Raw genomic sequence first — 51,742 nt, forward strand, 5'->3', positions numbered from 1 at the left:
GACATTGGTTTGCCCTTGAACAAGAGAACTGGCAGTTTGGGTGCACAGCGCCTCACCGAGAAACAGAAGAAACAGCTGTAACTTGATGTAGCATGATCCCACTAACCCTGCCTCCCATGAAAGGAGTACACAGACCCCAGTATCAAACTCCTCCCAAGGCCACCCAACCTATCAAGTGTATTATAAGTCAGCAGTTAAAAGATGGGACTGTTATCCGAACCCACTCCCCGTATAACAATCCAGTGTGGCCAGTGTGCAAGGCAAATGGAGCGTGGCACTTGACTTTTGACTTTCAAGCTTTGAATGCTAATACTGACCCCTTAACAGCTGCTGTCCCATCACTACCAGCCTTGACAGAAAGCATCCGAGGTTATGGACCTGTGTGGATGGGATCCGTTGATATCAAAGACATGTTTGTTGCTATTCCCATCCACAAGAGCCACTGGCCAGTATTTGCTTTTACGTGAATAGGGCAGCAGTATACCTACACCGTGTTGCCCCAGGGATGGATACAGAGCCCCACCCTGGCTCATGGAGTTTTAGCTACAATAGTTCATAAAGTTCAAGAAAAGTACCCTGACATATGCATGTGGCAGTACATAGATGACGTCATGGTAGACAGTCAAGACAAAAAGGCTGCCACCAAGGGCTTTGAATCATTAAAAGAGAAAGTGCTTACCTTTGGATTCATGCTGTCTGAACAGAAAGTCCAAAAGGTAGGGCCCCAGTGTGAATTTCTAGAAATAGAATGGCAAATGGGGGGCCCACGATACCAACCGAGGCGCTGCAAAATATAGTGGAGACCCAGACTCCCTCTAATGTGAAAAAACTGCAAGCCTGATTGGGAGCACTACATTTTTGGCATATGCATGTTCCTGAGTTTAGTGTATTAGCTCACCCCTTGTATAACCTATATAAGAAGAGAACTAAATGGGAATGGGGTCCTGAGCATAAATATGCCTTACAAGCCATTAAGGAAGCAGTAACTGTCCATGCGTCCCTAGCAGCACAATGTCTAGAAGGAGAGCTTTGGCTCCAGGTAGGTGTCTCAGAAGGAGGACCACACTAGAGCCTGTGGCAGAAGGAGCCCTCGGAAGCAGAAGGAAAACCCCTTTCATTCTGGAGCCGAGGCTGGAGAGGGGCAGAAGCAAGGTATACTCTCTTAGAACAGATGTTGTGTGCAGCAACAGCAGCCCTGGAAGCCACAGAAGCACTGGGAGGAGAATTACCCACAGTTATCACTACTCCGATACCTATCCTTGGCATGGCTCTGTCAGATTGCCAGCTACCACCTGGGGGGAGAGCCCAAGACATCATGGTCCAAAAGTGCATTGATTACATTTTAAGCCAAGTGCAATGAGTAACCCCACACGGACGTCCTGCATTAGTTGAAAGAGTCATTGAAAGTACAATTAATGTTTATCCTGATCAAACAAGCTACAGTGAACCTTCACCCATCACAGAAGCACCTCCTTTCTCACCTGAAGCGGAGACCTCAGCTGATGTTGAAGTCTGGTTTACAGATGAGTCTGCTCGAGGTCATGCCTGGAGAGCAGCCATCTTGAGAATTCAAGATGGCAAGCAAGTAGTATCACAAGGCCTCGGAAAAAGCATGCAGTATGCTGAGCTCCAAGCAGTGCTGGGTGTGGCTGTGTGGGAATTAGCACAAGGTCCACGTCCTTGAAGGCCCATCTATATTTATAGCAACTCCTGGATGGTAGTAGAAGCATGTACTAAATGACTACCCCTATGAAATAAAAAAAAAACTTTAAAAGACGAGGACAAAACATTTGAAACCATGAAGAGTAGAAAGCCTTATGGGAGTTATCCCAAAATAAGCTTCCTCTACACATCTGACATGTGAGTACAGCACATGGAAATAAGGCAGGAGAAAGCCTGGAGACAAAGTGGCATAGGCGAGTTCATCAGTTAACAAGAGAAGAGAGTGCTGAAACCTTGTATGTTGAAGAAAGAAATAAAGCAGCTAGTCCATCATTGCCCAATTCCTCCTCCCACTCTACACCTGGGGAATGAGCCGCAGAATGGCTACATCGAAAACATGCAGATGCATGATGAACAGAGCCAAGGAGGTGATACTTCCCCTCTATCGGGCGCTGGTCAGACTGCAGTTGGAGTACTGTGTGCAATTTTGGGCGCCGCACTTCAAGAGGGATGCGGAGAACCTGGAGAGGGTCCAGAGAAGGGCCACTCGTATGGTTAAGGGCTTGCAGGCAAAGCCCTATGAGGAGAGACTGGGGCACCTGGACCTCTTCAGCCTCGGCAAGAGAAGGTTGAGAGGTGATCTTGTGGCTGCCTATAAGTTCATCATGGGGGCACAGAAGGGAATTGGTGAGGCTTTACTCACCAAGGCACCCCCGGGGGTTACAAGAAATAATGGCCACAAGCTAGCAGAGAGCAGATTTAGATTGGACATTAGGAAGAACTTCTTCACAGTTAGAGTAGCCAAGGTCTGGAATGGGCTCCCAAGGGAGGTGGTGCTCTCCCCTACCCTGGGGGTCTTCAAGAGGAGGTTGGATAGGCATCTAGCTGGGGTCATCTAAACCCAGCACTGTTTCCTGCCTATGTAGGAAACATAGGACTCGATGATCTATTGAGGTCCCTTCTGACCCTAACATCTATGAATCTATGAATCTATGGACACCCCGGGTGTGATGGAACTGCCTGCCAGGCCACATCTTGGGGCACTGATGTAACTAAGAGAGAAGGACAAGAAATAGTCAACGCGTGCATCACTTGCCATGAGGTAAAAATGCAACTAAAACCCTGCCAGACTGTCCCATTGTCACTATGCGAAGGAAAAGAAGTGTGGCAAGTATGGCAATGTCATTTCATAGGCCCTGCATTGAGCCTCCCACCTCACCACTCCCATCCACCGTCCAGACTCCACGTGTCTCTCCAGGGGCGCCTAAGCCCTGGCAGACCCCCTTTCAAACCCCACCACAGAGTCCAGGGGTAACGTGCTACCACCACCCTGAGAGGGGACCTTCTAGGTTCTGTGTCCTCGGGGAAACACAGGCCTAATAGTTCTATGGGTACTCGACACAATACAAGCACTTGGCGCTCCTCCCCAAGTCGCGGGCCAAAAAGGATCATCTCCCTTAGTCCGCTGACCTAAGGGGCCTCCTAGTCATAATTAAACCCACCCCTCAATAAGTCTCCTACACCAGTCACAAAAGAGAACTTTATTGGTTACAAAGGGTAGGGCCAATATAGAGCACCACTTTCTCTCCTTTTGCATTTTTCAATGTATCCCTCATGTATTCTGTTTAACATGTCTTTCTTTAGCACTGCTGGAACAACAAGTCGTGAGCCTTTGAACAAATGCCATCGAGTACTGACAGCTCTTCCTGGAACTGAGAGTAGGGGCTCGGTCTATGTTTTCTAAGCTGACCAGCATCAATAGCTGTTATCAGTTTTTGCAACACGGTGTCCTAAGCCGTTGCTTCTACAATTAGTGCCCACATCTTATCTGTAACAGAAATCACTCTTTTACTTAGATTAACAGGCACTATGTCTGATAACCCTTTTTATGCAACCCTTGCCCAAGGTTTTGTGATCTGTTTCAGCTATGGCAGGCTTCCCATAGCTCAATGCAGGGCCTATGAAATATGCTATTTCTTACAGTCATATACAAGAGCCAAACTTTCTTTCTCAATTTGTGCATATAGATGCTCTGACTTAGAGAGTGCCCTAGATGCATATGCTACTGGTCTCTGGCAATCCCCATGTTTTTGAAAGGGACTTAATAGTGGAGGTCTACTACAGACCACCCAATGAGGGGGAAGAGGTGGACTGGGAATTCTCAGGTTAGCTTGAGGAGGCAGTTAAGTCAAGGTATGTGGTTATGATGGGGGACCTAAACTTTCTGGACATCTGCTGGGAGGAGCAGTCAGCTAGGTCTGACCGGTCAAGTAGGTTCCTAGCAAAGTTACAGGACCTCCACCTAACCCAGGAGGTGCACAGTCCCACCAGGCAAAATGCCTTGTTGGACCTGGTCCTGGCCATGGGTGATGTCCTGGTGAGTGGACTGTGGGTTCTCAGCCACCTGGATGATAGCGATCATTGCCTACTGGAATTTACCTTCCAGCGCTGTGTGTCAAAGGCCTGCAGCAATTCCTGACTTGGAATTCAGGAGGGTGGATTTCAATGAGTTGAGGAGACTATCTGGGGAGGCTCTGAGGTCCTGGAGGGCAAGGAACTTGGGAGTCCAAGTTGAGTGGTTGTTCCTTAAGTAGATGATCCTCCAAGCCCAAAGGATGACAGTCCCAACACAGATCAAAGCAAGTAAGAGTGCTCAAAAGCCCCCATGGCTCACCAAAAGCATCTAGGAACATCTCAAAGCTGAAAAGGAGGCATACACCCAATGGTAGGGAGGAGCCATCACCAAGGAGGACTATACCTCCATTGCTTGAGATTGTAGTGGGGCTGTCAGGAAGGTTTAGACAGAGATGGAACTGGGACTAGTGACCCGGATCAAAGATAACAAGAAGTCCTTTTTTAAATACATGAGGAGTAAAAAGTAGGTACCAGGTAAAGTAGGGTCTCTGCAGGACATGTTTGGAAGTCTGGTGGTTGCACCAGATGACAAATATAATCTCTTTAACAAATTATTTGCCTCCATTTTTCTGAACAGGGAGCAGGACATCCCCCGCACTGGGATCCCGGATGGACCTGGAAGAGGCTCAGCCAGGCCCAGGGTCAGCAAGGACCTAGTCAGGGAACTTCTGGTGGGGCTGGACGTGTTCAAATTAGCAGGTCTGGATGATCTCCATCCCAGAGTGCTGAGGGAATTGGCAGAGGTCATTGCAGGACCCCTGGCACAGCTTTATGAGTACTCATGGTGCTCTGGTGAGGTGCCAGAGGACTGGAAAAGGGCCAATGTGGTCCCCATTTTCAAAAAATGGAGGAAGAAGGACCCAGGTAACAACAGGCCCGTTAGTCTTACCTTGGTCCTGGGAAAGCTCTTTGATTCATAGATTCAGAGTTTCATAGATTCATAGATGTAGAGTTGGAAAGGACTTAGTAGATCTTCAAGTCCGACCCCCTGCCCTGGGCAGGAGAGAAAACTGGGCTCAAATGACCCCAGCCAGGTAATCATCAAGTCTCCTCTTAAAGACCCCCAGGGTAGAAGCCAGCACCACTTCCCTTGGAAGTTGGTTCCAGATCCTAGCCAACCTGACTGTGAAGCAGTGCCTCCAGGTATCTAGCCTGAATCTACTCCCTGTCAACTTATGGCCATTGATTCTTGTTACCTCTGGTAGTACTCAGGGCAACAGGGACTCTTCCATTGCCTGCTGGTCTCCCTTGGCCAGTTTATACATGGCCACCAGGTCCCCTCTCAGCCTTCTCTTGTGTTGACTGAACAGGTTCAGGTCCCATAGCCTCTCGTCTTAGGGCCTGCCCTGCTGTCCCCTGACCATGCAAGTGGCCTCCTCTGGACCCTCTCCATGCTGTCCACATCTCTCCTGAAGTGCGGTGCCTAGAACTGGATGCAGTACTCCAACTGCAGCCTGACCAGTGTCATATGGAGGGGAGGATCACCTCCTTAGACTTGCTCGTGATGCATCTGTGGATGCACGACAAGGTGCAGTTGGCCTTCCTGACTGCATCCCCACACTGGTGGCCCATGTTCATCTTGGAATCAATAATGACTCCAAGATCCTTTTCTCCCTCTGTGCTGATGAGAAGGGAGTTTCCCAGCCTGTAGGTCTGCTGCTGGTTCTTTCTCCCTGGATGCAGCACCCTCCACTTGTTAGTATTGAATGCCATCTTATTCTCATCCGCTCACCCCTGTAACTTCTCCAGATCCAAATGCAGCCTGTCCCTCCCTTCTACTATGCCCACTTCCCCCCACATCTTATTGTCATGTGCAAATTTGAACAGGGTGCTTTTCAACCCCTCATCCAAGTGGCCGATGAAAATATTGACCAATGCAGGCCCAAGGACCAAGCCCTGGGGGACCCCTCTGCCCGTGTCCCTCCAGTTCGAAAATGACCCGTCCACCACGACTCTCTGGGTGCAGCCCTCCAGCCAATTGGTGACCCATCTGACTTTGTAGGCATCGACACCACAGTCTCCTAATTTTTCTAATGAGAATGGGGTGAGAGACCGTGCCGAAGGCCTTCTTCAAGTCCAGAAAGACTATGTCCACCACAACATCTGCTTCCAAGGATTTTGTGACCTGGTCATAGAAGGCCACCAGGTTGGTCTGACAGGACCTGCCTCTAATGAACCCATGTTGATTGCCCCTAAGCATGATCCCCCCTGCTGGGCCCTCGCAGATGTGCACCTGGATAATTTTCTCAAAGAGTTTCCCCGGGACCAAGGTCAGACTAACAGGCCTATAATTTACTGGGTCCTCCTTCCTCCCTTTTTTGAAAATGGGGACCACATTGGCCCTTTTCCAGTCCTCTGGCACCACACCAGAGCACCATGATTGCTCGTAAAGCCATGCCAGGGGTCCCGCAATGACCTCTGCTAATTCCCTCAGCACTCTGGGGTGGAGTTCATCAGGACTTGTTGATTTAAACATGTACAGTCCCACCAGAAGTTCCCTGTCTAGGTCAACACTGACTCTAGGCATGGCTGCACCTCCACTGGGACCATGGGGGATCCTGGTGGGGGGGATGCCCTGGTCCCTGCTCAGAAAAATGATGGCAAAAAATAGTTGGTTAGCTTTGTCATCCGGTGAGACTACCAGATTTCCAAGCATGTCCTGAAGAGGTCCCACATTACCTGGAACCTTCTTTATACCCCCTATGTATTTAAAAAGGGGCTCCTTGTTATCCTTGATCCAGTTCCATCTCCACCTTAGTCGTCCTAACAGCCCCCTTACAATCCCGAGCAATGGAGGTATAGTCCTTCCTGCAGATGGCCCCTCCCTTCCATTGGCTGTACACCTCCTTCTTAGCTTTGAGATGTTCCTGGATGCTTCTGGTTAGCCATGGGCACTTTTCAGCACTCCTGCCCCCTTTCATCCATGTTGAGATTGCCTCCCTTAGGGCTTGGAGGTTCATCTACTTAAGGAATGACCACTCTTCTTGAACTCCCAACTTACCTCCCCTCAGGGACCTCAGTGCCTCCCAGACTAGTCTCCTTACCTCATTGAAATCCACCCTCCTAAAGTCCAGGGCTGCTGTTTTCCTGCAGGCCTTTGCCACCCTGCGCTGGATGGTGAATTCCAGCAGGCGATGATTGCTGTTGCCCAGGTGATCAAGCACCTGCATACCCCTCACCAGGTCATTGACTATGGCCAGAACCAGGTCTAACAAGGCATTTCTCCTGGTGGGACTGTGCACCTCCTGGGTTAGATGGAGGTCCTATAACAGGGCTAGGATCCTATGTGAGCAGTCAGACCTGGCTGACTCCTCTTCCCAGCAAATGTCTAGATAGTTTAGGTCACCCATGATGACCACGTCCTTTGACTTAACTGCCTCCGCGAGCTGACTTGAGAATTCCTGGTCTAGCTCTTCCCCCTGGTTGGGTGGTCTGTAGTAGACCCCACTTAAGTCCAACCCCCACTTAAGGCCCTTTCCCTCTGCCCCCCCCACCCCCATATTCTGACCCAGAGCACTTCAGTCTGCCCCTCCTCTGACCCAGTGCTGCTCGTTAAGGATGTGAATTGTTCTTTGATGTACAGCACCACGCCCCAAACTTTCCTACCTGTTCTATCCCTCCTGTGCAGCCTATAGTCCTTGATGTTCACTGCCAGGTCATGAGTTCGATCTCACCAAGTTGCAGTGAGCCCCACTATGTCTGGGTTTGTGTTAGCTAGAAGGAGGGCAAATTCCTCCTGCTTGTTCCCCATACTACGAGCATTAGTGTATATGCATTTAAGGCCTCCTGAAGGTGTATGAACCACACCCATAATCCCAGGACTATTTGGGTCTCTTACCTGGGTATTTCTTGGTCAGTCTTGGTGGGCTGTTTTTGTGGGTGACACTTGGTTTGGTGTCCTGAGGCTCCCTCCGACCTCAATCTCATTAAGTTTCTTGAAGGTGTCCAGAGTAGGTGCTTGCACCACCTCTGGGGAAGTCTGACCTAGGCCTTGGGGGCTTGGACAGTAAAGACATTTCTCCTTATGTCCAGCTTGAAATGGTCTTGCAGGATTTTGTGACTGTTGGGCCTTCTCATCCCTTGGGGTGCTGTGGTGAACAGGTGATCCCCCAGATCCTGATGCACACCCCTTATGTACTTATAGGCTGCCACCAAGTCACCCCTGAGCCTGCACTTCTGCAGGCTGAAGAGTCCCATGGGTCTCAGCCTTTTTTCATAAGTCGTGTTACCTTGCCCTCTGATCATGCATGTGGCTCTCCTCTGGACGCTTTCAAGCTTCTCCATGTTCTTCCTGAATTGTGGAGCCCAAAATTGGATTCAGTACTGCAGCTGCAGCCTCACCAAGGCTGAGTACAGTAGGAGGATGACATTTTCTCCCAGCTTCCCTTCAGTTCTTAGGCTGCTGATTCAATCACTCCCTTTGGCCAGTACCGGGTCCAGCAGTGCCTTACTTCTTGTCAGCCCATAAACTTTTTGAGACAGGTAGAGCTCATCCATGCATGTGATGAAGCTTTGTGCCAATCAGATTTGGCCAAGTGCTTTTCCCATGAGATGTCTGGGTAGTTGAAGTCTCCCATGGCAACCATGCACCAAAAGCATGCAGCCTCAGCCAGTTCCCTGAAGAATTCTTGGTCAAGCTCTTGTTCCTGATTTGGAGGTCTGTAGTAGACTCCTGCCATTTTATCCCCTTCACCATGTTCCCCTTGTAGCCTAAACCAAAGGGTCTCCAGTTGTCCTCTCTGGGTGCCAGTCTCGGCTTGTAGGGACATGTAGCTCTCCTTCACATAGAGACCCCTTTTTTCAGCATGATCTCTCTTGTACAGGGTATAGCCATTTATACCCATAGTCCAGTCAGAGGAGGAGTCCAACCAGGTCTCTGTTATCCCTATGAGATTGTAGATGTTTTTGCTTAGCAGAAAGTCCAATTCCTCCTCTTATTCCCCAAACTCTAACTGGCTCTCTCATGACTTTCTTGCAAGCAAAATATAGAAGTACAAGTTGAATGAATGGACTGTAAGATGCATAGAAAACTGCTGGATCATCTTGCTAAGAGGATAGTGATCAATGGCTCAGTATCTAGTTGGCAGCTGGTGTCAAGTGGAGAGCCCCAGCACTCAGTCTTGGGGCTGGTTTTGTTCAGTATCTTCAGCAGTGGCCTCCATCAGGGTTATAGACTGTGAACTAGGACAGAGGTTTGGGTACCAGCCATTTCTTGAGCATACAACTGCCTCTGACCTTGAAAACTATTTCTTACAGGAAGCTAACGAGCTGTGGAGTGGATGCCTACACAGTCAGGTGGGTGTCCAGCTGGGTCAGGGGCTGCACCAGAGAGTGGTGTGGACGGGTTGTTCTCGGGCTGGAGGGAGGTGGGCAGTGGTGTCCCGCAGGGTTCGGTCCCTGGGCCGGTGTTATTTAATATCTTCATCAGCGATTTGGATGAGGCTATGGAGAGCAACTTCTCCAAGTTCACACATGATACCAAGTTACGGGGCAAAGTTAACACACCGGGGAGCAGGGAGCAGGTACAGGCTGATCTTGACAGGTTGGACCAATGGGCGGAACAAAATAGGATGCAATTCAACAAAGACAAATGCAAGGCACTCCACCTGGGGGGGCGGGGGGAATCCCCAGCACACCTACAGGTTGGGGGATGACCTCCTCAGCAGCTCAGTGGCTGAGAGGGATCTTGGAGTCATAGCTGACTCCAAGATGAACCTGAGCCAGCAGTGTAATGAGGCCATCAACAAGCTAAGCACACCTTGCCATATATTAGCAGATGCATGACCAACAGATTGAGGGAGGTGATGCTCCCCCTCTATGCGGCATTGGTCAGGCTGCAGTTGGAGTACCGTGTCCAGTTCTAATAGCCGCACTTCAAGAGGGACACAGAGGATCTGAAGAGAGTTCAGAGGAGGGCCACTCACACAATTAGTGACCTTCATGATAGATCCTACAAGGGGAGGTTGAGGGATCTGGATATCTTCAACCTTCACAAGAGACATCCTATGAGAGACCTTGTAGCCACCTACAAGTTTATTGGGGGAAGACAGCAGAGCATTGGGGATGCGCTGTTTACCAGAGCAAGCCAGGGAGTAACTAGAAATAATGGGTGTAAACTAGTGAAGAGTAGATTTAGGTTAGACACTTGGAAGAAATTTTTTACAGTAAAGGTGGCCAGAATCTGGAATGGGCTGTCAGGAGAGGTGGTGCTGTAACCTACTTGGAGGTCTTCAAGAGGAGGCTTGACAGTCACCTCGCCAGGGTCATCTGACTTTGGTCCTTTTTCCTGCTGGGAGCAGAGGGTCGAACATGATGATCCTTTGTGGTCCCTTCTGACTCTACAATCTATGAATCTATGACTGAACAGATTTACCCTGCTGCTTATCACTAATGGTGAATGTTTAACACCTTTGAAAGCTGGCTCATTTTGGGGGCTTATCTACTGTACTCCATGTACAGCAGGGACCTGCAGGGAAACGCTGTTCTGGAAATTACCTTGTATCTCCAACAAATAGGGACTGGGATGCTAGATGCCAGTCACGCCAACTTTTACATCTCTTGTTATCTCCAGTATCACATTTCTAGAGAACCAGGAGCTTTCACAAGTGGTATTTGCAGCCAAGTTCCTGTTTCCAACTGAATTTTGGATCCCCTTTGCAACAATTTTAGAGGACCTCGCCAGAAGAGTAAAGCCACATAAACAACCGAGCAGTGGGGAGGTCAGGACAGCAATGGGGCTCGATGGTTTCTGGCTCCAGAGGGTCCTGAGACCGAACACTCAAACATTTACATGTTTCTTCCTACAAGGTTTTCCCCACTCCTTCTAGCTCCTTCAGAGAGGAGGGAGGAAGGGGCAGGAGGCTGGTGCAGCTCCGCTCTGGACTCGCCTGTGCAGTTCCTACTGCTGAACCCAAGGTCTAGCTGGGAAATATGAGAAACTGGGCACCACACAGTGACCGCCTGTGGCCCTGGGGATTGGTGAGGGGTGGCTTCTCCGGGGCACAGACACCCCAGCCAACCTCCCCCAAAAGCATCAATGGCACCCCTCCCTTCCTGCCCCCCCGTCCTCCAACACAAGCCCATGTGTGTAGTGGTGAGATCAGTCATGGGGTCGCTGCCTGGAGTCCAGCTTTACACACCTTTACACTGCGGGAACTACCCCAGGGCGCTTCCCCCATCCCCGAGGGAGAGCTGTGCTGGCCCCGGCATATCCCACAGGGCCCGGTGTGAGTAGAATTGCAGCCCCCAAGCAGCATCGCGCCCATGCACACCTCCTGCACCAGGGCTGGGCCAGCTGGACCGGGAGATCCTTGGGGCTGGGGCAGGGCTATACCCTGTTTGGGGACGTGACAGTGCCCCAGACCAAGGCCAACCAGGGAAGCGCTCCTTGGTGCGGGGAAGGGACCAAGCCCTGGGCCATGCGGAGGCTCCGCTGTGCGCTGCTGCATGCGGATTTGTGCCCTCACCGCAGCACCTGGCATTCTTCTGCACTGAACTGTGTCCTGCTGTCCTGTACCCCAGGAGACCTGGGAAATCTCGTGCACAGGCCCTGACACCTCCACTGTCTTGCTGCCCAAACCTGGGCTGGTCCCAGGACCAGCCCGGTGGAGGCCCAGGAGTTTTGCACAGGGGTAGATTCCTGAGCACAAGCAAATGTACGTGGCAGCCCGGGCCCGAGTGCCCGACTTCCTATTTCACCTCCGGGCCCACAGCCACAGGCTGGTGCCATGTCCCTGCAGGGGAGGAGGCCCCTGCCCTCGGACCCTCCCCCTCCCTGGGAGTGAGGAACGCAGTATCCCTTGGCCTCGCAGGGGCCTCCTGAGGGCTGGGGGAACTGCTGGCCATGGCCTCGGGCCCTGCTGCAACTTGCAGGTCTCTTTGAAGGACTTCTTTTTGCTGCAGCAGCCACACAGGCCCCAGGCCCGACTTGCAGGGGAATGAGCTCTGCCCAGTTGCACCTGGGAAGAGGCAGCCAGCACAGAGGGGCAGAGGGGTACAGGACCCTGGCTTCCTTCTGCTCATGGGGACCAAGAGCAGACACAGAGGTCATGGAGCCGCAGCCTCACATCGTGTCTTCTAGCAGCAGATGAGCCCTGAGCTGCACAGGGCGTCCCTACAGGGCCAAGCCCCCAACAGCCTCCCTTGGGAAAGTGCAGCCCCACGGCAGCTTCCCCATGACAGCAATGTCCACGGGCTGACACCCAAGGCAGGGGGACCACTTCAGAGACCAGGGCACTGCCCAGAGGACGAGGTGCTGGATCCTGCTGGGCTCTGCTGCCTGGCGAGGTCCAGACACAACTTCTCTGCCCTTTGCTCTTTCCTCCTCGGGGACATGTGTTGCCTCCACATACGGTCAGGGTGTGAAAGCAGCTCTGGCCAAGAGGCAGCTGCAGCTGTCCAGCTGGCTGGGGTCAAGGGGGAGGCCCAACACCCGGGGAACCACACATCCCAGCAGGTACCTGGTATAACCAAGCCCTTCCAGTCGGTCCCCATCATCTGCAGCCTTACACCGAAACAGTGCAGGGGCAGGATGCTCGCAGGCACCTGGTACAGGGGAAAGAAACCCGGTTCTTCCCCTTGGAGGACAAGCACCAGTTTGACAGCTGAGCATCTCACAAAGCCTCGGACTCATTCATGCTGTTTGCTGCCCTGGCCATGAGCTGCTCATGACAGCTACATCTGCACAGAGACTGTCCTGGCCCATCCCCATGCACTGCAACATCTCTACACTGTGGTCTCTGCACTGGTCCAGTGGGGTTGACAACACTTGTTCCTATGCTATCTGTTAAAGCCAATGCAATTCCCTGAGGCCCCATCTCAGGTGGGTCTGCAAAGAGCCCCAGGAAACGTCCAGGAAAGGGATGCATTGCACAAAGGAGGCAATGGATAAAATGCGGATTTCAGGAGCTGCCCGCAGATGCAGCCGGAGCTCATTTCCTTTCTGCTGTGCTTTTCTGTTGCAGAACGGTGCTGTTGGCTTGCTCCGAGCCACGTCCATCCTGGTCGTGATGCAGCCTGTCATGCATGGGCCTTGAGCAGGAAGGATTTCTCACCCCAGGGAGAGGAGATTTGTGATAGGCTGTTATTCCTCTGAAGTACAGTATTTGTTTTCCCTTGTACAGGTCCCAATAAACACTACATACAGTGCAGTCTCTGGGCCGTGCCCTTCTCCACCAGGACCATGACCAGGTGCTTGGGTTCGGCTTCCACACCAGGAAAGCCAGTGTCGGTCCCACATTCATAGTGTTTGTCCTGTTGACGATGGGGAACTAGCCAGAAACCAACAAGATGTGGTTTTCCCTGGAACAAGCTTCCCTGCTTGGGAACATCCCCTGCCCTTTCGCTGTGTGGCAGAGCACGGCCTGCCTGCTGCGCCCGCTGGCCCCCGGGTGGGTGGGAATAGCTGCAGGGGCTCCTAGTCCAGGCACTCAAACAGGGGTGGGTTATGCTTAGCTTCGCCTGTTTGTCTACTCTGTGAATGAAGGGGGACTTCACATGGGACGCTGGTGCATCGGCAGCACTTCTGGCTCCTGGAATGGACTAAAAGAAGGTGTTCGTGGAAGCTGGAGCTTATTTGTGCTACTTACAGGGACCTAGATAGGAGACAGGAGGAAGCTAAATAGCTCATTTTTAACAGTAAAATAGGGTTCCCCCTGCAAGGAGGTGGTGGACACTTGTGCAGTGTGTGCAAGCACACGGGCTGTCCCCAGGAGAGATGGTTCCCTCCCCTGGGTGCAAATGGGATCAGCAGTAGGTCCTGGCCAGCACCTGGAGCATTGGTGTGGAAGAGAGAGGAGGGGCAGAGAGTGGGGCAGGCAGGAGGCAGGGAGGGGCGGGGGGCAGGGGCAGATTAAGATCAGCTGAGGCGATGCGGAGCTGTGGGCTGGCCCTGCCTGCTTTGCATGTTCACACCTTTCTCTGATCCCCTCCCTCCTGCCAGCCTATAAACCCACTGGGCACCAACAGTGGGCACCGGCTGCACCAAACCCCCTGCTCCGGACCAGACCCCAGAGAGGTGCACAGGTGAGTCCTGAGCCCTGGTCCTGGCCCTTGTCCCCTCTGAGCTGGGGCCAGGACTTAGGAGCAGCCCTGGCTGGGGTTCGGGGGGCCAAAGATGCTGTGCGTGAGGCACCCTGGGGAGAAGTTGCTGTGTCCCCCTGCCCCACAGCACTGTCCTTGCACCCAGCCCTGTGGGTCAGTGCTGAGCACCCGCTCCCTGGAGACCTGCTCCCAGGGTCCCTGCCCTGTGTTGCCCTGCAGTGCTGGAGGCAAAAGAGAAGAGGAAAGTGGAAGGCAGGGTCAGTGGGTCTGCCGCTGAAAGGACCATGGCCCCAGACACAGGTCAGAGACCCCTGCCCTGTCAGGGATCTCACTGGGTCCTAGGTTTGGGGCCAGGCCAGAAACCCCACCTTGGGAGGCAGGGAGAGGTCAGTGTGGGGCACAATGTGGGATCCCAGGGTCCATCTCCCCTGTCTACCTCCAGGACAAGCGAGGAGATGAGGACCACTGCCCGTCTCATCCTGTGCCTCCTGGGCTGCCTGGTGCTGAGCCCTGGGCTGGAAGGTGAGTCCGCGCCACGCTGGAGCCCCCGGGCTCTGCTTCCCTTGGCAGGGAGCGCGTTGGTCCCACTCAGGCTCTCCCGACCCCTCGGCAAGAAGGGCCCTTACCCAAAGACCCCGGATCCGGGCTGCAGAAGGGGCCAGTGTGTTCCTCAGGAGACAGGGTCCCCTCCTCGGCACCAAGGAGAGATGCTGGAGCTGGGATACCGATCTTCCCCTGCCTCTGCATCCTCCTGCCCTGAGAAATGCGACGGTGGGCTCTGGGGTCCCACCGGGGTCCCCAAATCCCTGAACTTCCTCCCAGTCACCTCCCCCAGGCATCTCCTCATGTGCCCTGTGCCTAGGGGCTGCTTTCACCCCTTCCTCCCCAGGCCTGGCTCTGCTGCCCCCGCCCTCAGTAAAGCAACCGCTCTGGGGCTGGGGGAGCCTCCACCAGGGTCTCTTTTCCCCTCACTGCCTGCCCATCACTGTCTCTGTGCAGGGACTAAGACCCAGGTCTGTCCCAATGGCTGGCTACACTTTCGCCACAAATGCTATGGATACTTCAAGGAGACGATGACCTGGGCGAATGCTGAGGTGAGCGCTGGGGGGTCTGGGTGCGGGGTGCCCGGTTGGGATAGGATGCTCTGTGGGATGGGAAGTTGGGGGCTCCCTGCATGGGCAGTCACCATGCTAGGTACAGCCAGGCTGCAGGTGGAAAGGAGCTGGCTGCCAAGGGCCCCAGCACAGCCAAGGGGCAGATGTAGGCTCCCCATGGGAACCGGCTTCTAAACTGGGCTGGACCGAGCGCAGTGCCTGCCAGCATGGAGCGCAGGGGTGTGCCTTCACCCACCTCTGCCAGGGTGAGCTGCCCTCTTCAGCACGGCCGGGAGGCACCTCCATCCCTTACGTTCAGCCTGGGGTCCCTTGCGGCACTTAACACCCGACTTTTGTTTGCAAAATGCACAACGAGCGGCATGTCCTTTTTCTCCCATAGCGTGGCCTTCCCCTGGGCACATGGCAGCGCTCTGGGCACAGCCCTCCCCAGTCTCATGGCAATCAGCCACTCACCCCCTAGGCACCCCCTGGAGAGAGCCCGGGGTACCGGGGGAGATGAATCTTGCCAGTTCTCTAGAGGGGTAGTCACTCTCCCTCTCTGTGCACATGTGGACAAGGAGCAGCCACAGGTGATGCCCGGGAGGTCTCACCAGGCAGTGACAATTGCACTAGGGGGAGGGGGTGGACATCCAAACAGAGGTACAGGTGCTGGCAGGTCTGGACCAGTGGTTCCCTACTGGAGCAGCTCCCGGGCTCCAAGGCCCTGGGGGCAGAAAGCTTTTTTAAAGACTGACTGGAGAGATTGCCAGCGACAGACAGATCAGACAGGGGATGGAAGGGGCATTTTGGCCCAGGGACTTAAATGTATAAAACAGGTAACCTGGCACCAATGGGTTGCTCACAGAGGGCAAGTCCAGAGCCGGCAGCAAGGGCAGGTCAGAGCGACAGTCACATTTTGCTCCGGGATGAAGTTTCAGTTCCTGGTCAGAGGCGAAGTGCAGCCAAGGGGCTGCACGCAGTGTGGGACAGGACAGGCTAGTGCAGGGAAGGGCCCAGGACTAGGAGGGGAGTGTCTGGGAGAGCTCATCTCTGGTGCAGGGGCAAGTGGGAAGAGGGGTCTGAAGTGGAGGGGAGGGAAGCAGCTCCTTCCTCCTTTCACCCTGGAGCCTGTGGCAGGCCAGTAGTGGGTGTTCCTGCACTGATCTACCCCTCTCACTGTGCCTAAGCAAACACCAGTGCTTCAGCTGCCTTCCCTGGGGTGCCTATGTCCGGCCAACCACCTTCCTGGAGGACACCCGCAAGGCCGGGGTAACCGCTGCCACCACCTAGGCCTGGGTCTTTGTTAGGGCTCTGTGCAGCCCATGGTACATAGACCCTGTGGACCTTGCAGGTACTTAACCCACCGTCGTACTTTGGGGTGCTTCTTTTAGCCTGAAACGTTCACAAGTAGCCTCATGTACAGGAGGAAGGTACAAAAAACATGGGCTCATCTTAGCACGCGGAGCAAAGAGGAGCTAAACAGGCTTGCCTCACCCCTCTCAAGCACCCACACAGCGAGGCATGCTATAACAGATACCTTTATTGATCAGAGAGGGGAAGAGTGAGGACAGAATACAGAACAATGGAAAATTAATAAAAACCCACTTGAACAAATCAGAATGGGCTTGTTGGCCCTTTCGATACAAGTCTCGTTCACTGAATCTTAAGATACCGGCTAATTTCAGGTAAGTCACTCACGTGTTCATCCAGAGACTGATAGAGCTCTGGAGGCTCATTTCTTGTTTCAGTGCCCCAAAATGCCTGACCCCTCCAACATGACCCCCTTGTAAAGTTTTCGGGACCTCATCACTAAGTTCCGGCCACAAATCAATATCCTCAGACCACGGCTGATGCAGGTTGGTCAGCTGGAAAAACATCGGCAACCTCAGGTAAAATGACCAGTGCCTCCCGGGTATTTGGGCGGGAAGTGGGAACAGACTCAGAGCAGGGAGGCAGACACGGAGGGTGATTTCTTCACAGCCAGGCTGGGGAGAGGCAGCAGCAGGCGCTCCCTCCCCTTCCCCTCCCGGTGCCCAGGCATTGAGGTGCTGCTCTCACTCCTCCCTGCCCTGGGAGCTGCAGACACAGCTGGTTTGCTCCTGCTGCAGGTGGAGTGTCAGAACTACCGCCCAGGGGCCCATCTCGTCTCCATTCTCAATGAGGCAGAAACAAATGTCCTCGCTAGATACATCTCAACAAACAGCCCTGCTGGGAACGTCTGGATCGGGCTTCATGATGCGTCTGGGGTGAGTGCCTGCTGCCCCTGTCCACCTGCCGTGGCCCTCCCCAGTTCTGGATGGCTCCTTTCAGTCCCCAGGGCCTCTGCAGAGGCTCCCTGTGCATGGGCTGCCCAACCTGGGGCTTTACTCCTCCCGCTGCTCACCCTTGGGCAGGCAAGACTGGGAGTCCTGGGGTCAGTGGGAGGGAGGGGGAGTCCTGTGGTGCTGCCCTGCACAGGACCGGGCTGAGGGTTTCTGCTGCGTCTGGTTTCTGACTAGTGACTGTGTCCTGCAAGTAGGGGCTGGACCCGGTTCCCTCCCTCCAGGATACAGCACCTCATTGCTGGGGCCAGAGTCGGGCTCCCTCTTGCTCTGTAGTTGTCTGACCCAAGCCACTGCCCTTCCCCTGCCCAGGGCAGTGCTTCACAAGGTGTGGCGCAGGGCAGGGCCACCCCAGTGTGGTGCCGGCTGGTGGCTAAGGGCTGTGCTGGGAGGGAGAGGGGTGGGCTTAGCTCCTTCAGGCTGCAGGGAACATCCCAGGTCTCCTCCTTGCTGGACAAGTGATCTAGCCCCACGGCTCTGGTGCCAGCAGTGGGCAGTCCCATTGCTACCCCGGGGTCAAGCGTGTCCGTGGGCACTGAGCGCAAGGTGAGCTATGGGAGTTAGGGACACCTGCTGGATCCTGCCCCCGGGACAGTGACTCCGAGGCTGTGCTTGAGCAAAGGGCTGAGGGGGCTGATGCACCGAAATGCCTGGCACAGTCTGTACAGGGCCGTTGTGAGTGTGGGAGCAGCTGAATTCAGAGGCGCAGGGATGCTTTTGCTACAAGTCAGAGCCATGTGCAGCCACTCAGGTGCCGAAGAGATGAGGCTGGTTCTGTGCATTGGCCGTGTGGGCCAAGGGGCTAAAATCCTGCTTCAAGGGCATGTGAGGTTGGACACTTCTTGGCTGGCTCCAGCCCTAAACAAGGTTTGTGTGTCAGCTCCATCAGTGTCCCTGGGCCTGTGCCCTGATGCTGCCTTTTGTCCATCCCCTCCTTACAGCCCTTTTCCATCTCTCCCCACACAGCTTGGGCTATTCTGGGTATAATGATTTTTGGGGGTACCCACAGCCCATATTTCCAAAGGATGTCCCCTCCCTAACATTTCCCTCCTCCTGCTTACAGAACAGAAAGTGGCAATGGACAGATAGCTCCATCTCCAACTATAAAGCTTGGGCACCATGGGAACCTAACAATTGGTTCTGGAGAGAGCGCTGCGCAGAGCTCTTAGCTTGGTCAGGTAAGCAGAGGCCCTGATTCACAAGGCTTGGCAGCCTAATGGACACCCCGGCTCCAATATGTTGTGGCCAGTGGCAGGAAAAGGGCCTGCTTTCTCACAGGATTTACCCCAGGCTGCAATAATTGACAGGATGTGCATGAATGCACATGCATGTTCACACGATATACACATGCATGTGGAGGCCATCCATCCTGGGGTAGGTGACTGGTGTCTATAAAAGGACAGTAACGGCCAGGAGCAGCTGTTGTGCCACTGTGCTACTATGTGGTGCTGGTGGCTACAGATGAGGATGCAGGCCTCTCTGACCGGCTCCTGCTCACCTGCTCTGGTCCTTGCGGGTGCAGAGCTGGAAAAGCCATGACAATATGGATTGGCATCAGGAGGGTCAGTCTGTGTGCAGGGGTCTTGGACTGTGCAGAAAGGGGCTTGCACATGGTGGCACCAGTGCAAACACCCTTGATTCTGGCTGTGTGGAAGAGACAAGGAAGCTCCTGTAGGGAGCAAGAGAGGGAGAAGGCACTGTCAGAGCCATGGCTGCAGGGAGGCCTGAAGAAGAGAGAAAAAGGAAACAAGGTGGTCCCTAGTACCTAATTGCAGAAGCCAGGGCTGGAGCAGTGGTTGGATGGTGTGTGTGCGTGTGTGTGCAGGGCCTGGGTCACTGACTGCACTGCACGTGTGTGTGCCAGTGTGAAGAAGCCAGGAGACAGTGCAAGACCCGGGTGTCTAGAGAGAGGGCTGGGGGTTGGCAGTGTCTGGCTGGAAAAGCAGAGCTGGGCACGGAGCGAGGGAGCTGTGCGCTGCTGTGGGACGTCGCCATGTCCAGGGAACAGGACTCAGTGCAGCCTCCTTGCAACAACACTGGACGGCACCAAAGGACCCAACTCCCGTCCTTGGTTCCTTTCTTTCTGGTAACAGGCTTGTGGGCACCATGTCCTCTCCCAGGGACCGGGCAAAGGGCAGCAGTTTGTCATAAGTGCACCCAGAGCCTGGTCTGCTGTTCCCGCCGCTCCTCTCATGGGTGTGGGGCCTGTCCCCTCCACCCCTGGGTGTTCAGGGCACTGTCTCCATTCTGCCTTGCCCCAGGGTCAAGGACAGGAGCTCAGATCATGTCCCAGAGCAGGGGTTGGAGTGGGGGGCCCAGCCTGTCCCCCTCCCCTTGGTAACTGCTGTGTTGCCTCCTAGGGTATAAGCTATGGAATGATGTTTCCTGCAAAGTAAGTAGAGGCTTTATCTGCAAGTACCAGCTCTAAGCAGGTGAGACATCTGTGCACTGTAGCAGTAACCCCTTCCTGAGGGTGGGTGCATCATGCCCCTTGCACATGCAGGATCGACTGCCTCAGGAGATGGTTTTGTGAGGCTGGATCCCATGAGCCTTGCTGTAGGTTGCAGTGATCCATGCTGTGGGTGTGAAACCCCCTTTCGAAGAGCTGAGACATTCGTGTCAGCTCTGCTCACCCCTCCCCTGCCCCGTGTCACCCAGGCTCACTCTCTCATCTCCCAGACATGGCAGTGTAATTGCAATGGCCATGAACACTCTCGCGTGCAGGCAGCTGCCCGTGCGTGAATGCGTCACCTTCCCCATTGCCCTCTCTGCATGGGCAAGCCCCCTTTCCTGCCCCATCCCCAGCTGGATGGGGCAGGAGGGTGCTGCCAGGGGCTCCTCAGGCTTGGAGCAGTCTTTAAGCAGCTGCGTTCACAGCTCCTCTGCCCTTGTCCTGAGAAAGCAGCCCTCCCTGCCCGCAGGGAGGAAGGACACAGGGGGAGGCACTGGAGTGGGAGCAGGAGCCTGGGTTGGACTTGGACCCAGGTTGCCCTGGGATGGGTGGTTTCAGGAGCCCACATGGAGGCCTTTGCAGAGGCCAGGGATTTCCAGACAGGAATTTCCAGACAGAGCTGCCCCTGCCCTGGGATCATCACGCCCATTCGAAGGGTCTCCCCAATGGCTCACAGTGACAATTGCTCTTGCAGGAGTACACCAGCTCCTGGGACGTGAGTGCATTGCATCCGGCAGCTCTTCCAGGGAGACCCGTCCTGCAAACCAGCCTGCTGTGCCCCCTCCCCACACTGCTGTGCCCATCCGTGCCAGTCCCGCTATCCTCTGCCTCCTCTCGCTCTGCTGGGCTCCCACATCTCTCCTCCCTTCCTCTGCATGGTCCCAGCACAAGGCAGTGATAATAAATCTCCCCTTAGCATTCAGTCCCGTGTGTGTCTCCTGTGGGCCCTGACTGCCTGCAAAGGGGAAGGGGCCACGTGTCTCCGATGACTGTGCCGGGAGCTCCCCTTACCCAGTGACTTGAGGGGAAGGGAGGCAATGGGGAGAGATAGGGAGGGCCGTGGCATAGTGGTTATCCTGCGCGGCATTGCCACCTGCCCTTGCACCTGGCTGCCGTCGGCACTTTTCTGCCTTTCCCCTGGTCAGACCACAGGTCTCCAGCCCGGGGTCTGTGCAAGGAGGCCCATGGGGAGGGACGGAAAGTGCAAGGGTCTTACCCAGCATCACAGAGGTGTGAGGAAGGGAGACAGGGCTGGGTGGAAACACGGACCATGGCAGGTGTGTGTCACGGGTGCAGTGGGAGCAGGGAGCTGCACACCTGCCATGGGGGAGCAACCATCAGTGCGTGTCCATGGTGCCGCGATGGGGTTGGGGTCGATGCAGGGGCTGTGCTCCCGGGGTCCATGGCCCTGCACTGGGCTCCTGTGCTCACGGGGCAGGTGCCTGTGCAGGGCAAAGGTGTGCGATGTTCTCCTGCTGCAAATAGGTGCCCAGAGCTCCCAGGGGTACTGAGAGCAGCAGGGCTTGGGTCCCAGGCAGGGTAGGACTCCTGGGCCCTTCCTGCTTTCTCCCCAGGTGTCCTGACGTGGGCCAGTGACTGCTGTGGTGACAGGAGCCCATTTGTCTGCCATGTGTAGCTCTGGGGAGTAGCTCTCCTGTGCTCGGAGGGCTCCTGGCTCCTGTGGGGACCTGGCCCCTGCTGCTTCTTCACAGCAAACATGCCCCTGATCCCAGCTGCAGTGATCCCTCTCCCACACATCCCTGTGTTAGTTCAGGCATCTGGCATGCTCTCCTCCGCTGCTCTTCTCTATGTCTCTCATCTTGACCCTGGTCTCAGCACAGCTGAGTCAGGAACACTTTCACATGAGAAACCAGCCCCAACTTCTTGCCACATTAGGATTTCTCTCCATGTTTGGTCTTTGGAGCCTCAACTGGGGGATCCTGGGGATTTCTATCATGGAGGTTGGGGGTGTGAGGGCCGAACAGGGCTGAGGAGGGCAACACTGTGGGGAGTCCCCGGCAAAGGGGCTGTGGTGTTAGGGGCACAGGCATGTGGTCCCTGGGGTAGGAGGAAGGATGCTCCGTTGTGCCCCGTCTGATCGGTGTCTGCGCCTGAGGGGCCAGTTGCTCTCACTTGTCGGTAGATGAACGCGGACATGTGACTTGTCCAGTCTGCACTGAGAGACGGAGGGGAAAATGCTCTCACAGGGGTCGTGCCATTGCTACGTAACAAGCCGTTGACGGGGCACTTAGGAGCCAGGTGTCCTCCATTGGGCTCTGCCTAAACTCTTGGGGAAGATTGTTGCAACACGGACCCCCATATTTGTAGTTCAGATTATCCCCCCACGAGGGGAGGCAGGATTCAAAAAGCAGTTCAGGAATCCAGGAGAGATGAAGGCTCCCCTTAAAACCGGAGCATCTTGCTGCCCCTGGGGTGAAAAGAGAGATGTGTGTGCTGCATGGCAAGGGTTGGGAGAGCCTGCAATGTGAACCCACCCTGTGGTTGCCTGCTGGACGTAGGGTGGCCATCGAGGGACCTCAAGAACACAGGACAGCTGCATTCAGGGCAACTCCACCACCACGAACGTCGTGTCTCCTGAGGCTGGGGGGCACGGCGAGCTCTCACAGGCGGCGGTGTCAATGTTGGGGGCATGGAGGTGGCGAGCGGGAAGATCCCGCAGGTGGCCAGGGTGGGAGGGAGGGTGCCGAGCAGCAAAAAATAGAGGCCATAAAGGCGTCTGGTTTTGAGAATTTGTGCTTTGCTGGGTTCTTCATGAAAACAGCTTCTGCTGACTGCAAGATGCTGGGCCTGCATGGGATAGCTGCAGCCTGCAAGTGTGTGATGAGAGCCCTCCCTCCGTTTGTCAGGCATAAGTTGTGGTGACTGGTTATTCATTATAACTAATTAATTAGGGATTTAATACATTGAGTATTTAACATGGCGTCTACATTATTAGCTTTGTATTCATTGATTTGAACATCCTTTAGGTGTAAATAGTTATCAACTGTTATTCTTGTATAGACTCATCCTTGTGCATTGTAAATAGAGAATTTCAAATGTTTGATATTTTTCACTGTTCATTTGCACATAACAATTTTCCTCTGTATACAATTCAATTCTGTAAATAGTTATTTATAGTTTCCATTGTAAAGGGACCCTCTCCTCTCAGGGAGCCTCTGGCCACTCCTAGGTGAGCTGGTCAGGGGGACTGCTACTTGACACCCCAGGTCCCGAACAATTGGACATGGCCATGGTTAGCAGTGCACGCTGAGGGTTACACCTGTAAACCGGGAAAGAAAATCCAACAAAATTGCTAGGGTAGGGCAGGTTGGGCAGCTGTGCCCTCACAGGGAACCTCTGTCTCCTGTCTCTTGCCCCTTGGAGAAGACTATGAAATAACTCCATACCAGCCCCCTCTTTTTGGGTTGTGTTTTCTTCTTCTCTCTCTCTCTCTCTGTCCAGGTGTCTATCAAAACGGTTGCTATGGGATCCCCCGGGGAAGGGGACATTTCCTCTTCCTGTATCCTGATCTATTGTTAAACTTCCTGCCTTTGACCTGGGAGGGGGTTCCTAAGGCAGTGGTCCCTCCTCAAGGTGGGGGCTGACTGGTCAGCATCAGAGATGCTCAGAAAATACCTGAGGTTGGTTGGGTCCAGGTGGTGAGGTCAGTCAGGTTATAAAGAGGGTCCCTCTATAGTGGGGCAGAGAGAGAGCTTCTGGTCACTGCATCAAGCCAAGGCCTCCAGAGCAAACTCAATGAGTCTCTGGATGAACTTGTTGTGGTGGGCCAGTAGGGGGAGCTCCTGCATTGAGCCTCCAACCTCACCATGCCCGTCTACCTTCCAGACTCCATGTGTGTCTCCAGGGGTGCCTAAGCCCTGACAGACCTCCTTTCGAGCCCCACCGCAGAGTCCAGGGGTAACATGTGCTGCCACCACCCCAAGAAGGGACTGTCTGGGGCCTGCGTCCTCGGGGAAATACAGGCACTTCCCCAAGTTGGGGGCCAGAAAGGATAGTCTCCCTTAGTAAGCAGACCCAAGGGGCCTCCTAGGCATAATTAAACCCACCCCTCAATAAGTCTCCTACACCAGTCACAAAGGAGAACTTTATTGGTTACAGAGGGTAGATTCATAGATTCATAGATGTTAGGGTCGGAAGGGGCCTCAATAGATCATCAAGTCAGACCCCCTGCATAAGCAGGAAAGAGTGCTGGGTCTAAATGACCCCAGCTAGATACTCGTCTAACCTCCTCTTGAAGACCCCCAGGGTAGGGGAGAGCACCACCTCCCTTGGGAGCCCGGTCCAGACCTTGGCCACTCGAACTGTGAAGAAGTTCTTCCTAATGTCCAGTCTAAATCTGCTCTCTGCTAGCTTGTGGCCATTGTTTCTTGTAACCCCCGGGGGCGCCTTGGTGAATAAATCCTCACCAATTCCCTTCTGTGCCCCCGTGATGAACTTATAGGCAGCCACAAGGTCGCCTCTCAACCTTCTCTTGCAGAGGCTGAAAAGGTCCAGTTTCTCTAGTCTCTCCTTGTAGGGCTTGGTCTGCAGGCCCTTGACCATACGAGTTGCCCTTCGCTGTACCCTCTCCAGGTTATCCTCATCCTTCTTGAAGTGTGGCGCCCAGAATTGCACGCAGTACTCCAACTGCGGTCTGACCAACGCCCGATAGAGGGGAAGTATCACCTCCTTGGACCTATTCGTCATGCATCTGCTGATGCACGATAAAGTGCCATTGGCTTTTCTGATGATGGCTTCGTCACACTGCCGGCTCATGTTCAACTTGGAGTCCACTAGGACTCCGAGATCCCTTTCCGCTTCCATGACACCCAGCAGGTCATTCCCTAGGCTGTAGGTGTGCTGGACATTTTTCCTCCCTAGGTGCAGCACTTTGCATTTCTCCTTGTTGAACTGCATCCTGTTGTTTTCTGCCCACTTGTCCAACCTATCCAGGTCTGCCTGCAGCTGTTCCCTGCCCTCTGGCGTGTCCACTTCTCCCCATAGCTTTGTGTCATCTGCAAACTTGGACAGAGTACATTTCACTCCCTCGTCCAAGTCGCTGATGAAGACATTAAAGAGTATCGGTCCAAGGACCGAACCCTGCGGGACCCCACTGCCCACACCCTTCCAGGTCGAGACCGACCCATCCACCACGACTCTTTGGGTGCGACCCTCCAGCCAATTCGCCACCCACCGGACTGTGTAGTCATCCACATCACAGCCTCTTAACTTGTTCACCAGTATGGGGTGGGATACCGTATCGAAGGCCTTCCTGAAGTCCAGGTATACGACATCCACCCCTCCTCCTGTGTCCAGGCTTTTCGTAACCTGGTCATAGAAAGAGACTAGATTGGTCAGGCACGATCTGCCTGCCACAAACCCATGCTGGTTTCCCCTCAGCATAATTTGTCCTGCCGGGCTCTCACAAATGTGAGCCTTGATAATTTTTTCAAATACTTTACCAAGGATGGAGGTGAGACTGACCGGCCTATAGTTGCCCGGGTCCTCCTTCCTCCCCTTCTTGAAAATGGGGACCACGTTAGCCCTTTTCCAGTCCTCCGGGACTTGGCCCGTGCGCCACGAGCATTCGAATATTCCCGCCAGTGGCTCTGCAATGACGTCGGCCAGTGCCTTCAGCACCCTCAGATGGAGCCCATCCGGGCCTGCCGACTTAAAGGCATCCAGTTCTTCCAAGTGACTCTGCACCATCTCAGGGTCTACGCATGGCAGGCTGGCGCCTTGCTGCTGCCTCTCTACAACCCCAGTGAGAGACTTGTCGTGCCCCTCGCTTAGGAACACTGAGGCAAAGAACTCGTTGAGGAGTTCAGCTTTGTCCCCTCTATCTGTCACCAATTGCTTCTGCCCATTTAGCAGGGGTCCTATTCCTCCCTGGGCCTTCCTTTTACTCCCAATATATCTAAAAAACAATTTCTTGTTGTCCTTTACTTGGGTTGCCATCCTCAGCTCCATGGTAGCTTTGGCCCGCCTAACTGCCTCCCTACAAGCACGAGCAGAGGAGGTATATTCATCTTTAGTGATCTCACCCTGTTTCCACTTTTTATGTGCTCCCCTTTTGGCCCTTAGGCTGCCCTGGATTTCTCTGGTCAGCCATGGAAGCCTTCTGGCCCCTTTCCCTCTTTTGCCTCACTCGGGGATCGTCTTGCTTTGTGCCCGAAGGATCGTTTCCTTTAGGCACAGCCACCCTTCTTGGGCTCCCATCCCTTCAAAACTCCTACTCTGCAGTGCTTCCTTGACTAATCGCCTGAGTGCAATGAGATCAGCTTTCCTAAAGTCTAGCACTTTCACCCTACTAGTTACCTTACCCACTCGCCGTCTTATCTTGAATTCTATCATAAGGTGATCACTGTCTCCCAGATAGCTACCGATTTGGAGGTCCCCTATCATGTCATCTCCCGTTGCCAATACCAGATCCAGTATGGCATTCCCCCTAGTGGGACCATACACCTCCTGTGTCAGGTGGAGGTCCTGTACACAAGTTAGAAACCTGCGTGAGCGATGGGACCTTGGTGTCTGCGTCTCCCAGCAGATGTCCGGGTAGTTTAGGTCCCCCATGACTACTGCCTCTTTAGCTTTTATGGTCTCCGAGAGTTGCCTCAGGAGCCCCGCATCTATTTCTTCCCCTTGGTGTGGGGGTCTGTAACAGACCCCTACCACCAAATCCCTTTCTCCTTGCCCCCCATGTAGCCTAACCCACAATCCTTCTACTTCCTCAGCCTTGGATTCTGTCTTGATGAGGGTTGATGTATATTGCTCACTGACATAAAGTGCAACCCCCCCCCCCTTTCTTCCCCGACCTGTCCTTTCTGTACAATCTATAGCCCTCAATATGTACCGCCCAGTCATGGGATGAATCCCACCAGGTCTCTGTTAGCCCCACTAAGTCATAGGTGTTTAGTGCAAGCAGGAGCGCTAGTTCATCCTGCTTGTTCCCCCCAAAAAATATAACAGCGCGCAGCCCACCGCAGTGCGAGGGGCACCGTGCAGGGTAACTGCTGAGGCAGAGTTAACTGATGCAGCACATGCGGCCGCTCTCGCCCAGAGAGTCTCGACCCCACTCGGGGGCTGCTTCCAGGGGTAGAATAGGGTACAGGGTAGAGCAATCTCAGAGAAATCCCATCGAGCAAACTCCTGTGGCTGGAGTAGCCTTTGATCTCACATCTGAGTTACTGCAAGCTATATATCTAGTTGGATCTCAGGTAGCTTACTCACAAGTATCATCCGGAGGCTGTTGGAGATTCCCTCTGGAGGCAGGCAGCTCCTTGATCATGAAATTTGAGAGATAGAGCAAGTTTCAGATGGTACAGCTCTTCTTTGTTCCTGAGTATCCCTCATGGCTGCTGGCCCTGTCGTCCTGGCAGTCCTTAACGTATATAGCCCTTATGACCTCATTTACCTGGTCCAATAGAGGCCAGCACCTGTTGGCTGTCAGCCAACCAATTTGAAATACATTACTAGTTGCCGGGCAGACTCTAGCCCACCAGGAAGGAAGCCCCTCACCCAGGTATGTGATATCAGTCATGTAGGCAGAGGGAGCAGGTTTCCCCCTCCCTCAGGAATGTATCCAGCTCAGGTTACCCAAAGAGATAGGGTAAGGATGTGTCCTCTGCTGGGCCCATCCTAATCACAGTTGTCACACAGCAGAGTTTTGGGGGGAGAAACAAAGGTGGCTTTCTGCCACACTTGTGAGTAACTTACCTGAGATGTAACTAGGAATTAAGAATCTAGTGCTTTAGTCACGTGTCAAAAGGCAACACGCCGCTTCCGTTTGCTCAGGGTTTGTCTGTTGATACTTGCCTGAGCTGTGCTTCTCCCCATGCCTACCCTCTCCCGTAAATTAAACTATCCACTATAGCAAGCCTTGTTGTACCTGCTTGAGAGAGATTAGGTAAACCTTCTAGCTCCCTTTTGCTCGGCTGTCTAAGGAAGACTAGTGTTAATGCTCCAGGATAATTCCATGGTGAGTTAAGCACCCACAAGTTCTACAAGGCCTGTGTACCTTGGAGGGGCACAGAGCCCTGACAAAGACCGGACCCTAGGTGATAGCCGCAGATACCCCAAGCTTGTGGATGTGCTCCAGGAAGGGGGTCGACTGGATGTAGGTGCCCAAGGGGAACTGGCCCGCCACACATGGTAGTAGCCGTGGGATCTCACAGCCTCTTGTCTGGAAGGTGTAATTTTGGGGAAGGAGGTAGAGTCACTGAAACCCCTTGAGCAAACTAGTCTTTAATTTGGCATTGGGTCAGCTGCACAGGGTAGCTAGCTAAGATGGCTGACCAGTATGACCACCTGACCTTGGATGGCCTGGTGAAGGCAATGAAAAGGAGAGACCTCCAAATTAAAAAGGGGCAAATGAAACAGGTCCTGATTAAAGCCCTGTGGGATGATGATCAAGTCCAAGGGACCTCCCTCCCCGCTTCCGAGTGGGGATGAAGCTTCTTCCAACAGGCTTCCTGATGAGAACTCCAAGGAGCAGTCTCCCCTCCCGACCCAAGAGCTGAACTCCAGAAATACAGGATGGAGCTAGCTGAAAAAGAGGCACAGCACCAACATGAGGCCAAACAACACAAGCACGATGAGTGCAAGCTTGAGCTCGAGTGGCGCAGGATGGAGCCTCACAAGCTGGAGCTAGAATAACCTTACAGCAAACAGTGTGGCTAGTTAGCCTTTGATCACGCATCTCCTTTACTGCAAGCTATATATCTAGATTGGTTCCCAGTAGTTTACTCACAAGCATCATCCAGAGCCTGGCTGAGCTTTCCTCTGGAGGCAGCAGTTCCTGGTGTGTCAGTCAGTTATATGAAAGAGAGAGAGCGAGCTGCAGCTGCTGAGCGGTTGTGTGTGTCTTCATCATGGCTGCCCCCTCCCCTGGGCAGTCTTAGCTTATCTGGACCTTTGGGGCCCAATGAAGGCCAGGTGTTGTTGGGTATTAACCAATCAATTTAAAAAGTATCACTGGTCAACTCGGAGATGGACATCTCCTGAGCCACTACCCCTCTGCCATGAGGTCACTGCTTAGAACAACAGAGAAGTTAAACCCACACTCTGGTTACCTGCAGTTTCTCCCATCTGCAGTAACCATGGCAACCAAATTGACAGACAGGTGATAAAACAATAGCAAGGAAAAGCCTAATAGCAGCATCTGGGAAGAGACTGAGATGACATTTTGCCAGTCTCCACTTGCAAACTCGCCACCCTGAAACAACTCGTCATCAGAAGTCCCTCGAAGTCGAGGATGACGTCCATCAAGCTTGATGGGTCCTCAGCTGGCTGAGGAGCCCAATTCTGGATACACACATTCTTTGGCAATGCGGGCATGTTGTTGTGAGGGGGAGTGGGATTCGCAGCCCTGGGGTTGGTCTCCTTCTCCTTCCTCTGCCGCCGCTGTTTCACCTCAGCATTGAGTCGTTGGGCCTTGAAGTGGTGCGTGGCATGGTGGACCAGGTGCAGTCAAACCAAATGGTCAGTAACTTGCTCCTCCCAGCCATTGGTGTTGATGCGTCTGTGCTTGAGGGTGACCTTGAGTGTGTCTTTCAAAGATTCATAGACATTCAGGCTGGAAGGGACCTTGGAAGATCTTGGAGTCCAGCCCCCTGCCCCAGGGGCAGGAATTCAGCAGGGGTCATAGGATCCCAGCAAGATAAACATCCAAATGTCTCTAGAAGGCATTTAAAGTAGGTGCTTGAACCACCTCCAGCAGCAGTCTATTCCAGACCTTGGGGGCTCAGACACCAAAGAAGTATTTCCTTATGTCCAGGCGGAAACACTTGCAGCGGAGTTTGTGGGTTTTACTAGCCGCAGCATCACATTGCAGGCTCATGTTCATCTTGTGGTTAATCCTGACCCTCAAGTCCCTTTTGTCTGTAGTGCTAACCAGCGGAGCACTGCCGAGCCTATATGCATGCTGCAGGTTTTTCTTCCCTAGGTCGAGAACCTTGCATTTTTCAGTGTTAAACACCATCAGGTTCTCATCCGCCCATTTGCTGAGTCTGTCGAGGTCTGCCTGGATCGCTCTCCTGTCCTCAGGTGTGGACACTTTACCCCAGAGTTTGGTGTCATCGGTGAGCTTGGCCTGTCCACTTCTGACATCAGTGTCCACATCATTATTGAAGATGTTGAATAGTATAGGCCCTAGAACAGAGACTTGAGGGACCCCACTGGTCACAGCGCACCAAGACGATTGGCTCCCATCGACCACCACCCTCTGGGTCCAACCACGGAACCAAATCCCCAGCCAGTGGATCATGGTGAGGTTGAGGCCACGGTTAGTCAGTTTTGCTAAGAGGTGATCATGGGATACCAGATCAAAGGCTTTTTTAAAGTCAAGATATATGACATCAATCTCTTCCCCCTTGTCCAGGTGATAGGTCACCTGGTTGTAAAAGCAAATGAGATTAGTCAAGCAAGACCTACCCACAACAAACCCATGCTGGCTGTCCCTCAGAATGTTGCTGTCAGCTAGTCTGTTATGGATGGCCTCTTTGATAATCTTGTCTAAGACCTTCCCTGGGATAGAGATCAGGCTGATGGGCCTTTAGTTTGCCAGATCCACTTTCTTGAAGACAGGCACCACATTGGCCTTCTTCCAGTCTTTGGGCACTTCATCGAAACACCAGGAGTTCTTGAAGACCTGTGCCAGAGGCTGGGCTATGATGCTCACCAGCTCTTTGAGTACCCTCGGGTGTAAACTGTCAGGGCCAGCTGACTTGAAGGTGTACAGCCTGCCAAGGTGTTCCTTCATGAGGTCAGCATTGATGGAGGGTAAGAAATTTCCCTCACCCAGGCCTCTCTGGCCCATAATGGGCAGGGGTGTCCCATGGGACTGGTGAAAAACCAAATGTGAGAGTTAAGCTACGCCTGCAAAATAAATCACCATCTCTTGTTTTAATCTGAACTGGTTAATTTCCTTTATTTCTCGCCTGCCACGACTTTGATGGAATAAGGTACAGAAATAAACACAGTCCTGAGAGATCAGGAAGATATCATGCCTGCGGTTCAACAAAAATAACTCTTCTGCACAAATATTATCTCTCTCTTAGATAAATAACATCTTATATATATTTAGTTCCCTTTCTCTTTGAGAACTCTCAATTTCTTGGTTGCTTGCCCTGGTCTCCTCCACATGGGTTCCAAGCAAATAGCAATCCTAGGTCACCTTGTATTTACTACTGATATCAACATTGTGGGGTTCTCTTCTCTTTGTTAGTTTCCATCCACTCTCATTCCTCTCTCTTAATTTTAAGTCTCTGGGACGTTACTCGATGCCGTCAGGTATCAGTCTCTCTGACTCAAAGCCCTCCTTTGTTAACTCACTTCACCTTCCCAAGTAAGTCTCTCTCTCCAGGACCCTTCTTACATTCCCTTTTCTCTTTCCTGTAGTTTTTCCCTGTTTCTTCTGGGTTGCTTTCTTCTCTTTTTCCAGCTAAATTTGGGTTACTTCCCCTTTAAATCCTTCCAGCCATCTGCTGTCTCTCTCTCAGTCAGCTCTCTCCCCTCTCCCTGCCCACCTGCTGCCCTCTTTGTTTATGTTTTCATCCAGGTCTCTCTCTCCCCCATCCAGGTAGCTCCGCCCCTTTTCTCCTGGGACTGGGTGCTCAGGTAAGTTTTCTGCTTTCCTTCACTCCCCCGAAGTTCTGTGATGGGGCAGACTTGGTGCCCCGTCACACCGATGCAAAGTACCCTTTAGCAAGTTGGCTTTTTCCTGGGCGTCGGTTGTCAGTTGCCCCATCTGGTTTAGCAGGGTTCCAATGTTGCCCTCGCTTTTCCTCCGGCTCCCCCTGTATCTAAAAAAGGACTTTTTATTGTCCTTCATACTTGTGGCCAGTTCGAGTTCCATCGCAGCCTTGGCTTTTCTGGTTTGCTCTCTGCAGGTCTGGACCAGAGCACAGTACTCTTCCTTGGAGGTGGATCCCATCCTCCATCCTTTGTAGGCCTGTCCTTTTAACCGCAGGAGGTCCACCAGGTCCCTGGAGAGCCAGGGAGGCTGCTGTGCCCTCTTGCTGCCTTTCCTCCGAGATGGAATGGACTTAGTTTGTGCATGGAGGATCGCTCCCTTGAGGAGCAACCACTCTTCCTGGACTCCCCTCTCCTTTGGGTCATGGTCCCTTAGGGCCTCACTGACAAGCCTCCTGAGCTTGTCAAAATTGGCTTTCCTGAAGTCAAGGACTTCTGCATTGCTGACTGACTTGCCAGCTTTAGAGCAGATGGTGAAGGTGATCAGCTCATGGTCGCTGTCACCCAGCTTCCCTTCAATCATTAGGGCACTGATAAGGTTGCCTCCCCCCCGCCCCCAGCCAGTACCAGGTCGAGCAGCTCTTTACCTCTCGTCAGCCCTTAGACTTCTCGAGTCAGACAGAAGTCATCCGCACACAAGAGGAAGCTTTGTGACCGTTTGGATTTGGCCGAGCGCTCTTCCCATGAGATGTCTGGGTAGTTGAAGTCTCCCATGACAACCATGCACCAGGAGCACACGGCCTCAACCAATTCCCTGGTGAACTCCTGGACATGCTCTTGACCCTGGGCAGGAGGTCTGTAGTAGACTCCCACCATTGTGTCCCCTTGTCTCAGACACCTGCGGAGGATTCGGGATTGAGAGTATGGTCGGTGTCATGGCGGTGTCCTGCAGGAGGGCTGTGATCTACTCAAGGCCCCCTTCCCGTGCCAAGTTGGCCCAAGGGCACCCTCAAATTCTCACCCGCCATGTCTTTGATGACATCATATATTTGGGAGGCTGCCTTTTATCCCCTCTCGGTCATGTCTTGATGGACACTAAGCCCCCATGGTTTCCCAGACCCCTCGTGGGCCCGCTCTGCAATGGGTGCTTCAGGGCCACCCTAGCCTTATGGGCTATGTGTGGCTCCAGCCACCCCTGTACCATGCCCCAAGCCTCGCAGCTGTGTCTGACGTTGTCAGGTCACTCTCTCACCGTGCCCTCTCTAGCACTCGGGCTCTCCGCAGTCCCGTCTCTCTCTCTCTCTTTCTGCGCCCTCCTCTCAGGGCCTTCTCAGTAATGCCGCCCTCCTCTTAGGGCCTTCTCAGGTCAACACCCCCTCTCCGGTGCTCTTTCTACAACTTCAGCGAAGTCAGGTGTCCCTGAACAGCACTGTCCAAAGGGATACCGGGAAAGGACCCTGGAATGCAGTTCTTGGGCTCTTTGAGGTCCACGGGCCCACTGATCCAGGCAACAGCTAACTAATCCTTTTCACAGAGCTGTATCTTCCTTCTGAATGGTTTCCAGATATTTTAACCAGTTTAAAGCTTCTGAATGGTTTTGAGAATGTACAACCACTCAGATTCCTTTTACTTCAAGTGTCCTGAGACTGACCAGTTAGCAGTACAAGCCTTGCATTCCTTTGATAAGATAATTTTAACTATGCCACAAGGCCTTACTACTTCAAGGCTTTGCTAAATTTACTAGGCCTTGCTTTATACAAGGCCTCACTACATCTTAATCTTTAATTAGGCTTTTAGCAACAACATATGCTTAATATCTAAACAATTACAGAAAAACACTTAGTTTAATTTTCATAGAACCTTCAGCAAGCACCTTTATCACACAGACATAATTTCAGTTGTCACATCCCCTGTGCCGTGTTCCCCACAGATTTTAACCTAGAGGGTCTCCAGTCATCTACCCTGGGTGCAATTTCAGCTTGCAGGGATGGGTAGCTCTCCTTAACATAGAGAGATACACCCCTGCCCCTTCTGTCCACTCGATCTCTCCTGTACAGGGTATAGCCATCTATACCCGTGGTCCAATCATAGATGGAGTCCCACCAGGTCTCCATTATCCCTATGCCATCATAATCATTTATGTTAAGCAGGAGGACAAGTTCCTCCTGTTTATTCCCCAAGCTTCTGGCATTGGTATACAGGCTGGAAAGTGTCCCCTTGGGGGCCCTTGCCTTGCCTACAGCTCATTCCAGGCCTGGTGCAGGGGTGGGCTCCCTTAAGTGCCTTGGCCTGCTGGCTTTGCAGAGGTTGCTCAGCAGGCCAGCAATGGCGATAATCCCCCCATCCCCCACGGGCTTAGTTTAAATCCCAGTGGAGCAGGTCAGCCAGTCTGGCTGAGAAGAGTCTCCTCCCCAGCAGAAGGAGGTGGATGCCATCCCTTCCCAGCAGCTAGCTGCCTCTCTCATCAATTTGTACCATTTCCTTTTGACGCCCTTTGGGCGTTGGCCAGTGGAGAACTGGGAGAAGAGAATCTGGAGAAGGAGACAGTTCTTGGACATCTGGATGCAGTGGCCCATCCATCGGAGTTGATTTCTGAAGAACAAGGCTTCGATGCTGGTGGACACAGATTCATGGCGGATGCTCACCCTAGTCCAGCAGTCCTCCCAGTTGATCCCCAGGATTTGACACTAACACTGCTGGTGAAAGCTCTCAAGGGTCTTAATGTGGCATCGGTAGATGGTCCTGGCTTCACAGCAGTAGAGGAGGGTGGTCACCATGACAGCCTTGTAAACCAGGACCTTCGTCGACTTCTGAAGGTCTCTATTTTTGAAGACATGTTGTCGCAGCTTGAAGAAAGTGGAACTGGTGCAGTTGAACCGGTGCTGAACTTCTTCATCAATGGTAGCCCATTCAGAGAGGTGGCTGCCAAGGTACAGAACGTGCTCCACGTACTCCAGAGCCTGAAACAGCTACCAGTTCAAGCAATGCTCAGTGTTGCATTTAGTCCCTGTTTGCTGGAATAAACACAACAGCACATGAGCTTGTACCTCAGCCCCGCTCTGCAGTTACAATGCTGCAGTCACTGTCCCTCCCCTGTGAAGGGTGCTGGACACAGGTGGGGAACAGTTCCTTTTGGGTATTGCTGGAGGGGGAGGCATGGGCTGAGGATGCCTGGCCCTGAGGATCACACTGAGCAAACCCTTGCCATCAGTCCCCAAGCTCGGGGACATCCTTTGAGCCTCCAGCCCTTTTGATGTTCACCCTGCAGTGATAATGCAAAGGGGATTCTGCTGTGCAGCTGCAAGATGAGCTGGGGCATGAATAGGATGCCTGTGATAGACCGAGATTACTAATAGCGCTGACAGGGATGATAAGGAAGATGAGTAATCAAGAGGCCTATAACACTGGGACGGTGTCCCAGGCAGATCAGCAGTCCACAGAGAGCAGAGAATGGTCAGTAAATGTTTGTTCAGGATGTGGTCATGGCAGAAGCTTCTCAGCACCAGGATGTGAGAGCTTCTGACCTCCGGTTTGGAAGCTGCTCTGGTCTTGAGCGACGTGATGGTGGCACAGCAGAGGAGGCTCTGCCTAGAGGCATCTATAGCTCAGCTTCTGCTTCAGGCAGGATTTAGCCTCTCTCTATCATCCAGATCAGTCTGAAGGATTGTGGGTTAGGCTACATGGGGGGCAAGGAGAAAGGGATTTGGTGGTAGGGGTCTGTTACAGACCCCCACACCAAGGGGAAGAAATAGATGCGGGGCTCCTGAGGCAACTCTCGGAGACCATAAAAGCTAAAGAGGCGGTAGTCATGGGGGACCTAAACTACCCGGACATCTGCTGGGAGACGCAGACACCAAGGTCCCATCGCTCACGCAGGTTTTTAACCTGTGTACAGGACCTCCACCTGACACAGGAGGTGCATGGTCCCACTAGGGGGAATGCCATACTGGATCTGGTATTGGCAATGGGAGATGACATGATAGGGAACCTCCAGATCTGTAGCTATCTGGGAGACAGTGATCACCTTATAATAGAATTCAACATAAGACGGTGAGTGGGTAAGGTAACTAGTAGGATGAAAGTGCTAGACTTTAGGAAAGCTGATCTCATTGCACTCAGGTGATTAGTCAAGGAAGCACTGCAGAGTAGGAGTTTTGATGGGATGGGTGCCCAAGAAGGATGGCTGTGCCTTAAGGAAACGATCCTTCGGGCACAAAGCAAGACGATCCCCGAGCGAGGCAAAAGAGGGAAAGGGGCCAGGAGGCTTCCATGGCTGACCAGAGAAATCCAGGGCAGCCTAAGGGCCAAAAGGGGAGCACATAAAAAGTGGAAACAGGGTGAGATCACTAAAGATGAATATACCTCCTCTGCTCGTGCTTGTAGGGAGGCAGTTAGGCGGGCCAAAGCTACCATGGAGCTGAGGATGGCAACCCAAGTAAAGGACAACAAGAAATTGTTTTTTAGATATATAGGGAGTAAAAGGAAGGCCCAGGGAGGAATAGGACCCCTGCTAAATGGGCAGAAGCAATTGGTGACAGACGGGGGGACAAGGCTGAACTCCTCAACGAGTTCTTTGCCTCAGTGTTCCTAAGCGAGGGACACGACAAGTCTCTCACGGGGGTTGTAGAGAGGCAGCAGCAAGGCGCCAGACTTCCATGCGTAGATCCTGAGGTGGTGCAGAGTCACTTGGAAGAACTGGATGCCTTTAAGTCGGCAGGCCCGGATGAGCTCCATCTGAGGGTGCTGAAGGCACTGGCCAACGTCATTGCAGAGCCACTGGCGGGAATATTCGAATGCTCGTGGCGCACGGGCCAAGTCCCGGAGGACTGGAAAAGGGCTAACGTGGTCCCCATTTTCAAAAAGGGGAGGAAGGAGGACCCGGGCAACTATAGGCCGGTCAGTCTCACCTCCTTCCTTGGTAAAGTATTTGAAAAAATTATCAAGGCTCACATTTGTGAGAGCCCGGCAGGGCAAATTATGCTGAGGGGAAACCAGCATGGGTTTGTGGCGGGCAGATCGTGCCTGACCAATCTAGTCTCTTTCTGTGACCAGGTTATGAAACGCCTGGACACAGGAGGAGGGGTGGATGTCGTATACCTGGACTTCAGGAAGGCCTTCGATACGGTATCCCACCCCATACTGGTGAACAAGTTAAGAGGCTGTGATGTGGATGACTGCACAGTCCGGTGGGTGGCGAATTGGCTAGAGGGTCGCACCCAGAGAGTCGTGGTAGATGGGTCGGTCTCGACCTGGAAGGGTGTGGGCAGTGGGGTCCCGCAGGGTTCGGTCCTTGGACCGATACTCTTTAATGTCTTCATCAGCGACTTGGACGTGGGAGTGAAATGTACTCTGTCCAAGTTTGCAGATGACACAAAGCTATGGGGAGAAGTGGACACGCCGGAGTGCAGGGTACAGCTGCAAGCAGACCTGGACAGGTTGGACAAGTGGGCAGAAAACAACAGGATGCAGTTCAACAAGGAGAAATGCAAAGTGCTGCACCTAGGGAGGAAAAATGTCCAGCACACCTACAGCCTAGGGAATGACCTGCTGGGTGGCACAGAGGTGGAAAGGGATCTTGGAGTCCTAGTGGACTCCAAGATGAACATGAGTCGGCAGTGTGACGAAGCCATCAGAAAAGCCAATGGCACTTTATCATGCATCAGCAGATGCATGACAAATAGGTCCAAGGAGGTGATACTTCCACTCTATAGGGCGTTGGTCAGACCGCAGTTGGAGTACTGCGTGCAATTCTGGGCGCCACACTTCAAGAAGGATGCGGATAACCTGGAGAGGGTCCAGAGAAGGGCCACTCGTATGGTCAAGGGCCTGCAGACCAAGCCCTACGAGGAGAGACTAGAGAAACTGGACCTTTTCAGCCTCCGCAAGAGAAGGTTGAGAGGCGACCTTGTGGCTGCCTATAAGTTCATCACGGGGGCACAGAAGGGAATTGGTGAGGATTTATTCACCAAGGCGCCCCCGGAGGTTACAAGAAATACTGGCCACAAGCTAGTAGAGAGCAGATTTAGATTGGACATTAGGAAGAACTTGTTCACAGTTCGAGTGGCCAAGGTCTGGAACGGGCTCCCAAGGGAGGTGGTGCTCTCCCCTACCCTGGGGGTCTTCAAGAGGAGGTTAGATGAGTATCTAGCTGGGGTCATTTAGACCCAGCACTCTTTCCTGCTTATGCAGGGGGTCCGACTTGATGATCTATTGAGGTCCCTTCCGACCCTAACTTCTATGAATCTATGAATCTATGAATGGGGAGGTGATGTCAGAGTGATGACAGGAGCCAAGACAAGGATTGGAACATTTGATGTCACGGGTTAGGGAGGTGATAAGTCACCTTCCCACTGTACCCCAGGATCCGCGGCCGGCCTGAGTCAGTGCTCGACGTGTGCATGAGACGGTGACTCCTCCAAGAGCCGAGGGCCTGCGGCGCCACCTGCTCCCGGCTGTTGCTGCAGAGCTGCTGTCGGGGTTGAGTTGTGAGCAGAAACCCCAGAGCTGAAGCAGCACCCGCCAGCAGCAGCCAACGCCTGTCCAGGAAAGCGAGTGTGTCATGTGGACACAGATGTCAGAGCCCCCTGCCCCCAGACCCGTGCATGAGTCAGTTTAAATCCAGTGTGGGGGATTCACTCACAGACCCCAGTGACAGCAGAGTGGTGGTTGGTGCTGAGCAGCAGGGCTCGGGGTCCCATCCCATTCAGGACAGCAGAGTCCAAAGACAAGAGCTTCAGGAAGAGGAAGCACTGAGCTGAGCTCTCCCCAGGCTCCAAAGCAGAGGTGCCTTCGCTAAATCAGGAGTAAGGGCTGGGCAGCCCCTCAGAGCCACCTGCTCTACCGCACTGACATGAGGAGCTAGGACACCTGCACCAGGGGTGTTTAACACATGGCCCACAGGGTGATCCAGTCCACAGGGACACTCGGTGCAGCTGGTGGGGCTGCTGCCAGGCCACCAAAAGTGGGGTCCAGAATTTGGGGACCTTTGGTCTGACTGGCCAAACTGGCAAGCTTGGCTTGTTGCTGCTGCTTGTGGACTTCTCCTTCAGTCCCCTGCTTCTGCCTGTGGACCCGTGACCCTGGAGCCCTCAACGCCTCCAGAGCCCTCAGCGCTGCTGCCATTGCTGGACCCCTGCTGCCCCCCTACATGAGCCACAGCACCCATGCCCTGAGCTGGATTTGGTCTGAGAAGGGCTCTGCAGTCTGTATCTGGCCAATAGCCTCAATTGAGTCAGCCACCCCAACCTAGACCATCCCTGACACTTTCTCTGCTGAAGGGGATTCCTCACCGTCCTTGGTGGCCCGGTCCAGGGCTTAGCACTCCTAAAACTGTGTAGGATCATGGGAAAGTAGGACTGTAAAGAACCTCATAAGGTCACATCTAGTCTCTTGGTCTTTCAGCCTTTCCTCATCAGTCTTGTCTCCCAAGTCCCCCAGCCATTTGTGTCACTCTGCGTTGGACTCTTTCCAAACTGCCCATAACCCGGTGAGGACAAAGACCCACTGAAAGATATTGGGGGGGATTGCAAAGGGTCTTGCCAGGCCTGTGGATCCCATCCCATCTCCACTACTTAATGCCTCCTCCCCATGAGACAGCAGCTTCTGGCCCCTGGCCGGGCCCAGGGACCTGCTCCCATCTGAAGTGAACCCCTGGATGGAAACCAGCTGCTTCTGCCCAGCCCAGGAGAGACGGCAGTGATGCAGAGGGAGGAGAAAGGTCTGGCTGGCCTCACAGATGGTAAGGATGGGCCCTGTATCCAGCACCTTTGCCTTTGATCTCTGTCAGCAAAGGACACCAGATGGCCCTGCCCAGCCCAAATGGCAGGTGGTCGCAGACTCACTTCTCACCCCGCCTGCTCCATCCTGCACTTGCCATCTGGGATGAGCTGATTGATCAGCTCCTAACCCCATCCCGTCCCTACCCCCACACTGCCAGAGGATCTATAAATGCCGGCACGGCCCATGTCCTGCACAGACTGAACTCTGCTCCGCTCTGCCCCGGACCAGCCACCCAGACACACAGAGGTGAGTCCCTGGCCTCCCTGGTGCTCCCTTCTCTGGTGGGTGCTGGGGGCAGCTGGTGGTTGTGCCCAGCTCCACGGCACATCCCTGTCACCCCTTCGTTTGTTCTCCGCAGGGAAGAGAGAAGATGGGACCAGTAACCTACGCCAGCCTCTGCCTCCTCGGCTGCCTGATGCTGGGCCCCTCACTGGCACGTGAGTCCCTGCCACCCGCTGAGCTGTGGCTCTGGGAGAAATGGGTCTGTTTGATCTGCGCTCTGTGAGTTGCTCTCCTAGGTCCTGCTGCCAGGGTCGCTGTGCTGGGGATGGGCACAGGTATCCAGGCTGGTATCTCTGCCATGCACCGGCCCTGGTACCTCTGCCATGCTGCCCTGACCCCCAGCCTGCTGCCACCCCAGGGCCAGCTCACCCCAGGCCCAGTCTGAGGGACAAGGGGGTCAGACATACACTGCACTCCTGGAGCTGAATCTCAGTTTGCACTACTGAGGTGGGAGAGGGGGATGCAGCATCAGTCACGGCTACGATGGGGGTGTCATGAGGAGCAAGGCTGAGGCAGGGGCCAGGGCTGCTCTGTGCATCACTCTTGCATGAGGCCCCCTAACTCCAGCCCCACAGAGCTGTGCAACTCCTCTTTGTGGCCCCCAGTTCCCACCCTCCCCAGTCACCTTCTCTCCTCCTGCCCTGCCCTTTTCTCCAGGAGCCATTTCCCCTGCTCCTGCTCATCTCCATCTCCAGGCCCTACTAATGACCTGTCACCTCCCCAGGGCTCCCCTGCTCCCCCTCTGCCCCTCTTTCCCCTCCCAGCCAAAGCCTTGGGCCCAAACTCTAGCAGGATGCAGGGGAACATGGAGTTTCCACCCATAGGAAGCAAAGTTCAGGTCCCAGCAATCATTCACCCAAAGTGCCCGAGGTCGCCAAGAAACAGCCGCTAACCCTGGTGTCTTCCTGTGCCTCCGCACCCCGTCACCCTCTGTCCGGGCAGGGGCCCAAGCCACAGGCTGTCCTGCAGGCTGGACACCTCACAATGGAAACTGCTATGAATACTTCTGACGGAGGATGGCTTGGAGACATGAAAAGGTGAGCAGCTCTTCTGAAGGCCTGGGGCAGGGCTGCAAAGTGCCTGGGCTGTGGGGAGAGCACGGGGGAGCAGTCGGGGTGCACCCCAGGATGCTGCGCCAGCAGTGTGTGGGCTGCTGCTTGCTCACCCGGCAGGGTGTGGGGCTGGCTGGGGGAGGATGGCGGAGCCCCTTGTGCCTCTGCCAGGTTATCTGGGAGTGGCTACCAGATAAAAGGGGCCTGAATCACCTTTTTCTCCTCTTTGCACTCTGGTGAAGGAGCAAAGAGGCCTGGAGAGGGCCAAGGCAAAAGCCTTCTGCCCCTCCATTTAGTCTCCATGGCCCCTGAGCTGCCTTTCCCAGGGCACGGTGCATCCCAGTGTGGGACCAAATACCATCCTCTCTGCCCAACCCCATGGTGCTAAGGTTGAACTGAGAGAGAAAAAGACACTGGTCGGTGGGGTGTGGAGTCCCAGCCCAGGTCAAGGTCTGGTTTCAGTCCAGGTGAAGGAACAAAGTCCCCATGAGGTTGGGGCCATGCTCAGTGCTGCAGACACAGAGTGGGTCTCATGCGAGGGCTTTGTTGAAGTGTGGGCCATGTGCAAGGGAAAGGTGGATGGGGGTGGAGGCAGGGACAAGTGGGGGCTCTGTCCCTTCCAGCCCCGGCGGCTCCGCGGTTGTGCAGGGAAGCAGGGCGACAGGCTGATGCCTGACACCTTGTGCTGCTCAGTGCAGAGGGCACTTAGGACGTAACCAGCCTCGTCCTCACCACAGGATCAGTGCCAGAGCTTCGGTGCAAAGTCCCACCTCACCTCTATCCACAATCCGGAGGAGCAGAGAGTCATTGCCAACCTCATTGCCCGTGCTCACGGCTATGACGATGAAGTCTGGATTGGACTCCACATTGCTGGACGGGTGAGTGTGCACCCTGCTATCCCAGACCCCACACCTGTGCTCATCGCAGTCTGTGGGTTTCATGATTTCATAGTTTCTAGGGTTGGAAGGGAGCTAAACAGATCATCAAAACTGACCCTGTGCCCTGGGCAGGAACAAGTGCTGGGATCATAACACCCCAGCCAGATATCTATGAAACCTCCTCTTGAAGACCCTCAAGGGAGGGGAGAGCACCACCTCCCTTGGAAACCCATCGCAGAGCCTGGCAGCCCTAACTGTAAAGTAATGCCTCCTGATATCAATCCTGAACCTACTCTCAATCAATCTGTGGTCACTGTTCCTTGTTATCCCACGTGGTGCCCGGGGGAACAGAGCCTCACTTATTTTCCGCTGGTCCCCCCTGGTGAGTTTATAGATGGCCACCAGATCCCCTCTCAATCTTCTCTTGTGGAGGCTGAACAGGTTCAGGTCCTTTAACCTTTCCTCGTAGGGCCTGGCCTGCTGCCCCAACCATGTGGGTGGCCCTCCTCTGGACCCTCTCCATGCTGTCCACATCCCTCCTGAAGTGCGGCGCCCAGACCTGGATGCAGTACTCCAACTGTGGCCTGACCAATGATGCATAGAAGGCAAGGGTCACCTCCCAGGACCTGCTTGTGATGAATCTGTAGATGCACAACAAGGTGCAGTTAACCTCCAAGTTCATCACGGGGGCACAGAAGGGAATTGGTGAGTATTTATTCACCAAGACGCCCCCGGGGGTTACAAGAAACAATGGCCACAAGCTAGCAGAGAGCAGATTTAGACTGGACATTAGGAAGAACTTCTTCACAGTTCGAGTGGCCAAGGTCTGGAACGGGCTCCCAAGGGAGGTGGTGCTCTCCCCTACCCTGGGGGTCTTCAAGAGGAGGTTAGATGAGTATCTAGCTGGGGTCATCTAGACCCAGCACTCTTTCCTGCTTATGCAGGGGGTCGGACTTGATGATCTATTGAGGTCCCTTCCGACCCTAACTTCTATGAATCTATGAATCTATGAAACCTTCCTGACAACTGTGGCAGAAATGCCACCGTCGGTGCCCCTCTCCAGAGATCTGTCTCAGCCAGCCTCAGAGGCTGGTGTTGAATCCCTCAGGGCGGGGATCTCCCAACTTGTCTGCATGACAAAAGCCTGGCGCCTGGGAGGCGATGCTGGGGTCACCTGGGCGGGGGGGGGGGGGGTGGGAAAGGCCCGGCCCTGCACGGGCCCAGGTAGCCAGGGATGCTGGGGAGATTGGTCGGTTTGTGGCCAGTATTGGCAGCTTCGATTGGACCGGGCTGCTGAGGTCAGAGAGGTTATTTAAGGATCCGGTCCAGGAAGAAAGGCAGCCATTAGCCATGCGGTCATCCAGGTGAATCTGAACCTGGCTCTCTCCTCATCACCGCATGCTCCAAGAGTGCCCTGCCTCCAGAGGAAACTCCAACCACCTCTGGACGATGCGAGTGAGTAAGCTACTCGAGATCTGATTAGCTATTTAGCTTCTGTAACTCAGATGCGTGTTTAAACGGCTACCTCAGCCACCCTGGTTTGCTCTATGGGATTCCTCTGATATTCCTGTAAGATTTCTATGATATTGCTCTACCTTTTACCCTGTTTCCACCCAACCCCTGTAATCAATAAAGTTCTCCTTGTGACCGGTGTGGGAGACTTATTGAGGGGGGGGTCTAAATTATGCCGAGGAGGCCCCTTAGGTCGGTGGACTAAGGGAGGCTTCCTAATAAGCCCCTGACTTGGGGAAGTGCGCCAAGTGCTTGTATTGGGTCTAGGGCCCATTGGACGATCAGGCCTGTGTTTTCCAAGGTGTGCAGAGCCAGAAGCGAGTCCAGAGCCTTGGATGGTGGCAGCGGGAACCCCAGGCGAGTGGGTGTGCTCCAGGGAAGGGGTCGGCTGGATGGGAGGCACCCCAAGGAGGCACTCGGAGCCTGGAAGGTGGGCGGGCGCAGGGAGGTGGGCAGCTCAGCGCAGGAGTGTCCCTTACTGGCCCGCCACAACAACTTCCTCGCATTGGCAGCTCATGTCCATCCTGGAGTGAACAATGACTCCAAGATCCCTTTCAGCCACCACGTTGGTGAGATGGGTGTTCCCCAGTCTATAGAAGTGTTGTTGGTTCCTTACCCCTGGATGCAGCACCTTGCACTTGTCTGCATTGAACTCCATCCTAGTCTCATCCACCACCTCTGCAACCTGTCTAGATCTAGCTGGATTCTGTCCCTCCCCTCCAGCGTGCCCACCTCACCCCACATCTTCGTGTCATCAGCTAATTTGGACAGTGTGCTTTCCACACCCACCTCCTAGTCGCTGATGAAGATGTTGAACACTGCAGGCACAAGGACTGAGCCCTGCGGGACTCCACTGCCCACATCCCTCCAGGTCAAAAATGACCCATCCACCACCACTCTCTGGGTGTGACCCTCCAGCCAATTGGTGACCCATCTGAGTGTGTAGGTACTAATGTAGCAGTTGCCTAGTTTTTAAAATGAGTTTGGAGTGAGACACAATGTCAAAGGCCTTTTTGAAGCCCAGGTAGACAACATCCACCTCAGCGCCCACATCCAGGGACTTGGTGACCTGGTAAAATGAAACCAGGTTAATCAGGCAGGACCTGCGCTCAGTGAACCCGTGCTGATTGCCCCCAAGCATTACCTCCCATCTGCGCCCCCACAGATGTGCTCCTGGATAATTTTCACAAAGGTCTTCCCAAGGACTGAGGTGAGACTAACTAGCCTGTAATTGCTGGGGTCCCCCTTTCTCCCCTTCTTATAAATGGGGACCACATTGGCCCTTTTCCAGTCCTCTAGGACCTGACCAGAGCACCACAAGCGATCATAGAGCTGTGCCAGGGCCCTGCTATGACTCCCGCCACTTCCCTCAGTACCCTCAGATGAAGAGCATCTGGATCTGCTGATTTAGACATGTCCAGCCCCTCCATGAGTTCCCTAACTAAGTCGTCCCCGACCCTAGCCATGGCGTTGTGTGCCTTGATCCTGTCCGTAATCCTAGTGGGGGAGTTGTCCCTGTCTCTGCTCAGAAATATGGAGGCAAAGAACTCGTTAAAGAGGTCAGCTTTTTCCTTTGCCTCAATCACCAGATTGCTGAGCCTGTTCTGCAGGGGCCCACGTTACCCAGTGCCCTCTTCTTACTCCCTATGTATTTGAAAAAGGATTTTTTGTTATCCCTAATTCTGGTCACCGGCCCTAGCTCCGTCTCTGCCTTGGCCTGCCTACCCACCTCCCTGCAGTCCCGAGCAATGGGGGTGTAATCCTCCTTGGTGATAGCTCCTTGCCTCCACTGTTTGTACGCCTCCTTTTTTGCCCTCAGGCCCTCCTGGATGCTTTACTGAGCCAAGGGGGCTTCTTAGCACTCTTGTCCACTCTGGCTTGCATTGGGACTGACTCCCTCTGAGCTCGGAGGATCGTCTCCTTGAGGAACAGCCACCCGTCCTGGACACCCATCTCACTGAGGCTCTGAGTTCCCAATGTCTTTCTGACTGATCTCCTTAACTCATTGAAAACATCCCTCCTGAAGTCAAGGACTTTTGCCTTGCTGCTTGCTTTCACCACCCTGCACTGGACAGTAAATTCCAGCAGACGATGATCACTAATGCCCAGGAAGTCAAGCAACCGCAGACCCCTCACCAGGTCATCGCCTGCGGCAAGGAGCAAGTGCAGCAAGGCATTTCTTCTGGTGGGACTGTGCACCTTCTGGGTTAGATGGAGGTCATGTATGCAGGCTAGGAACCTACATTAGCGGTCAGATCTGGCTGACTGATCCTCCCAGCTGATGTCCAGGTAGATTAGGTCACCCATGACAAGCACAGCCTGGCTCAGTTCACCAGTCTGGTACAAGTGGACCCACACGCTGCCTCCTACACGTCCTTCTGATGCCTGGTGATGGGCACCCATTCAGCAGGGCCCCTCTCTGTGCCCTGTGCTGACCCCAGCTCTGGTGTGAAATCCTCCCACCTGGTCCAGCCTGCCCCTGCCCTTTAATGTCTGTTGCTCTATGCAGCTGGGCCAGTGGCTACGAGTCAGTGGCCCAGAGCACAGGTCTCATAGCTCTTGGTCGGGTCCATAGGGAGGCGTGGAGCCCTAGTCTGCACATGACACATGTCTCTGTTCTCCTCTTCCTTCATCTGCAGAGTGACAACTGGGCATGGGTCGATGGCTCCCCCACGGTCCATGAGGCCTGGCACAAGTACAGGAGATGTTACTCTTGGAAGGGGGAGAACTGAGCAGCCCTGGAAGATGACTCAGGTGAGCAGGAGACTCAGAGCCAGGTGCCCGGATGATGGAGGCAGCCAGCGCTCCTGCAATCCTTCCCCTGAGCTGGTCCCAGCGCTGTGGGGCAGCCCCTGCCCTGCTCCCCTCTGGGTCTGTGGGGGTTGGTGTTCAAGTCCCAGGGCAGGAGCGCGGTGCCCAGTTACAGCAGCTGGCACCACTAGTTCCCACAGGCAGGGTCATCCCCTTTGACTGGGAGCTGATCCTGCCAGCCCCAGGATGGGAGATGGGCCAAGCAGGCCCCGAAAAGCTGGAGGCTGAGGGGTGCCTGGGAAGCATCTGTGTTGGACCAGGGGCCATCTCCATCCAAGCTGTCCTGGTGGCTCTTCCCATCCTCTTCCTCAGCCCCAGAAGAGCAGTGGGATCTCCCAAGGGTCATGGACTGGGAGAGGGAGTGAGCGTCATGGGGGCAGGGATGGCCCAGCCTGCCCAACCCCAGGGATCCCTCCTGCTTTTCCTCCTAGGTTACATGACCTGGGACAAGGACTCCTGCTATGACAGAAACGCCTTCGTCTGCAAGCTCACGCTGTAGCGGAGCAACTTGTCCCTGCTCAGGACGGCTGGGAGAGCGCACGCTGGGCCCTTCTGCTCCTTAGAGGGGCTGTATCCGCTGTCTCCAGCTGATGTGTCCCCTCTCCCAGTGCATCCTCTTGTGAACTCCTGAATCCATCACCTTCTCCTCTGCCCCTTCTCTGTGTGGTGAGGGACTCCCTCGCTCTCTGTTTCCCCCTCATCTGTGCACTCTGCAGTGATAATAAACTTTTCCTTGAGCATTCAGAAACATGGGCATCTTTGCCTGAGTCCTGTCTCTGCCATGAAAAGCACCATATGTGCTCCTGGCCATGCTGGATCGCCCTCATCCAGCCCCTTTGGAGAGAGGGTAGTGACCACACCTGGAGTTCAGGCATCTTGGTTATCGTACAGGGCACTGGTTCCATCCATCTCTGTGTATCAGTCCTGAGACACTGTACATCTGTGCCTCTGTGCCATCATCTCCTGTTCTCTCTCACCTCAGCCCTGTGTGCCCCAAGGGTAGACCCCTCAGACCATGGGCGATGGGCCATACACATCTTATATGGCAGAAATATGCAACCCAGGTACACCCAAGGGTGTGCCCTATTCTCAGTTGGATGGGATGGGTAGGCAGGAGGGGTGCTGTGAAAGGGATGCCAGATTTTCAAGCGGATTCCTCTTTCCTCTATAGAGTTCGCCCAGGCCCAAACTTCTTAACTGTATACAATTTACTGAGTTACCAACATTTATATATAAGCTTCTTTAAGATAGATATAATTACAGATATAGATACAAAAATACATAGAAAGGTCTGTTAGAGAGAGGACATCTTCCCTAGGGAGGGCATTTGGGTAAGTCCCCGTGCCCCACGCCAAGAAGAGGGGTGGATCCCAGGACAGTCAATTCAGCAAGTTTATACCACAAGTGGGTTAGGTAATGAAGACAGTCTTACAGAGCCCATCATATAGCATTAATAACCCAACTATTGATAACAACAACAATAACAATAGATACCGAATAGGGAACATAACTATACCACTTATTAAATGCACCAACCACTTGGTCCTTCAAATGGGATAGGGTCTTCTCCCCTCGGCCCCCCGGGGGTTCACAGAACCCTCTCTGGTGTATATTTGGGTTTTCCTCCCCTATGACCCCAGAAAGCAGAGGGTGTGTGGGGCCTTGCCCCCGCCTCCTCCCCCCAAGGTCCCGTGCCCGGGGGCACCTCCCATGCTGGACTTGGGTTCCTACTAACTCATAGTCCTTCCTCTGGGGGCTGTCCATCTGTCCTCTGGGTCCCACACCGTCTCAGGCATCCTGGAGCCATTGGTCTCGAGTTGGGGGTCCTTCCCTCTGGGCCCTGGGCCCCATGCTGGGCACCCAGGGAGCTCCTATGGGAGCCGAGCCCTCACTGGCTCTGATTCCCAGCCTCATGCCAGGGGATCTTCCCCTTCCTGGGCCCTGCTCTGGGCACTGGGGCTCTTTTAGTTTAATGTGGAACCACACTGCAGTGCTCCAGTATTGCCCCATGGGGTCAGGCCAACTTTCAGGATCTCAATATTGTACTGTTAGATGGGAGGGTGTGACACAATTGCACATATACAAACACACACATCAATTGGGTGCGCACGCGTGCGCGCGCGCACAGACACACACACACTACCAACTCAGGCACATCGAAACCAGCCTAGGCACATGCATACCTATCACCAATTCTAGCAGATACTCTATACACCCCAAAAGTTAGACAAAAATAAATTGTCAATACCCACACACTCAGTACACATACACAAATGAATAATTTGTATATCATGTGTGGCAGAAAGCCACCTTTGTTTCTCCCCCAGAAACTCTGCTCTGTGACAATTTGATAAGGTTGGGCGCAGCAGAGAGACACATCCTTACCCTCTCTCTTTAGGTAACCTGAGCTGGATACATTCCTGAGGGAAGGGGGAAACCTGCTCCCTCTGCTGAAGAGACTGGCATCACATACCTGGGTGAGGGGCTTCCTTCCTGGTGGGCTAGAGTCTGCCTGGCATCTAGTGATGTATTTCAAATTGGTTGGCTGACAGCCCAGGAGAGGGGAGGCAGCAGCCATGAGGGATACTCAGGAACAAAGAAGAGCTGGACCATCTGAAACTTGCTCTATATCTCTCAAAACTCATGATCAGGGAACCGCCTGCCTCCAGAGGGAATCTCCAGCAGCCTCTGGATGATACTTGTGAGTAAGCTACCTGAGATCCAGCTAGATATATAGCTTGCAGTAACTCAGATGCGAGATCAAAGGCTACTCCAGCCACAGGAGTTTGTTCTATGGGATTTCTCTGATATTGCTGTACACTGTACCCTAGTCTAACCCTACCCTCTGTAACCAATAAAGTTCTCCTTTGTACCTAGTGTGGGAGACTTAATGAGGGGTGGGTTTAATTATGCCCAGGAGGCCCCTTGGGTCTGCAGACTAAGGGAGACTATCATTTTGGGCCCCCGACTTGGGGAAGTGCCCCAAGTTCTTGTATTGGATCAAGTACCCATAGGACTACTAGGCCTATGTTTCCCTGAGGGCACAGGACCCAGACAGTCCCTTCTTGGGGTGGTGGCAGCACACGTTACCCCTGGACTCTGCAGTAGGGCTTGAGTGGGGGTCTGTCAGGGCTTAGGTGCCCCTGGAGAGACACATGGAGTCTGGAAGGTGGACGGGCATGGTGAGGTGGGCGGCTCAACACAGGAGCTCCCCCTACTGGCCTGCTACATCATGCACACAAACACATACACACACACACACACCCCACCTACACATACACACAGGTAAGTTCCTATCTTGGATGGTATGGTAGGCATGTGTGTGCTTGGGGTACGTGGGATACTTGGGGGAATGTTAAGGTGAGAGATAGAGTTAAAGCGTAGGGAGTGAAAGTTGCCAGAATCAGGATTAGAACTGGTGGACTAGTGAGAAGCCGACTGAGGAACTGAGGTTTGGGTTTACTTAAGATCAAGTGGCCCCAGGGTTACTCGAGGTCACTGGTGCGAGGGAAAAAAAAGCCTGTTGGAAAGGAGCAGACAGCCAGGAAAGAGACTGAGACAGAAACCTGGGAGCTTAGGGGGAAAGGCAGTGGGGAAAAGGCAATAACAGTGGCAGACATCTGGTGAAAAGGCAGTGGGGATAAGACAGTGGCAAACAAACGGGGGGGGGTGGAGGCAGAGAGGAGCTCAGGACAGGTGTTGGAGGTGGCAGTGAGCCAGAAGCAGGAGAGGGAGAAATGAGACAGAAGTGAGAGGGGTGAGGAGCAGAGATTGGAGCAGGGACGGAACCGTAGTAAAGCAAAACCCAACTAAGAGGCCCAAATAACAGTTTTATTAAACAGACAACACACTACACAACCCCATGAAATTATTGGTTCCCACAAACACACACACATACACACACACACTCACAATGGCAGCAGGAGAAAGAGAGTCAGTGGAAGGGCTGGAGTCCAGGTAGGGAAGAGAAGCAGAGTCCAAGTCCTTGGCTGAAGAGGGTGTGGGGGGTGATAGCTGCCTATCCAGGCTGGAAAGGGGTCCTTGTCCAGTAGGTGTTGTCCAGAGTGGGGTCGCTGGCAGGGCCTCTGGGTGGATCGGTGGTGTGGCATAGTGCTGGTGCAGATGGACAGGGTGTCCCAAGGAGTCAGTCTTCACTACCCCTTTTTATGGGGCAGACTACCTCTGATCTCCTATGGGGAGGGCCTGTCCAGGCAAGGTCAGTCCTGTCCCAGAGGGCTCCAGGTATTCTTACTGAGCATGTGCAGCCTGGCACAATGGTGGGTTGCCTCATCTTTTGCATCTTGAATGCGGAGGGTGGTTCCAAGGGCTGGGCCTTTGGTCCAGGTATTGGTGTTGATGGTTCGGTCATTCAGAGGGAGCTATTTTTAGACCTACTGCTAATGTCTCTCAAGCACCCTCATTCAACCCCAGTCATTCAGGAACCAAGTTACATAGGAGGGGTAGGTGTGCCTCATAGGTTACAGAACAAGGCATGGGGAACAAGATGGAGACTTGACAAACAAAATGGAAACTTGACATGACTTATGCTAACTTCATATGTAGGCCTAAATCATATAGTACCAGTAAACCAGTAATATGGAACAGTAAAAATCAATATAAACATAATAATTATACAATATAAAGATGGAGAAAAAACAAAACAAGTACAATTTGCTCCCAAAATAAAATGCTGAAGCTGATCCTATGTCTTAGCTCACTTATACTTATCTTTAGGGAATAGAGAGGGAGAGAAAAAGTCAGAAATGGTTGGGGAAGGGGAGGGAATGCATTTTAAAAGGAAAAAAAAAGAAGAAGAAACACTTGGGGTTTTGCTATACTGGTTATCTGGCCTAGAGCTGGGGCTAACTTGAGCAGTCTCGAGCTGCTCCCAGGACTGACTCCATGTGCTGACCTGCGTACCGTGTGGGTCCCGAGCAGCCTCCAGCTGCTTCCAGGTTCAGCTCTCCGTGCGCCGATCCGCGCATTGCCTACCCATCTGCTTGCCGGGTTCGCAGGCTCAAGCTGCCTCAAGCACCTCCGAGAACCTGAGCACCGTGTGCTGATCCACGCACCATTGAGGCTCAGGTCCTGATCATGGTCTTCTCCAGAGCTCCTCTCTCCTCACCGGTGGTCCCTCGCCAGTCTACCAAATTGCTGAGCACACTGGGCTTTTATTTGCACTGGAGGCTCCGCCCCTGGAGTCTGCCAGACCTGCAAAGTATAGCTTTCAGTCAGGTCCAAGAGCTCCTCCCTTCCAAGCAGGGGCGGGGCAAGCCCTACCCAGCTGCTACCTGATTGGTGGAAATGTTCCACCAATCCGAAGTGTCCTTCTGCAAGCCGGGCTTGCTGGGCAAAACCGCGAGCCCGCCACAAATACAAAAGTCTCCTGGCCCTGGAGCAAGGAGGGGAGACCCTGAGGGGCAGAAGGGAGGGAGGATCCACCCTGGGAATGGGGGCACTGAGGGCAGGACCCAGGACACAGTTTTCCTCCACAGCAGGAGGATTTTGCTGCAGTAAAAAGAGGGGAGACCTCCAGATCCGAGGGGACATAGTGATAGTGTCAATGGGTAATGGCAGATAATTAAGTGATTGGTGGCAAGATCTGAAAACAAGACATTTTCAACACATTGTAAGCACAGATATAACCTAACTGCACAGGGTGTTAGGGGCCTTATGGCCAAATACAGCACTCAGAGAGAGAAAGGGCTTATATCAGTGTTTCACACTGGGACAGAAGAGGTAGAGAGAAATA

The 51,742-nt window shown here is 53.7% G+C and overlaps 2 protein-coding genes across 2 annotated transcripts; both read left to right on the forward strand.

Annotated features, from left to right (window-relative positions):
• Positions 1–611: 611 nt before the first annotated feature.
• On the forward strand, positions 612–20,907 carry LOC109286230 (C-type lectin lectoxin-Thr1-like). The gene is made up of 8 exons (XM_059725513.1): positions 612–716; positions 14,018–14,100; positions 14,561–14,640; positions 15,118–15,212; positions 17,321–17,458; positions 18,597–18,711; positions 19,894–19,925; positions 20,680–20,907. The coding sequence occupies exons 1-8, from the start codon at positions 612–614 to the stop codon at positions 20,881–20,883; spliced, it is 852 nt and encodes a 283-aa protein (XP_059581496.1). The 3' UTR covers positions 20,884–20,907.
• Positions 20,908–34,510: 13,603 nt separating this feature from the next.
• On the forward strand, positions 34,511–46,489 carry LOC132249855 (struthiocalcin-1-like). Its single transcript, XM_059725514.1, has 4 exons — positions 34,511–34,606; positions 41,527–41,667; positions 45,819–45,885; positions 46,422–46,489. Exons 1-4 carry the CDS (start codon positions 34,511–34,513, stop codon positions 46,487–46,489), a joined length of 372 nt encoding a protein of 123 aa, XP_059581497.1.
• The last annotated feature ends 5,253 nt before the right edge of the window (positions 46,490–51,742 follow it).

This window comes from Alligator mississippiensis, chromosome 4 (genome assembly GCF_030867095.1).
Source record: "Alligator mississippiensis isolate rAllMis1 chromosome 4, rAllMis1, whole genome shotgun sequence".
Classification (NCBI taxonomy): Eukaryota; Metazoa; Chordata; order Crocodylia; family Alligatoridae; genus Alligator; species Alligator mississippiensis.

Coding starts and splice junctions, on each gene's coding strand:
- LOC109286230 (XM_059725513.1), top strand. CDS start 612: ATGGTAGACAGTCAAGACAAAAAGGCTGCCACCAAGGGCTTTGAATCA. Junction 15,213..17,320: donor TGACCTGGGCGAATGCTGAG/GTGAGCGCTGGG, acceptor CTCCTGCTGCAG/GTGGAGTGTCAGAACTACCG. Junction 17,459..18,596: donor GGCTTCATGATGCGTCTGGG/GTGAGTGCCTGC, acceptor TCCTGCTTACAG/AACAGAAAGTGGCAATGGAC.
- LOC132249855 (XM_059725514.1), top strand. CDS start 34,511: ATGTTGTCGCAGCTTGAAGAAAGTGGAACTGGTGCAGTTGAACCGGTG. Junction 34,607..41,526: donor TCAGAGAGGTGGCTGCCAAG/GTACAGAACGTG, acceptor TCCTCACCACAG/GATCAGTGCCAGAGCTTCGG. Junction 45,886..46,421: donor CTGGCACAAGTACAGGAGAT/GTTACTCTTGGA, acceptor TTTTCCTCCTAG/GTTACATGACCTGGGACAAG.